Genomic DNA, 71,377 nt, shown 5'->3' on the forward strand with positions numbered 1-71,377 from the left:
TTTAACTGTGGAAAGTGCTGAAGAGTATTATGAGGTTGAAAGAAAATGGTAGCAAATAGAAATTCAAGTAATCAAGCAAGGAGTGGAGAGTACCAGAAATGATATGTGTGGATGTGAATTAAAAAATGTGTGTATGTGATACATGTGTATGTGGATATCAAACACTAGTTTTCATTTAATGTTCTTTAAAATGCATGGGATTCTTTAAAGAAAAAAACAAGCCAAGGAGTGGGATCCCTGTCCAGAACCCACGAGCCCCATGCAACCCTGCACATCCCTTCCCTTCTCTGGATCTGTCTCCTCCTTTGTAATGCAGGAAGGCTTTAAGATCCCGCATCCTTTCAGGAAGGAGAGGCCCTGTAAAGCCAGGAGCTTTGACTTGTAGATATCACTCAAGTTCAACGCTAGTGCTGCTTCTCATTGGCTGTGCGGACTTAAATAATGTGTTCTCTGAACTTCAGTTTCCTTAACTGTAAAGTGGGAGTAGAACTTGGATGGAGCGTTCCCTAGAACTACAAGCTGCCTTCCTTAGGGGCCCTGTGAGCATTGTTCCCACCCCGCTCCCCCACTGCACAGGGACTTCTGCCTCCACCACTCCGTGACCCTGTATCACTCTGACCTCCTCATTCTCCAGGCCCATCCTTTCTCTTCCACAGAATCAACCCTCAAAGCACTCCCAGTAGACCACCCCCCCAATGTCTCCCAAGCCCATGCCTGCTGAGGCTCCCTGAGCTGTGTGTGATCTGTGCTCAGTGTCTGGCAGGCCTGCATCCACCAAGTAGGAGCTCAGTAGGTCACAAGGGCCTGCGCAAAGGGACAGAAGCTGGATTTTGCTAGCAGAAGGGCAGGAACACAGTTCAGAGGGTGCGAGTCTCAATGTCCGAATGAATCCTCCAAGTCTGAGTCCACTTGATGGTGAAGTGTGCAAGGCCATGACCATGGGGCCTTCTCGCTTCATGGGCCCGTTTCACTGAGGGATGCCTCTTGCTCTGTCCCCCCAAGAGGCACTATGCTCCCACTTCCAGCTACTTCTCATGCCTCTCCTCCACTTGGGATGTCTTTCTGTCCCTTACCTCGCCACCTCGTCAAAAATCAAGTTTAGTGCAACCTTTTTCATGGCCCCTACAAAACTCCCCCTAAGTTGCATGCTACGTCTCTCTTGCTCAGTGGCTGAGCAGAAAGACCACGGGGGTAAAACCAGCAGATGGAGTAGTTTGCACCCAGCTCCCCACTGCCTGGCTGTGTGACCTTACGTCAGTGCCTTTCCTTCTCTGAGTCAGTATCCACGCCTCCCTACATGGCAGGCACTCAAAATATGTCACTATTATTTTTCTTATGATTATTTTATTCAAAAATTTTCTGCCCACACCCTTTATGCAAAATGAGCTCCTAAAACATACCATTATTTGCATAGGACACATTTCTACTGCTGGCACAAAATACCTGACAAACATACCTCAGAGGAAGAAGCTGTATTTTGGCTCAAGGTTTTGAGGTTTTGGTACATAGAAAGAAGGTTTTGGGGACAGAAATATCCTAGCAGAAGAGTAAGTGAAGGAAAAACTGCTCACTTCATGGCAACCAGGAAGCAAAGTATGTTGGGAAGGACCAGAGAGAGAGAATGAGCCAGAGGCAAGAATATGCCAATCAGAGTTACACCGCCAGCCAGGCACATACTCAGCTATGGGTTAAACCACGGATGAGGTTAATGCCCCATAATTTAATTGCTCTCTCAGTCCCCTACCTCTAAATGAGCCTTTTTGGAACATTTTGATTCTGGCAATAACGGTATTTTTTCAACTTTTCCACTAACTGACACTTACTGAATCCATTTTCCCTTTGTGCTGGGTACAGAGATGAACACGACCAAGCCAGCCTTGAGACAGTGTTTGTGTTTCTATTTTGAGCCGTGCAGAGCAGAGTAGCCCACAGAGTCTTAGGCCCCAGGGTTGAACTCCAGGCTCTGTCTGAACTTGAAAATACAGTCCAATGCCAGAAAATTTTTGAAAGAAATGCCAATTTTTATTTCAATCTCAAAGATAATGAAAAAAGGGACCCCACTTACAACGCTCTAACACTCTAGTCTAAAGGCCCATTCCCTCCGTTAGAGCCACCGCAGAGCTTCCAGGAAGCTCGCCTTCAAACGTGCCCTGTGACAACACTGGCAGAGCTTTATTTCTTGCTTTCTTCATGGTAGAGATTAATGCAGTCTGCTGGATTCCCTGGTGTTCGGGCTTCACTATCAACTGCCTTTGGTTCTGCATGCCCACAGTTTTAGAATCATCTCACAAAGCCAGTATTGTCTTTAGAGGGCAGGAGAAGGGGAAGCTGGGTGAGCAAAGCCCACCGTTTTCTTGAGGGCAGAGAGGAGGAGAGAGCTGTAACAATATGCATGGTAATAAGCTTCATCCTTATCACAGCAGGGTCTCGGGCAATGTCTACATAAATGTCTCTCTAGCCCTGAGACAGTGATTCTATGAATTTTAAAATTTAGGACTTGTTACTGCTCCTACCCTAAAGGGTTAGGGACAGTCTCCTACCAGTGATTCTCAATCTCCTAACAGCTCTCCGCAAACACACCTCCACCTGCCATGGCAAAAGCCCACCTCTGAGGAGAACGCCTGCCGTGCTGAGGATGCTCCAGCCCAGGAGCTATGGGGACTGTGCTTTCTTATGGCTCTTAACCTCAGGCAGCCGAGCCCCTGTCTCTGTAGCTGTCTGGAGTTCACTGTTTCTCAAGGTCTCTGGAGGTGGGAATGTCATCTGTGTCACAGTTTGGGCAGGGTGGGAGGGAATGAGGAAAAAAACAGGCCACCACCCCTAAGCAGGCTTCTCTTTTCCTGGACACATTCATTCATTCAACATACACTGCATGCCCCATGCCTGTTCCGCACTAGCTTTGGGTACATGAGACTCTGCCCTTTCTTCCTAACCAACCTTCTTTCCTTCCTTCCTTCCTTCCTTCCTTCCTTCCTTCCTTCCTTCCTTCCATCCATTTATCAGTCTACTCCATAGTTCTTGTGCACTGGCTCAGATGCCGAAGACATGGGTGAACAGGAGTTGGTGGCTGATTTCATGGGACTTGCAGCCAGTGGAGAAGAGAAGCATAGAGACGAGGTCACTACCCGCTTCATGGATCTGTCACACCAAGTGCAGATGCCATACAGCAGGGCGCTGGTGTTAAGGAGACACAATATTCAGGGATTGAACTTTCTGAGGAGGTAAGGAAAAGCCATGTGGCTGGGGACAAAAGTCAGAACTAGGATCAGAGTCAGGGTGAGGAGGCCAAATGGAGTTGACCTGAAAAGGGGTCTAGGCTCCAGGTGGGAGGGTGCAGGGCCCAGCTGGCTGCCTCATGGGACCGAGGCAGGGCTGGCAGACCCACACATGTTTTGTCACTTTCCCAGGTGTCACAGTTTGGAACTGAAGCCACAGAGCCAGTGAGGAGCAGATACTTGCAGACAGCTCCACAGCCAGCAGCTCCAGCCGCGTTGCTGTGGCCATGTGCGGCTCCTGTATGCATGCGCAGAGCCTCATTCCATGACTTGAATGAGCACGCTTTTAGAAGGCTCAGCTTCCCAGGAGCTCATGAATTTTCCAGAATCATCACACTTTTGAAATCCTCCGTGCAACCGAGGGAATGAGCAAGAGATGCATCATTTAAAAGAAAATAAAGAGAAGGGGAAAAAGGAACGGCTCATACTCTGATCATTCTGCTTCTTATCTAAAGGATCTAAGAGTACTGTATTAGTCAAATTGTCCCAAATTGTTGATGCTGAGCACCACATGGGTGACAGCCAAGAAGGGTGGGAGGGGAGCAGCCTGGATCATTCGCAGAGGTCTGAGCAGGCCCCTGACCCACCACATCCCTTCCTTACTCAGTGGGGAAAGGGACTGAGCTCTGACCATACACACACCATCAAAGCAGATGGGGAGACACCAGACAGCAGAGGGCAGTGGTGGGGAGCGCCAGGGGCTCTTGTTGGGGGTTCCAGAATGGACACCTAGAGAGAATGATAGCTGTGGGGATGATGATGCCCCAACCTGTGGGACTGCTTCCATCTGAAAAGCCCTTGCAAGCCCCAAGACTGGGCAATGTTCCCAGTTGGGACAGAAGATGCCTTTTGTGCTGGACCTGTGTGCAGAGTCCTTACTTACCTCAGAGGAGGAGCTGTTATTATCATGGTTTTGCAGAGCTGGGAGAAAGAGGCTGTGGGAAGAGCAGCTGAGTTACACAAGCCAAGCACAAAGGCAGGTGGGCTCCGCTGGGGTTAACAGCCCCTGATCCAATGCCCTGGAGGAGGGGAAAGTTCATCTGAGAGCCCCTCAAGACTGGCCCTTCCAGGACAGCACTACTTTAAATTCCCTTTCTTCTGGAGCCTCAAAGAAGAACTGCTGTGTGTTTCTGGTGTGCTAGTGTTTGGGGGCTGGAATGTGGGTGGGGCATAATTAAGGCTGTCTTGGTGTTCAGGAGAGGATCTGGGGCTCAGAGACTAATGGAATGAATGCACTAAGCATATGGGATGGATATGAATCTGGGAGCTAGAGGGAAGACTGTGTTAGGAAGAGTAGTGGCCCTCCAAAGACACTGGGTTCTAATTCCAGGAGCTTCTCTATGTGTTAGTTCGCATGCCCTGCAGATGAAATCACACTAAGGATCTGGAGATGGGAAGTTGTCCTGGATTTTGCACAAAGCCCAGAGTAATCACAAGACACTTTGTGAGAGAAAGGAGGTGGAAGGAGTCAGAGAACAGAAGTGAGGACAGAATCAGTGATGGAGTAACGCGAGGCCACAAGCCAAGGAGTGCAGGCACCCTTGAGTATACAGAGAAATAACAAAGGAGAAGCAAAGGAAGGCAAACTCTTCAGAATTTTCAGGAAGGACGGGTCCTACTGACTCCTTCAAATCTCCAGAACTTTAAGAGAATACATTTGTGTTGTTTCAACCACTGAATTTGTGGGGCTGATTTATTAAAGCAGTATATATAACTAAGAAAAGGTTTTATACTTTTCAGTGCTCCAAATCATGGATGTTGATAAATCAGCGAGAATTGGTGCATAACCAGATGCTCGCTGCTGAATCTTCCCTCGGAGACAACTGGCGTGCTCCTTGTAGCTCCGGTAACCACCCATCCTGTGTATGCTGAGGGATGGGCACACCCTGTGGGCGCAGAGATGGATGGGCCTTGCATACACCAGGGACACCTGTCTGTGCACAGGCAGCCCTGGGACCCAGGTCTTCCGGCTCCAGGTCTTCTGGCTCCAGCCTGGCCCTGGGCTCCCTGCCAAACTCATGTTTTGTAAACTTCCACTTAGCAGAACCATTCCTAGTTCAGGAAGCTGTTGTAAGAATGCTCTCTGTGTTAGTCAGGTTTCAGTTGCTATGACAAGTACCTGAGATAATTAGATTATAAAGAGAAAAGGTTTATTTTGGCTCACAGATTAGCTTGTGACTGGACGGCCTGCTGAGGTTTTGGGGTATGTGGCAAGAGCATGTGGAGGAGCAAAACCGCTCACCTCACGGTCAGGAAGCAGAATACAAGGAAGAGGAAGGGACCTACTGACCACCTGCTAGACCTCAGCTCCAGTACCTCCCAATGGCCTGCTCTACATGGGCCTTAGGGGACACTTAGGATGCAACCACAGTGTCCACTCGTGAGTCATCCTGTAGGTCTGCTTCCCCAGCAGTGGAGGCACAGGAACTCAAGACAGTCACATGCTTTGCTTCCCATCCCCCTTCTCTTCTTTTCCCTTTTGCAGGGACCCTAATACAGCACCCTAATTTGTCAGTGTCAGTGGTGTAAATGTCCTCAATGTGGCCGGGTCAAGCTGCCAGTGGTGGAACAACTGCTCACAAAATGCCTAAGTGTTTACCACTTGGCCTTAGGCGGCTCTCAGAAGCAGAACGGCAGCCTGCTGCCCAGTTCAGGGAGATGGCCTCATCCCAGCAACACAACAAGGACGATGAATTGCAATTGTTTGGCAGAGTGGGCTCCACCTGCAGGAAGGTAGTCCGGATGAAGGCGGCTGGGGTTTCAGACAATGTGAGTTACATGCTCCTGAAGCTTTGTGACTTCCCACGAGTACCTTGTTTGCCTTATTTTTATCTATCCTGGCAAATCAGATCAGGGCCATCTTTGTAATATTGCTCTCCCAGGGGAATTACACCACCGCATTAGAGTGAAGAGGTCGTCATGCGAGTGTTTAGTACACTTTGATCTCTGTCTCTTGGATCTGAAAGTTTCATTACCTTGAAAGATGCCACGTGAGCTCTGAGAGTGGATCTGGAGCACCAGGGTGGGGCATTTAGTTTTGCTTATCCAGAAGGGAGGGCTCTGCAATGCATGCTCCTAGAGGTACTTCTTCAGCTGCAAGAGCACTGTGAGCATCAGTAGTATCACCAGTGAAATGGGCCCAAACCTGATATAAGTGTGAAAAGCACGGCATGTAGGCGTAAGAATTTCAACACAGGCTAGCATCAGATTCTGAGCTCACTCTAGCTAGACCTTGGCAGGTGGGAAACACAAAGCCCCGGAGTCCCAGGACACCTCTGCTCAAGCCTCTGTACCTCCTCTGCCACTCAGCAAGAAGACATTTGACTGTCACCCAGACCTACATTCAAAGCTGGGTCTGCATGTGCCAGCTGTGAGTGTGCTGGCCTCTCTGTGAGTGTGAGTGTGTGTGTGTGTGTGTGTGTGTGTGTGTGTGTGTGTGTGCAAGCTAGGTGCAAACTAACCTCAGTGTCTCCATTTCTCAGTGAATAAATCCCTTTCTGGCTTGCTCACTCCTCCCACCCCATATTTATTGCTGGCACCAGCATGGAAATCTGGGAGTCTCAGTCCAGAGGACCTTGAGTCCCAAGGAAGGACACATCTGTTTGGGGGCTGGAAGGCAGCTCTCTGCTGGTCCTCAGGAAGGAACAGGCTGCAGATCCAATGGCAGGTGAATCACCTGGTCCCGATGGAGGGGAAAACTCTGGACCGGTCCGGGGTATGGGAGCACCAGCCCTGCCTCTTCTGCTACCTTGGACAAATCACTTAGCTTCTCTGAATCTCAGCTCCCTCACTAGTGAAATGGACCATGAGAAGGCGAAACAAGCTAATTTCTGTAGAGCTGCAGCCCGTGCACACACAGAGATTGAAGGCAGGAGGAAGACCTCAGGTGTCCCTGCAGAGCCTCAGTCTGACGGGCAGAGGCTGGGTGGAGGGGCAGAGGCAGAGTTCAGGCTTGAAGATGTCACATAGCAGGTGGTGATAGCCAGCGTCTCCCTCCCACTGCCCCAGGTGCTCACAGCCCTCTTCCACATGAAGGGGCCGCTAGGGCAGAGAGCTCGGAGCCATTGACCCTCCCTGTGAGCACATTAGGAAGGCACTGCCATTCCCCCTTCACGCTGAGGCCCAGGAGGCTTTGCGGCTGTGTCCTCTCCACCCCACCCGGGCTTCTCTCCACAGCCAGCCTCTTCTTTCTCTTCTCTGGTTTCTGCTGTCTCCCTCTGTCCTCCTCTCTCTCGCTCCACTTTGACACCCCGAGTTCTGACTCAGTGTGGCTGATGACCTGTCCACCACTCAGATCTCTCTGTCCTGTCTGTCACAGGCTGCCTCTGTCACCTACTCCATATCTCTCTCTGACTCTATGGGTCTCTTTGTCTTTCTACCTCTGTCTCTGCCTGGCTTTCTCGCTATCTCTCTGCCTCTGTAATCTCTCTGTCTCTGTCTCTGTCTCTGTCTCTGTCTCTCTCTCTCTCTCACACACACACACACACACACACACACACACACACACACACACCACCTCCAAAGTTAGGTGGCATCTGCCCAGTTACTTCTTGTCCCCTGGGTGCCTGGCCCTTCTCGGGGCAGCAGCACTTATTGGTGGCCAGGTCTGGTGTCTACCTCACTGTGGCCCAGGAACCGGAGCCCTTGCATGTGGGGATGACAGTGGAGAGCCAAGCTCTGCAGGAGCAGCTCAGACCCACCCTGACAACGGGAGGGAGACTACAATCTGCCTCGTCATCTTCCTAGGTTCTCCCACTGGCTGGCACAGCCTTCTCCTCCCCTGTCCTCACCAAACAGTTGCTTGGTCTCACCTTTGGGAAGTCTGTGGGGCAGGGCCGATTGCTGCAGACCTGCCTCCTTCTCCATGGTGACCCGAAGAGAGGAGCCCAGATCACAGGCCTCTACACCCAGGGTTCTCTGACAGTGGACGTGTTCCTTCACTGTGACCTTCAGGTGAAACAAACATGTGTATCACATCTCATTCTTCAGACAGAAGAAATTAAATGAAGGAAAAGTTGGCTCAAAGTCACTGGAGTTGCCTCATCTGTTACTTGGGTCACAGAAGTGCCCATCCAAGGGGCTGTCAGGATGCAAGAAGACAATGACAGAAAAGTGCTGAGCTTGGTACTTAATAAATGCTCACTGTTGCTGTAAAGGAGCCCATAGCTGTAGCCTTGCCTGGCACTTCTCTTCTGCAAAGTTCTTAACGACACTCGGAACAGATGGTCTTGCCCCAGTTGGCAGATAGAATCCACAGCTAGGGTAGAGCAGACACCTGCCCAAGGCCAGTACAAGTTCATGGCAGGAGACGGAGTCCAGCCCCAGGCTGACTCAGCCCCTCTCCTGCTGTCCCTGATCATGCTGAGAAATGCTAGCATATTCTTCTCAAGTAGCATCTGATGTAGGTCCCCCAAAGTTGCACAGAGCAGGGCAACACGGAGCAGGGGGGAGCCTGGGCCCCACCTCAGGAGACCAGGAGCTAGGCTCAGATGGACTGAAGCTCTCAGGTCTCGTAGTTGAGATCCCTGTCTGCACAATCCCAGAGGAGGGACTTCCAGGGCAGGTTGGGTCAGGGTCACCTTGAGCTCTAGCGAGGCTCTCAACGTGTGGTGAACCCAGGCCAGGGAGACACTCATGGGATTGCCTGGGCGTAGGTAACAGTGATAGCACAGGCCGCAGCTCTGGTGGAGCCTCATCCCATGCTGCAGGGCACACACTCAGTGCTTCCTATGACACACCATTGAGATTGATCCTGCCTTTTCATTCATATACCAGCTAAGGAAGCTGAGTCCTGCCCATGGTCTTAGACACAGGGCAGGGAAGCCGTGCAGCTGACACTGGAACAGGGGGTTCATTGCCTTGGAGGGGGGCACTCCAAGACTAACCTTTGAGGGGAGTGCTGCTTATATAGTAGCTGCTGGCCTGTGACTATTCCAAGCATAGGCCTGTGATTGGTTCAAATTCAGGCCTGTGATTGGTCCAGGGCTCCACGACAGCCACAGCTATCATGGCTACAATTCATTGAGGTGGCAGGAAGATGGAGCTGCTTGACAGCTGTCACGTCTCTGAGAAACACAAGTGAGCTGACACCAGGGGATCTTCCGGAGGGCTAGCCGTGTGCATTAGAGCTTGCCCAGGATTGGAGAGGTGGAGGAGGTTAACAGTCCTCGGTCCCTACTCTCTTGAGCTTAGCCATGTTAAGGTCCTCTCCTTCTTCAAAGAGGTGGCAGCAGTGGCTGAAGTGGCAGCAGCAGGGAAGGGACACTGAGGCTGACAGTCGAGCCACACTCCTGTCTGAGCACCCTGGAGAGAGGCTTCTAAACAACCAGGGGGGAAACTGAGGCAAGTGAGTTGTTCCAGTTCATTGAGGGCAGGAGTAAGAGGGGCTTGGAAGAGAGGGAAGAGGAAGGGTGTGACAGCCATTGGCCAAAACACTCGCCCTTCCGGTCCTCAGGGGAAAAGGAGTCCAGTCAGGTACTTCTCAGTCTCCTCAGTACCACGGGCACCGGGATCTCATGGAACAGAGCTTGCGCACCACTTCTGTGATTCACAAGCTGCGGATCCTTAAACAAGTTATTTGCCCCCGAGTGCCCATATTTCCTCACCTGAGAGGTAGAATGGCGGACACCTATTTTAGAATTGCCTTAATCATTAAATGAAATAAAAGCAAAGGTATTATAAAATGTACACTTTATGACAGGCACTACCAGAACACTTTAAACTGAATTAAGGAGTTCTGACACTTAGATCTCAGGTTGACGCTGGCCAGCCCTGTGCTCTGAAAAACCACCCAAGTCAGTGTGGAGCGTAGTCAGCCCAGGACTCCACAGCCACGGATTCAAACAATTGTGGATTGAAAAGATTTGAAAGGAGGAAGAAAAGTGGTTATCTGCACTGAACATGTACAGTTTTCCCCTAAAGAATGCAGTATAAGAACTGTTTACGTAGATTCACACTGAACTAGGTATAGTAAAAGAAAGGTGAGTTAAAGGTCATGGGAAGATGTGCGTAGGTTATATTTAAATTGTGCCATTTTAAACAAGGCACTTGGGAATCTGTGGATTTTGTGTTGCAGTGCATTCTGGAACCAATGCCCACAGATCCTGAGGGACGACCATATTTAGAGCAAAGTCTGAACTATCCTAACACTAGCTTTTCTGCAGTGGTGTCTGCATTCTGGCTTTTGTCAGAATCCCCAGGAGGGGAGTGTGTGTTTGACTTACAGATTTCCCAGCATTATCCAGTGCCCACTGGATGAAAATCACTGAGCTTGGGGACAAACATTTTGTATACATACAGTCACACTCAACTAGATACTTCTTAAGCAGAGGCTAAGTGTATAATAAAATGTCACAAATTTCAAGGTGAAGTGGATAGAGTCTGGAATCCTAGAACAGGTTCTGCCATGAACAAGCCACAGCACCATGAACAAATCACCAAATTGGCTCGCTCAATTCTCCTGGATCCTGCTGCTGGCCCCAGAGGACACACAAGAGCATGAAGCAGATGCAAGTCAGGGGTACTGCCTGGTGACAGTGCAGGCATCCTGACCCACACTGACCCAAGATTAGATTCTGACTCTGCTGTTGATTCATATTAATTTTCTTACTGTTTTTTGCACTGTATTTTAGAGTTATATTTCATGGCTGCCTTGGTGATTGCAAAGAATACATTTGCAAAAACAATCTAGTTTATATTAATACTAATTTAGTTTCAGTAACATAAAAAACTTTGCTCCAGTAAAGTTCTGTTACACCCCCATTCGTTTGTGTTATTATTGCCACACAAATTACCTTCACACAATAAAAGTCTGTCAATGCATATCTATAATTACTGCTTTGAACAGTGATCTTTCAAATCAGAAGTAAAAGAAAGGAATTACAAAACATGCATTTAAACTGTCTTTCTGTTTACCTGTGTAGATAACTTGCCCAGTGCTAAGCAGCTGTGGATTTCTTCATGTAGATGCAAATTACTAACCACAGTCTGTTGGTGTCAGTCTGAAGCACTGTCTGGTATTTCTTGTGGGTTGTGGAGTAGCTCTGATAGCTGCCAATCACCCGAGGGTTCCTTTTTCTTTTATTAAGATAGAAATCATGACTTGACAAGTGCAGCACTACTAATGGCTGAGGGTTTGCATGCCAATGATCCTTGGCTCTCAGTGTTATTGTTCTGGGCCCTAACATCACCAACGGGCACCAAGTTAATGCTAAGAGCTGTCAGTCAGTATTTCTGATTGCTTGTCGTTGCTTGCTGCTGATGACTGCCACCAGTTGGCGCCAGTGAGTGCTGGATACAATCAGTCTGCACTGCTCTGTTATTGATCTTTTTTGGCAGCTGGTCTCTCAAGCTCCTCAAGGATGACAGACAGCCCCTTGCTCTTATAGCTGTTTTTAAAGTAACAGCTGTATCCATACTACTTGGGAGAAGAGTCACAAATAGATTTATAGTACCTCTCAAGCTCATATTACCTAAGAAATAAACTGTGAGTAGATTCATAGAAATACTATAGCAAGGCCTTCTATAAACAAGACCTGTGCAGCAGAAGTAGAACAGAGGGGTCAGCGCACTACAGAGAGCCAAAGAGCAAGCCAAAGAGTGTAAGAAGAGTGTAATCACAGCAGGCCTGTGATTCATCCAGATTCCTCCTAACTGGTCCTAAGTGGGATGAACTGAAGCCTTCAGAGCTTAACATACTGATTGGTCCAAATTCAATTCTACTCCTTGGTTCAAATTCAAGTCTGCTGTGGTCAGGATAGGCACCTCCGGAAGTGAGTGCTGTGTGTCTAGGAAAGCGCCTGATGTCCTGGGGCCGGTTCAGAGAAGCATGAGATGTTGCTATTGGATTGTCAGCTTTCAAGTCGCTGTGAAGATGATGATGCCAAAGTTGTTAATATCTGGGAGGGTTGGCTGTATCAATCACAGCTTACTGGAATTTGGGGATGATGAGCCTAGGTCCCTTCTTGAGCTTTGCCACTGTAGGGGCAGTTTACAGAGAAGTGGAAGCATCCATAGAGCCAGGAATCAGGGAGGGAGCAGCACAGCTGACAGCTGAGCCGCCCTAACCTTAGGATATCTGGCATTAACTGGCAGGAAGATGCTGAGGCCCGTTGTCCAGTCCATTCTCAGGGGACTTAGGAGGAGTGAAAGGCAGTGGGAAAGGACATGACAGTGTCAGCCAAGCCACCCTCTGAAGCCACCACAGAAGACAAACAGGGAGAGTCAGGTACTTCCAGTCCATCTCACTCTTAGTTTCTTCCTATGTGTGGATATAGTCATTTCTCCTTCAGGTCTGGAGGATGATTTTCCTGGATGTAACATTCTTCACTGATTTGGTTTTCAATGGCCACGAAACGTCATCCCACTGTTTTTTGGTCTCCATCGTTTCTGGTGAGAAGTTAGCTGTTAATCAGAGCAAGCATTCCTTATATGTCCACAGTCCCTGGTGCTTTTGACACAAGTTTTGTGGAAGACACAGACCAGAGGAGGGAGATGGCTTCAGGGTTAGATGCTCATAAGAAGCACGTAATCTAGACCCCTCACATGCACAGTTCGCAGTAGGATTCACACTTGTATAAGAATCAAATGCTGCCACTGACCTGACAGGAGGCGGAGCTCGATCAGCAATACTGGTGATGAGGAGTGGCTGTAAATACACTTGGGACTGCCGCTCACCTTTTGCTGTGTGACCCCCATCATATGTGATTGGCCATTTTTTTTATTGCTGCTTTCAAAGTATCCTGTCTGGGCTGGGGATTTAGCTCAGTGGTACAGCACCTGCCTGGCAAGCATACGGTCCTGAGTTTGATTCCTGGTATAAAAAAGTACTCTGTCAGTCATGGAATTTTCACAGTGTAACTATTATGTGTCTAGTGTGCATCTCTTTGAGTTTATCCTACTTTTAAGTTTATGGTGCAATTTGGATATATATATATATATATATATATATATATATATATTATTTTTCTTTAAGTTTGGGGATATTTTTCAAAGCATATTTCTTCACATATTCTTTCTGCTCTAGTCACTGCTTTCAGATCTTTGAGTACATATCTAGAAGTGGAAATGCTAGATTATATTCAATGTTTAATTTCTTAAGGAATCACAGTACTGCTTTTTACAACACCTTCATAATTTTTTGTTCTACCTGCAGCGCTCAAGATTTCCTACTTTTCCAGTTCCTCATCAATGCTTGTTTTCTCTCTCTGTGTGTGTGTGTGTGTGTGTGTGTGTGTATGTGTGTGTGTGTGTTTATGACCGCTTCCTAATAGGTATAAAGTGATTTTGACTTGCATTCTCCTGGTTGTGATATTAATATCTTATGCTTATGCTTATTAGCTATATTTATATATCTCCTTGAGAGAGATACCTATTGAAACCTCTTTGTTTTTATTTTGTTATAATTGTGGAGCCTAAGAGTTCTTTATATAATTTGGATATTAACTCCTCATCAGATATTGATTTGAAAATATTTTCTTTCAATTTTGGGTGCCTCTTAACTCTATTGATGGTGCTTTTGATACGCATGGTTTTTTTTTTAAATGAAAGAGTGAGGCTCAATTTATTGTTTTCATGTACTTTTACTATCTTCTTCTAAGAAATCATGAAAAATACAGTGTTATGAAACTTTTCCCCTATTTTTTTCAAGAGATTTTTGGCTTTAGCCTTTGCATTCAGATCTTTGACTCATTTTTGTATTAATTTTGTATATGGTAGGAGTTCAGCTTCATGGTTTTGCATGTGCTACCTAGCTTTACCAGAAGCAGTTGTTGAAAACGTTGTTCTCTTGTTGAATGATCTTCACACTACTGTTCAAGTCATGTAAGGAATATTTGAAGTTGACTTCTGAGCTCTCCAGGCTGTTTCATTGGTGGATACGTCTGTCTTTTGACAGCACCACATTGCCTTTATTACTAGAGCTATGTAATACATTTTGAAATCAGGGAGTTTAAGATCTACAAATTTGTTCTTTGTTTTCAAAATTGTTTTGACTATTTGGAGACCTCTGAGATTTCATCTAAAGTTTAGGATGGGTTTTTCCATTTTTGCAAAAATATCAAGTTGAATAGCACTGACTTCTTAACAATGTTAGTTTTTCAATCTGTAAACATGAAGCATCTTTCTCATAATTTGAATCATCTTTAATTTCTTTCAGCAACGTTTTAAAGTTTCCACTGTATGTGTCTTTGGCATTCTTAGTTATGTTAGTTCCTGAGTATTTTATTCTTTTTGGTACTATTGTAAATGAATTGTTTTCTTAATTTCCTTCTTAGGTTGTTCATTGCTAGTGTGTAGAAATGCAAGTGATTTTGTGCTTCGATGAGTTTTTAAATTAGTTCTACCAGATGTCTGTGTGTATTTGCACATGTGTGCATGCATTTGCACATGCATGTGATTGTTAAGGATTTTCAACACATAATATTATGTGCTTTCTGAACAGTGAAACTTTTAAAAACTGATTTGGATACTTTGCATTTTTTTCCCTTGGTTACTTGATCCAACTAGGGCTTTCAGTACTGTATTGAACAGGAAAAGCAGATATCTTTTCCTTTTTCCTGAGCTTAGAGGAAAAAATTTTAAAATTTTACCACTGAGCATGATGCTAGTCATGAATTTGATATTTTTTAAAAGAAATACCTCAAGTCTCTCTACTTTTGAGTTTCCTAGGAAACCCTATGGTTAGTCTTTCTAGAGTTAAATGTCTTTACTGGTGTCCCAGCCTTTCGTAGTGAGCCAGTTCATTTGATCTCTCCTGGTGATGTAATCTATTCTAATCCTTGCAATTTCCATGGTGCTAACAATTATGGAATAAGGTCTGAAGCACAGAAATTTTACAACCTGTGTGTGAGATTACACACCATAACAGAGTTTATTATTTAGATCTTTGATCCAATTTGACTTTAGTTTAGTGCATGGTGATAGACATGGATCTAGCTTCAGTCTTTGGCGTGTGGAAAGCCAATTTTTCCAGCACCATTTATTAAAGAGGCTATCTCTCTTCCAGTAAACATGTTTAGCTCCTTTGTCAAATATAAAGTAACTGAGTATTTTTGTAGTTGTGTTTGTATCTCCTAATCTGTTCCATTTATCCTCAGGTTTATTTCTTTGCCAGTACCATGTTGATTTTATTACTGTAGCTTTGCAGTATAATTTCAAGTCAGGGACTGAGATGCCACTTGCCTTGCGTTTGCTGCCCAGAATGTCCTTTGATATTCTAGGTTTCTTCTGTTTCCAAATGAATTTTTAAGTGTGTTTTCCCTAGATCTGTGAGGTATGTTAATGGTATTTTGACTGGGATTGCAATAAATCTGTATAATAGTTTTGAGAGTATGACCATTGTCATAATGTTGGTTCTTGCTAACCAAGAGCAAGGGATATTTTTCCATTTTCTAATATCCTCTTCAATCTCCTTTTCTAGAGTAGTATAACATTCAGCATATAGGTCTTTTATATTCTTTGTTAATATCAATAATACTAATAATAAACTGGAAGAGTAATAAGATCCAGAATGTACAATAGATATTGTAATAATGAAAGGGAAAGAAAGTGCTCAAAAGGACAGAACTTGTAGGTGCACACATATAACTGTATATAGGTTTAAGTGTGCAAGGTAGATAACCATACCACTAATGTTAGTTCATCAAAAAGAATAGTTTGTGCTGTTATTGTTTGTCTGTTCATTTCTTATGCTTTGATTTTATAACTTGAGCAACGACTTCTGAGATAACAACGTGTAATATATTAACTAGTGTTGATTTCTCACTGTTATTTTTTGAAATTCTGTATTATTTTCACCCTTTTTTTCTGTTTTGCTTTTTTAAAAATGTGAAACCCCCCCAGAGTTCATTAAATTTATTTTGCAGTCACTAAAGTTTCTTTGTTCTTCCACCCTGCAGCTCCAGAGGGCAAAACAAAGGCCAGCTAGTAGAATCCAGCAGGAGGCAACTAAAGAGTCAGAGGGACGCTGCATGTCTGAGTGTCGAGCCAGCTGGTACCAAGTGAACCATCCCAGGAGGCCAGGTGAGGTCCCTGCCGGGAGTGTTAAGGGCAAGGATTTGGGGTCAGCCCCGGGTTACTTTCATTTCCTGACTCCCCAGGGACTCTAGCTAATAAGTTAACTTTTGGAGACCTCAATTTCTTCCTCACTGAGCACAGGATGATGCATGGTACATGGACACATTATCATTTCATTATTTAGGGTTGGGTGAGGTTCCCTTGCTTCTTGTTTCCACAGAGGGATTGCCCAGGTACCTGCCCTTCACCCCTCTTCCCCCCCACAGAGGTGCAGTGTGCTCCTGCCCCTTCCCCTGGCCTCAGACCCTCCCACCGGGGACTCTGGAAATGAGATGACTCAGTATTCCTTCAAGAGTGAGCATCCCCTGTCTAATCTTAGGGTTTGCAGGGGTCCATGGCTGCAAGGATGAGCCCATCTTCCAGAAACAGCCTCACCAGCGATGAAGGGAGGTACACTTCCTGCTTTGGTTCGCACCCAACCACGCCTCCATCTGATCTGCATCTTAATTCTGTGAGAGGGGCCACGCAGGATGAGGATGCCCTGTTGCCAGAGGAGGAAACAGAGGCTTGAGGAGGGGAAACGACTTGCCTGGCAGCACCAGGAGTTGGGGGTTGCTGGAGGGGGCAGGACAAGAGGCCTGACCGTTGGAAAGAAGCAGGTGTACAGGCTCAGGAGTGAGTCAGCCAGGGCTTCCTGAAAGAGCCAGGCAAGAGGCTGGGAAAGTGAGCTGCCCTGATGAAGGCTGTTTAGAAAAGAGCTCAGACTCGAGACACACATGAGCTCCCCAGAGGGACTGAGAACATGTTCAAGTTGCTTTCTGTTCGGGAAATGCAGAAGGCCCAAGACCAGGGTGGGGCCTCAGGGTTAAGACCAGGGCTTGAGCTAGGACCCTTGAGACCCCTGAGGGGCTCAACCAGCTTGCATCATTTTCTCTCAACAAAGGAAGTCAGGATGACACCCACATGGGCCCTCCTGTGCGAGGCGCCTTTGGAGCAGCTCTGCCTATGTTAACTACCTTAGTACTCAGCAGCTCTGGGAAGGGGCTCTTACACCCCATCTTATAGGTGACACTGACTGGCAGAGGGGTTGAGTCTTATACCCCTGAATGGTGAAGCCAGGATGGGTGTGGCCCCAGTATCACAGTGCATATAGTGACCACTCTCCTTGCTAGCCTTGTGTCCCAGGGCCCTGGAAAACTCATGCAGTGACAGCAAGAAATGGTCCCCTATAGTCAGACAGGGTCTCCAAGACTGGACTGCAGGCTGGGCTACACCTCACCTCACAAGTCAGGGCAGCACAGCTGTTTGGGGATTGAGAATATAGAGATAGGCTCAAGCCCTGGTTTAACCCTACATGGCTGTGTGACCTTGGGTGAGTCACTGAACCTCTCTAGGTAGGCATCCTTACCTCTTGGCACCTGCTTTCTGCCCAGAGCCATGGGCCATGGACACGTTCACACAGGGAATATATTTTACAAAACTTAGCTCAGTGATTGTTGTGAACCTAGGAGTGTCATTGTCACTGTGTGAGCCTATTCCTTCTCTCCATGGGCTCAGCAAGGAGCTCCTTTTCTCTCCCCTGCAACCATTTTCCAGGAATCAAATTCCCCAACAGGTGAATAAGCAAAAGCTGAGAGTGACTTGTCTTTATCAATATCCCACCCACTGTTTGCAGCTCTATCTCCACAGCCCTGGGGAATCAGAGAGGAACTCCCTGCCTGTCTCCAAAGCTCCACGGCTCATTAGGCTCCAGGATTACCAGGAATCTGGAATACCTGACCAGGGTCTACTGTAAGGCTTCATGCAGCCCAGTTTTACTGGGCAGGTGGGGAAACTGAGTCCCGAGGAAGGGAGCAGCAGAGTGGGCATATCAATAATTGTGCCAGAATTTGCATGTACAGGTGGTGATGAGAAGGGAAACAGCACGACTGATTGCAGCATGAAGGGAGGCAGACTCCAGGAGCAGCTCTGGCTTCAGGAATGGCTGCAGCCGCACCAGCCTTCACATCCTCCCCACATCCTCCCCACAGTTCTAGGGGAAAGATCAAGTCAGTTTCTTTGTTCTTCCATTTCCAGCAAGTTTTAGTGTAAATCATTGACTCTTACAGGTCACAGGGCCTCCCCTGAACCAAGAGAAGGTAGGGGAGCCACCCCTGAGTCTACACATCTACCACTTGCCAGAGGCACTGGGGGACACTGTCTAACCCAGGCTTCTTGGCTCTATCTCTGAGATTCTAATTAGATCTTTGCTGGAGATTGGGAACCCCAGGGATTCTGCTGGCTTCCTGTCCTTGCTGACTGTCGGATGGGCTCTACACCACAATGGTGTGTGAGGACAGGTAGGTGTCATTTCAGTGTCTTGCTCTATGACCTGAACCAATGCCTGTCCCTCTCTGGGCTCCAGGCCCCTCCCACGTATAATCATCATGGTTGGAAACTCTTTCCAGTGCTGCCATTTTGGTTCCCGAATCTGCATTTATGAAGTATTTGGTGGATGGAGAAATGAGGCTCAAAGCAAGCAGCAGAGGTGGGACTCCAGCCAGGCACACACAAGAATGTTGGAGCCAAGCCTGGACCAATGGTCACACGAGCTTCCTGGAGGCTAGGTGACCAAAAACCTTGAGAAGAGGGAAGGAGCTGGAACCTGGAAAGAGATGTGGGGTGTGGTAATGAGCTCATAGCAGCAGGTGGGACAGGTTCCTCAGTCCTTGGGGCTGAGAGGTAGGGATGCAATCTGAGTGCAGAAGGGGCCCTGAAGGGTCTACTCATGATTAGATATCTCAGTAGCCATCACTCTGTCAGTGGACTGAGAATGAATGGAGTTGGGAGACCAGCTAGGAGTTTCCCAGGTAAGGGGTTTGGGGCTCTAGTTAGTGAAGGGATGGAGAGAGTGGGGAGACTCAGGTTAAATTCTGAGGTTGGTTAAAACCAATGAATGAATGGCCCCCTAGGTGAGGGGCTGGTGGGGATACTGTGGAGACAGAGCAGAGATCTGCTTCTCAGACCCTTTCACACCCCTGACTTGGCAGCTGGGCTCTGGGATGAGCAGCTGTTCCAGCATCATGGCTGAGGAACTCTGGTCCCAAACTGGGTAATCCTCACATTGTTTCTCCTCTTGTCCTGGTAGGGCCAAGAGCAGAGGGTCACAGGAAAATTCAGACTGGAGAAACAAGGGGTCTTCTTTTGCATCATTCTGGGTAGGATCAGTGATCTTGAGCAAGATGCTGCCTACCCTGAGCCTCAATTTCCAACATGCAGAATGGGGAGGCCCTCTCCATTTACTGTTACCCATAAAACAAGTTTTCTCACCAAGAATCCACCACAAGAGCAAGGCTAGGGGAGGGCAAAGGGGTTTGGGGAAGGGGTTACCACTCAAGAAGTATCAAATGGGGTCTTCCAAGAGGGCCCTCAAGATCAAATGTTCCCTCCCGCATGGCAGCCTCTGTGAAGACTGGAGGGGTAACTGCTCAGAAAAATCTCCTGAGAACTCTCCCCTCTTACCCTCCTTGGAATGAATCCAATTTGATAAAGGGACATTTAAATTAGAAATATAACCATCATTTCTGATGATAAAGGGGTCGAATACTAACATGAAAGTGTTAAACACTGCATTAGGGAGGCTGATAGGATGAGATGGGCACCATAGCCTGGCCTCTGAACTGAGCTGTTTCATAGGCTCAAGAAATTAAGCAAATTTTTGTTTCCGTAATTTCAGGAGCACAAACCAGAGTGACAAGCATAACTCGAGGGGACAGCAGTGCACTGAAGCCTGCTTATTCCAGCATGCACTGAAGCTAAAGGTTCAGAAATTTTGTTAACCAGTTGTTTATGGCAGATGTTATTAAATATTATCATGTTAACTTGTGACGAAATGAACCACATTAAAAACAAAGGGAATAAATACTCAGAACTCAATCAGCTCCTAATTACCTCCTCGAATCATGCTGCTGTGCTTTCTTTTGAGGCTGTTTGCATCGTTAGCACCTGCATGATGGGAGTACTCTACAGTGGCATGTGACTCAGGTCTCTTCCGAACATTCTGTCCAGTGATATCTCATGGGTAGCTTGAAACTGACCACAGCAAAAGTGTTTGCACCATGGACATTGGCAAGCACCACTAATTAGGGCTTTTCCTTCTGGAGAGCCAGTTGTTGGATGTTTGTCAGGAGAAGCACAAAGGCAAGAAAAGAGGAAAAGGGATTGATTCCAGCGAGGAGGCAGAGGCTGCAGTAGGAGTTACCCAGACCAGCCCCGAGCCACACAGTGCAACAGGCTTTGTGGGCAGAGTGGCCCACGATGATGCTCCCAGGGCCCTGGCCAGCAAGCCTCCTGAGAAGACCCCAGGCAAGCCGAGCCTGCTTCCTGTTCCCCATGACCTGTCCTCTCACCACCCATGGGTCATGCCATGCCCTGTTACCTGAGAGGTCACTACACTGTCCTCATGAGCTGTCTGAGTTTTAGGATAGCCAGGATGACTGCTCACTTGCCCCCTTACCTGAGGTGGAAAATACTAGTAACTAGTCCTCTCTGGGCACTCACCTGGGGATCTGCCTGCTGCACCCAACCTTCACTAGTCAAGGTCAAAAGCAGGAAGTGCAGTCACTGCACTCAGTCTGCAGATGAGACAAAAGGAGCTCAGAGAGAGGAATGAACAGCTAGGAAGAGGGGACCGCAGCTGCAAGCCCCAGCTGCCACCTCAGGTACAACCCTGCTCCTCTTGGGGCATGGATCTGCCATCCATGCTCCTGTCCTTACACAGAAGCACACACTTGAATGTCACTCGCCCCCATGCACACACTCAGCCCACCTCAGGACCCCTCCCAACAGATATCCATCTCCCCTCACCCCGTCCTTCCTGCACAGCCTCCTCAGAACTCTCATCTCCAGGTGCCAGGACACCCACTGTCACACTTAAAGGTGAGGGAAGAAATGGGGAGACTAGAGCGGAATCTTATTTAATTATCTGTGGCAGGAACCAATTTTTCAGTGATAATTATAATAATTAAAAATCCTCTTATCAGTGGTGGGGAGGTTGGCGCTGAAAGGAGAGGGGAAGAGGGGGCGCAATGAATGGTGGGAGAACAAGACGTGCTGCAGTGGGGGGGAGACCCCACAGGAAGTCCTGCAGCTGGAAGTGGTGGGATGAAGAGGAAGCTTGGAGGAGGAGAGCTGAAGGGTTCCCTTTGGGGTAGCTGCACAAACAGGCCATCTTCATCTCCCCAGCCCTTGGGCCTTTGACTGGCCTGAGGGAAAGGAGCCAGCCAGTTTCCACCTGTGAATGGGGCATCTTACAGGCACAGTCTTCTTAGGGAAGAAAGAGACTTCAGGAGAACAACAAAACTGAAAATCAGTAGGGTCCTGTAGTGATGGTCCTCACTCTGGACTATCATATGCACCTTGGCAGGGCTCTGCCAATGGCCTGCAGTGTGGTCTTGGATGGGTTACCCACCCACTCTGCAAGGGTCACTCACCCAGTCCGTACTGTCTCCATTCTTGACAACCACAGCGTCCCCAAAAGCTCTTGAATTGAAAGTTTGGTCCCCCAGACAATGATGCTTTGGGAGCTGGTGGAACCTTTGGGAGGCAGAGCCTGGTGAAAGGAAGCAAAGTCATTAGGGGCATGATCTTGAAGAAATGCTGGGATCCTGGCCCTCCTGCTTCCATGCCTCCAAGCTATGAGCTGCTTCTTTCCCAACCACCCTCATGATTATTCTCTGACTCTGGACAGGTTCAAAGTCATTATGAGCAACATCTGGAACTGTGAGCCCAAACAAACCTTCCTCTTCTGGCGTGATCTGAGCTACGTGTTACAGTGGTGGAAGATGACTAACACAGATGCCTGCACACCAACTCCTTTCTGCAGGACCTGCAAACCCTCTCCCAAAGTGCCACAAGACAGCAGGGCCTCTTTTCTCCTGTGGACCTCTGTATCCTCTGTCCAGACCCAGGAGGCTTCCCAGTAATGCTGACGGCCTCAAAAATCCTATTCATGAACAGAATCTGAGGTAGATTTTCTTATCCCCACTTAACAAAGGTGTAGAGAGGTGCAGTCACTCACCCAGTGGCACACAGCAGAGGGGGAGGCAGGGACAAGGAAGGGACAGCCGGTGCTAGAGCTGGGGAGCAGCATAGATCTTGGGGCATAGCTAGAGCTGTTTGCACTTAGATGATAAGTTAGTGCTTCACAAGGCTCCAGCCACCTCCCAGGAGGCTCCAGACTGCATGTGTGAGGCCCCCATGATGGTGACCTTGGGGAGGAAGAGAGGGAGAAGCCTCATTTACATAAAAACTTGGTCTTCTCCAATCAGCTGGGCTCTTTGGGATGAGAAAACTAGGGGCTGATCAATCACTATGAGGCTGGAGCAGAGCTGGGCAGAGCACCAGCCCACACTTCTCTCTCCAGGCTACTTTTTCCCCCACCTTGAGCTCTGTCACCTCTCCCAACAGCCCTACACCCAGTAGGATCATCCAGTGGACATGATCATGCCCTTCTGGCAGATGGATTAGTTGAATAAGTGAGACCATAGGACCTGCCCAAGGACCTGCTAACAAGTCTGTAGCAGACCAGGCTGACTCAGGCTCTAACTCCTGTGCTTACTCCTATCCTTGCCTGCCCCTGGCTGTCCTGGCCTGGGGTCCTCACTGAGTGCCCCCACTCTGTGCCTCTTACCACCAATCCCTATATCCCCCAAATGTTTCCACCCAGGGTCTGGCTTAGAGCTGCTGCTGCCCCTCTGCCCTCTCCCCAGACTCCATTGCTAACCTAGAGTTCCGTGGTTTCTAGATAAGGATACACAGGATATCAAGACTAGCAAGGACCCCAAAATACGTTCAGTCTAATACTCTGAAGAGGAGAGGTGAGAACAGCGGTCACTCAGTAGCCACACTGTGCCCCCTACCTCCATCAGAGATACCCCAATGCCCCCACAGTGCTGATTTTCCTCCACCCAAGTCTGTAAATTGAAATTTAGACCTGAATTCACAGAATCCTTTGGAGAATAGTAAATATAGGAAGGAGAGAGCACCCCAAGCTGTCCATCAGCAGATGAATGGATGTATAAACGGAACGGTGGTATATCCACACAGTGGAACGTTGCCCAGTTGTCCCGAGGAACATGGTACATACACAAACATGTATGCACATTATAGTAGGCAATAATGTAATGCAGCATGATGTCCAAGCATGTGTGGAAGTCAAACACCTGACAACATCAACACCAAAGTGGGAGAGGAGAGGTGGACAGGCCCGCCTGAGGTTTCCCAGAGCTATGGGAAATGGAGTAGACTCCGTTAATTATGTGTTCCATAAAGCCCAAGGCTACACAAAATACAAAGAATATCAGCTAACAAGCCAACACAGAAGACAAAGTGGAATCATAAATAATACCCAGTTCTACAGAAGGCAGAGAAAGGGGGAAGGGACAAAGGAACAGATGAGACGGTAGAGAAATAGCACAGGGCAGAATTAAAGCTCGCAAGTTGGCTCCTCTTTTTCCTCTTTCCACAGAGGTGAACCAAGGCATAGAGACAGAAGGAGAGAGTCCAGAGTCACAGAGCAGGTAAGATATGGGGCCAGGCTCCATCCATGGCGCTTGGACTCCTAACCTCACAGGAAGTCTGGCCCTGGTTCGAGGGCCTGGAAATTGTGTTTCCCATTCCGTGTGGTTCAGGGCTAGTCAGGACTGCAGGTGTGACCTGTTCAACATCTTCATCGTACATCTGAGGAAACTGTGGCCCTGAGACACAGGGTGCTGTCCCCTGGCACCCCCTGAAGCAGAAACACCCCTGGGCTCCTCTTGTCTCTGCTCCAGCTGCCCCAGGTTGGCTCCTGCCTCCCAGGCTGCCACGGCAGCACCTGGCCTGGGTTTCCCTCATGTCCTGGCAGCTGTGGATCACATGTGCTCATCATTGCATTTTAATCATCCTGTAACTGCTCCCAGGTGTCTTCCCAGAGACATTTGTTTGGATTTTTTCCCTCTCTATAATTAAACTTAGTCATCCATCTCTCATAATCAGAACCCACCAGCCTCAAATTCCTGGTGCCTTTAGGCTTCTCAAGAGGCTCCTGGCCCATTGCTGGGAGATGGAAAGTCCATGAGGAGCGGCTAGTGCAGCTTGGGGAAACTGAGGCTCAAGGGCAGGGGACTTTCTCAAGGCCACACCACAGGCAAGGAGCTCTGGCAGAACCTGCCCTGGTCTCTGGGCTCCCTGCCTTTCCACACAGCCTGTCTGTACCCACAGAATTCTAAATATGACTTGTGGACCCACTTTTTAGGTGTGGTTGTGATGTGAAGGTCATTTTGTTTCTACCTGAGCATGAAACCATCTGATTTCCTTGTGAAATAGCTTCACAAAATAAATTAATCACCTTTTGTGAAGCATTCGATTAATACCAAAATGTAAAGAAGCAAAAATATCCTTAAAAGCCTTTTGAAGCAAACGATAGATTTTTGGGGAATATTCTCCTAACCATCTGTGTTAGTCAGCTCTCCATAGCTGTGACAAAATACCTGAGATAAACAACTTATGAACAGGAAAGGCTTAACTTGAATTTGTTTCAGAGGTTTCAGTGCCTAGTCAATTTGGGCCTTGTGCCTTTGAGTGCATGGTGGTGCATTACCGCATGGTGGGAGTGTTCACCTCATGACAGCCAGAAAGCAAAGAGAGAGGCAGGAAGTGCACTCCCAGGCCATGCTCCCAGTTACCTCATATTCTTCTACCAGGCCCCACCACCTAATGGTTCCACTAAGTCAGTGTCACAGGACGCGAACTCAGCCTTTAACACGTGCGCCCTTGGACACCATCCAGGATCCCAGTGTAGCACTGTCTTGAGCAGGCTCTTTTCACTCCCCAGCCCCGCCTGTCAGCTCTCCCTGTAGACTGGCCTGCAGGGGCAGCATCTGGGCTTCTTCTCTTGGCAGCTGGCTTCAACTAGGTTCCTCCAGTGGGAGGTGCTGACTTGGGACTGGGGGACTTCTTCCTGCTCCCTCCTAGATTCAAATGTGGATTTTGCAGCTCTTACGCCCACAGATCCAAAGATAGAAATCAGTCTACTCGGGCTGGGGATTTAGCTCAGCGGCATAAGCACCTGCCTTGCAAGCTTGTGGTTGTGAGTTCGATCCCCGGTACCGATTAAAAAAAAAAAAAAGAAAGAAAGAAATCAGTTCACTCCTGAGAAAGGCACCCACAAGAAGCCTGGCAAACCTGCCTTCCTGATAGTCCCCCTTCCAGCCTGCAGCCCTGCTGGCCTGCCGCTTTCTCTCTCGTGCCCCACTCCCTAGACCTCGTAGCCAGCTCTAGGAGGAGATGCTGCTGTCATCTCCCTGATTCCCTGTCATCCTCACCTACACCCCCCTTGGGGTTTGATACCTGTGCTAGATCTCCCAGAACATCTCATGCAAAGGGCAGGGGTTCATGGTCTCTTTCATCCTAGCCCCTTCTCCTCCTGCCGATACCCCCTTCCCTTATGTGATGTTTGCAGAGCACGCTCCACAGCACCCTTAATGTAAATACATATGAGTAGGGATCCTGTCTCTCCTGGTCATATTTGTCCCCCTGGTTCCTAGAACTGTGTCTCTAGATGTTTTACAGGAGGAGCTTCATAAATAACTGCGCTACAAATGACGCAATATTAAAGAGTCCCCAGTCTGGAGCAGGAAGTTAAAGGAGGATGACATCGGCTGGAGCAAGGTTGGTTACAGGGGTGATCTGAGGATACAGGGATCCTAGGCAGGACAAGGGTGGGGAGGAGGAGGAGGAGAACCTGGTCACTCACCCACCTGTCCTCTCATCACATGTCTCCTGAGCACCTCTGGGCCCCAGGATCTGACATGGGAACAAATGCTGAGTGCACCACATCCTGTACCTGCCTTGGACATCTCTTGGCTGGATGACAGACACCCCCAGGCACCTGCAATCAGAGTGACAAACCCCAGGGGGCCAGTGCTGCTGGGGAAAATGCCAGCATTTATGGAACTACTAGCCTCCCTCTTTGGATACAGTAACTTGAGTTGGATCTTCCACACTTTGAACCTAAATAGTCATGCTGTTAACCAGCAAGGGAGTTTAGTAGCTTCTAGGACTGTAAATGATTCTAGAGACCTGCTTCAGGCCCAGCAGGATTCAGGGCCTCCAATTATATCACTGGGTATCTCATTCTCTTTATCTCAGCAACTCTTTACTTTTGTTTCTGGCAGTGTAGGAGTATCTTTCTTCTGGCACTGGATTTATTCAGAAGGCAGGAAAGGGAAAGGTCAAGGGGAAACATAACAATCAGCAGGTCCAAGCTCACATCATCCCTTCTAGTGACTGCAGAGGGAAATGAGAACTGTTCTCTATAATAGCTATATATAAAGTCCCAAGCAAGGATTCTGATAGGTCTAATTTTAATCATGTGCTTCACTTGGGCCAATCACATTTCCTGGGGAAATGCAGTGCTGTGATTGGTTCAGTCTAAGCAGGCACCTGTCTCCAAAGAGAGGAGAGGACAGAATCACTAATAAGCTGCGTGGAATGTCAGGGCTCATTCAGTAGTGCAAGGAGGGTGATGGGAGTGCCAGGTACTGAGAACAGGGCAGGGTTGCTGGATGATCCAAAATCGCACAAGTGCCCATGCTCTAGATCATTGGTGGTGAACCTATGGCATGCAGTAGGAAGTTTGTATCATTGAAAGCTCTAAAATATTCACTGTCACTGCTCTAGATATTATTGGTCTTTATTATAAACAAAGTAACAGAGTCTCAGGAAAATTAGGTGAACGATATTAATTAGCAGGTGGCCTGGGAATCCTCTGCTGGACATGCTCTCAGCCACTAACTGAACCCAAGGGCTTCTTCAGGATTTTCAATCCCTATCAGACCTAAATTGCAACAGGTCTAAGTTCATAATTCCAGTACAAATAAGAAGAGTCTGCAAGCTCAGGCCCTCAGGCCCTCGCAGAGCCTGAGCTTACAAACCTAATCTTCATGATGGATTGCATTTAAGGCTCCCTTTCTTTGTAGACTGCAATGTGCAGGAAATGCTGCTCTTGGCAATTTCTTGTCCATTATGCAGTGCTGAGAGTGAACGCTTCAAAGGGAATAGAGGCCAAGATGCTACTGCTGATGGCGCCATCAGCCTGGAGACACAGAGAACATTAAGGGGGCCAAGGTGTACACTATTTGACATGTGAGCGTGTCCTCTAGTTAAGTGTGCAGTCCTGAACTCTGAGAGGTGGCCGGAGTCTCCTACAAGCCTTCGCTCCTGCTGGCTCTTTTTTCAGCAATCTGAGAGCCTCCCTCCATCCCTCCTGTCAGTCCCAGCCTGTCTGTTTCATTTAAGGATGGCTCAACCACACTGTTCATCAGGGCTAGTGGGACTCTGGCAGCCTCTAGTCCACCTCCATTCATTTTGCAGATAAGAAAGCACAGTCCATAGAGGCCTAAACACTTGTTCAAGGTCAGAAGTGGAATGGAGTGAGGCAGAAACTGACTACACCAGCTACTAAAGGGTGAGTGCACCTTGATGCCAGGCTCTTGCATGTGTCCTTTCCCACACTACTGAACCTTTACCGTAGTCCTGTGGGTGATGCAATGATTGCCACATTGTCCTTGTGTAAAACAAGGCTCTGAGAGAGTAGAAGACATGCTCAAGGGCACAGAGCAGTCTCAGGCTGTTCTGCTTTAGCTCCAAGGTCCACGCGCCTGTGCAGGTCACTTGCCCACCACTGTCTGCCCTCTGCTCAGCATCTGTGCTGTGCACTGCTGAGTCCTGGCCAGCTGGATTTCCTACCCTCCCTCACCTGCAGCTTCTACTCCACAAGGGGACATGACGGGTCCCGGTGGGAAACAGCAGAGCAGGCCTGGGGAGAACCGAGTTGATTCCCAGCTCTGCTTATGGAGATTCAGGCTGCACCGCATAGCCACCTGCTCCATAGCCCTTGGGTGGCTTTGGCAGGGCAGTAGTGCACTTGATGACTGTACCTGCAGCAGAGGCAGCAGTTTGGCTTGGAGGCAGCAAGAAGGCAGTGCTGACCTGTCACAGAGAGCAAGTCCTCCAGCCTCAGGGCCTTTTCTCTTTCCTTTTCTGCTCTTCCAACCCTATCAAGAATTGCTTTCTGGACTTGCCTGCTCTGTTTGCAATTCTCAGCGCAGTTATAGCTGCTTCTCACTGAGGGATGAGTAACATAGCTCTTAGAGCCAACACTTGGTGATGCAACTTGGAGGTGGACCACCTGACATGATTAGGCTGGAACCTGGCAAGGACTTGGCTTGTGTGGCCAGGGAGAATGGCATTGGGATACTCTGCGTCAGGCAGGAGCATTAAATCACGGGAGTCATCACTTGTGCTCACCTGGAACAAAGAGCCTGTTGAGCAGGGGCTTTGCTGGCCAAGTGGCTGCTGTACTTGGCATCTGTGCCAGTAATGAGGGCCATTATAAGGGACAAGGAGTGCAACAGTGACTTAGAACAGCTTAGGAGGGTTTGTAGAAAGACAACAAGGAGTGCATTTAAATGTTGTGCTCCAAACCCAGACACATCACCAGAGATCTGATTGCCCTGCAGGAAGCATTAGTGTTCTGTAGCCATAGGCAGCCACAAGTGAATACCAGAGCTAAATTGTCTTCCTGGGAGTTGCGGGATTGTAATGTAAATCGTACCTTCCTGCTTTTCCTTGAACGTGAAGGCCTTGATTGGAAGCAAGGAGCACAGAATGTGGTGTATTCCCATGAGTGCATTCCAGTCCTCCTTCCAAAGAAACTGAGAGCTCAGTGGATCCTGAGCCAGTAAAGTCCTGGCAGCAGTTGCAATCTTGTGGTCAGGCTGAACACTGGGCCTGTGACCAGTCTGTCCAGTTAAACCTGACTCTTTGTGCAGGAACAGAAACCTGGGTGCTGGTGGCAGCCGCAGCAGGAGATGCATGGGCCAAGTGCAGAGCCATATCTTCTTCCCTAGATAACTAGTCTCCATTTTATAACTAGCTCTGGGCTCTGTCTGGGCCCTGGTGCAGATGGCATGCGTGATGTTGTACACCAAGTGACCATGTAGCTCAGATGGCCCATCCTGGCCTGGGAGTGAGCCAATCTGGGCCAATAAGTTATTGAGTCATTAGGAGCCAGTGTTACGGCTTGAGTGAAGGTCAGTACATTGCATGATCTGGTGACAAGAATTTTACAGCATCATCTAGCTGCTCTACGTTTTCTCTCAGCCCACACCACTGGTCTTGTACGGCATTGTCTGTCGCCAGCTATGTTAATTTCCTGTGGCTGCTGGACCAAATGATTGTGAACTTGGCTTAAAACCAGAGAAGTCTGTTCTCCCATAGTTTAGAAAGCCAGAAGTCTGGAATCAAGGTGTCAAACATAGCCAGGCTCTCATGGAAGACTCTAGGAAACAGACTTCCTTTCCCTTCCAGCTGCTGGTGGTGCCTATCATTTCTTGGCTTATGGCTACATCACTGCAGTCTCTGCTACTGTCTTTGTATGACCTCCTCTGCCCTGTCTCCTTGTGTCTTCTCCCTTTTTGGCACTTATGAAGACAATAGATTGGATTTAAGGCCCACTTTGACTCCAGATGATCTCATCTTGAGATCTTTACCTTAATCACATCTTATTCCAAATAAGCGCGTGCTCTAGTGTCTGGGTAGACACATCTTTGGAAGGAAGGAGAGGAACACTTAGCTCCTGAACCAGATGACCTGCTAGTCCAGCCACCAAGAACTCCTGCAAGTAGAGAGGCTGGCCCTGAAGATTGGAAGTGGGCAGCCTTCAAGCAGCACATCTCAGTCCCCTGGGCTGGGATGGGAAATAGCCAGAGGCAGAGATTCATGGGCAGTGGTGAAACGATCAGAGACTTGGAAGGAAACAGATAGGAATTCTGATAAGAATGCTTGGAGAAGACTGTGGATCTCTGAAAAAGCAGATAGTGAGGAGCTGTGAGGGACCCATATAGATGCCACCAGAGGACACTCAGTGAAAAGCAGGGGTCCCTTTGGGTCCCTGCTATAGGCAGAGCCTGTTGCTGTGACTTGCTGGGTCTGCCAGGAGAGGCAGGGTTGATCCCAGCAGCAGAGTCTCGGTCATTATCAGCAGTGAGTATTCCTGGGACCTGTTCATACCCTTCCAGGCCTCCAGCCCAGGTAACCTTCTGCAGTCACTAACCTCTGGGTCTTCTCTACTTCCTTTGCAACTTGTAGCCTCCCCAAACACTTTTGTGATGGTTTCATTGAACTAGATCCCTTGTGTTGAAAGGATCCAGTGTGATTTCTGCAGGACTGATCTTGGCCACACCTTCAGGGGCAGAAGCCACTATTTTGCCATGGACAGCTGTCCTTGTCTTTGTCCTTGTCCTCAGCTCTCCTATAGGTACTGTGGCTCGGCCAACCCCACCTGAGGGAAGACTAGGCACCCCAGAGCTTGGCAGACACGGCATACTCAGAGTTAAAATGTTGGTGTCCTGGGATAGGATGGGAGGACCAACGGGGTCACCACACACCATCCAATGCCCGTCCAGACGTGGGACCAAATCCCCAGGTTCATCTCACCTCAGTACTGTTTGACAGGTGCCTCCAGACTCTCCCGATTCTCAGCCTAAAGGAGAAAGAGCAGCACAGAGAGATGAGGAAACGAGCGAGCCTTTCAAGGTCATGGCCAGGCCGCGCCAGGGCTCAGAGAACCCCTGTACACTCTGCCTCCCCGCCCCTGCCAGCCCTCACACTGGCACAGAAGTGGCTCGGCAGCATCTCGCACTGTGATTGCGTGTGGATCTCATTCATGGTATGATGTCTGGCTTTTATTTAGATGACTAATGAGGGGAAGTGAAACTGCCGTCCACACAGGAAGCCAGCAGCTCCTGGGTGAGGGCCCCTCCCCCTCCAGTGCCTGCCCAAGTCCCTGGCAGCTCTCAGCTCAATGCAGGGCAATTACATTTTATGCAGCTTTCTTTCTTCATCCTTCAATAAATATTGCCTATGAAAATCAATTGACATTTTCTGTACTCAGTGCATAATAACCGATCTTATAAATTTAAATTATCCCTATAAATCTAAATTAAATGCCCAGGTTTCGGTATATTTAGGACACTTAATTAATAAAATGCTAGTACATAAACACTATACTAATCTGCTTACTTCTCACCAACTTTCACTTTGAAAGGATGTGTTTTCCTTCAGTGTCTGGAGGAGGGAAGAGGGAATGAAGGATCCTGTGCAGTTTTCTGGCTTCCACGGGCACTGCCTGCCTCCACAGCATCCTCCAGGACTACCTGTGTCTCCATGTCTAGCTCCTGTGTTCTGCTCCCTGCTGGACCTGGCTGTGGGTGCTTAAGAAGAAAGTGGCCAGAACGGCCAGGTTGGTGGGAATCAAAAAGTCTGGCTCCTCTATGTGACTTTGCACAAGTTGCTCGTGCTCTCTGGGCCTCTCCTTTCCCTTCTGTTTAGTGAGGTAGAGACAAGGTCATCACAGAGTGTCATTGTATCCACTGTGGGGAAGAGGTGGCAGAGAGCAGGGAGAATAGCCCACAACTTATCTGCAGTGCAACCTTGGAGAAGTGACTTAGATTCTTCTGCCTCAGTTTCCTCCCCTATAGGACAGAACCTGCTCACAAGGATGTGATGAGCCTGAGAGGAAGTCATGCATGTAACATGGTCCAGGCATGATGGGGTAAGTGCCCTGAAAATGTCAGCATAGTCACTCTCCCCAGCTTGTAACTTTCAGACAGTTTTACAAATAGCCATCAAAACCATGCTAGACAGATTTGGAGAAAATAATGTGGTCACTGCAGTGCATAAGACTGAATGTGTGGCTCTCACCCCTCCCTTTAAGTTCAGGAACATTTGCCCAGATTGTACTGCTCAACGTCCAGAGCGCTGGCTTCCAATTCCTCTGAGCATCTTGGAGGAGGAGAAGCATGGTTTGGAGTTAACTGTGCACAGAAAGTTGGGAGGTCACACCTTGAGCCTGACCCCACAGTTCACTGAAGAATCAGGAGACTCAGAGTGCCAAGGGGACACAGGGCTGGGCATTAGCACTTACCACGTCAGGGAGGTGACCAGGCTTGGACCCTCTTCCCAAGTGGTCTGTGTCCAGGAGACCTGCGCAGGATCTTCTCCACCAGAGCAGGGTAGGAGCTGAGGGTGTGACCCTCTTGCAGACACTGTCAGTCATGGATCCACAGGTGGATCCTGTATCAGGAGCGCCCTGAGCAGCCCCACCTCCAGGGTGTCATGTAGGCGTCCTGTACCCTCATTCACATGATATACTGGACAACCCACCAGATACAAGCGAGACACTCTAAGCTCTTTCGAGCAGCCAACTAGGTGTCTCAGCAATTTTTCTGTTTCTTCTTCAGGGCCCAGGCCACCTGGGGTGCTCATTAATCTTGGTTGTCAATTTGACTAGAGAGGTGACCAGATGGTGGGAGTACTGCCATCATCAACGGGTTAACTCACTCTGTACCAATGGTTTCAGCCATTGGCTGTGGCTTCCGATGATTTTTCACTTCTTTTATATTTGTTACTTTTTTTTAATGAGCCAAGACAAAGGTTGCTTTGGTGGATGCAACTTGTGCACATAAAAATAATGCATTTTCTGCTGTCATCAGGTAAAGCGTTTTTCTAATGACAATTAGGTCAAGAGAGTTGTATTGTTGAAGTCTGTCTTCACTGATTGTGCTCACTTATTTTATCAGTTACAGAAGAAGGAGGTTTATCCCTTGATGAGCTCATAGCTGATTGGGCTGTTAGAGGAGGTGGGATGTAGTTGGAGGAGGTAGTCATGGGGTCACGACCTAGGGACTGTATCTGGTCCCTACCCCCTTTTTCTTGGGATTTTCTCCTGCTGTCTGCTTCCTGGATACCCTGAGGTGGGCCTCCTACCTGAGGTCATGCCTTTCCCCCATGATGCTCCTGCCTCGGAGACAGTTGACCATGGGCCAAATCCCTGGAAGCCACAAGCCAAACTAAACATCTTCTCTTTTAAATTGCAAGTGTCAGATATTTTTTCCCAGAAACAGGAACCTGACCAATACACCTAGGGATGGACTACACTGATCATCAGTCTCCAGCTCCCTCCTGCCCCTCCTCACTCCAGATTGCCAGTCACCTGTCATCTCTCTCTGGTGCCCTCCCAATGAGGGCACCTTCCCCCTTAATCCAGGGAACCACGGTGCCAGCTCAGATGGACACAGATGCCCCCCCCCACCTCGCTGTCCCTTCCCAGCCACCATATCCACCCTCACCTCTGTGATCTTTGTAAGTGCACCTCCTACGGAGACTTCCAAGGCCTGCTGCCCTCGGGGGTTTCCCACTGTGCTCATGGTCAAGGTCACCTCTAGGTGGTTCCTGAACTCCCTTAGGGTCACCTCTACGTGGCTCGTGTGGTCCCCTAGGAGCCAACCCCCACTGTCTCCTCCATCATCTCTATCCTTGACCATCCTGTCCTCCAGAACCTGCTGGGCCATGGGAATCCCCCTGCTGACATGTCTCCCTGGCTCACTCACTGGCTCCTGGGCCTTTGCCGAAGCTCCTCCCTGAGCCCTGAGCGTCTTTCCTCTCTCTGCTCCTACAGCTCTCTCCACCTCATCCTAGATCTGACTGCCCCAAATGCCCAGTGCATCTCTCCATTGTGTCCTCCATCTGACTGGGGCAGAGGAGCCGCACTTCTTCAGTGGCCCCATGGCCTGTTTCAGGACCTATCAGGGTCTTCAGGGTACACTGATGGAAGGAGAAGAGCATCAGGGCATAGAGCATGAATGGAAGCCTACACCGTTTGTCCCTCCTCACCCACCATCCATGTGCTCTCTTCCCCGCTCCCTCGCTCTTCAGGAGAACAGGCACATATTACCTGGAGCAGTTCCCACGGTCTGAATGATCTCATCTCTCTTGGCCACTGATTGGTCCAGAACCAGGAACGGCTGTGGCTGAAATAATACCCTGCTTCTTTGCCTTCCGAAATACCCAGATGAAATACCAAGAGCTATGGCAGCCTTCTCATCACCATGAAGTAATAAGCACAAAAGCAGAGCCGTCTCTACCACCAGTGCAAAAGCAGAAAGGAAACGCCTGTACCTGATGGCATCATGGGCATCCATCGCAGCAGCTGAGCTTTGGTCTTCGATGGAGAAAAAATAAACTGATGTTTGTTGAATCTGCGTTTAGCCATTCTCTGTCACTTGTAGTCAGATGCAGTTTAATACATTCAAACAGGTTCCTGTTTTGTCACTGGCAAGCTAGGTGACCTTGGGCAAATCACATAACTTATGAACCACAGTTTCTTTTTCTATTAAGTGGAGTTGATGGATCCAGTCTCACGGGGATATCCGGGATGATGTTTGTCTCGTTTGGTGCAGAACCAATGCAACCCTGACAATTCCTAACATTTACCAAGAGCTTACCATGTGTCAGGAATTGATTAGAGTACTCGCCATGCAGCGTCTACCTTAATTCCCACCACAACACTGTGAGATAAATGTTGGTTTCCAGTTCAGCAGATGAGATAGCTGAGCATAGAGAGAGAGGTTAAGTCACTCGCCCTAGGACACACAGCCAGCAGGTGGAAGGCATGTTAGAGAGCCAGGCAGTCAGATTCTAGCAGGCACCTGCCTCACCCTGTGCTATGGGCACAGCACTACCCTGGTGCATAGTAGGTGCTCGGTGAGCAGAGCCAAGTGATAAATGGGGAGGCTATAGGTCCATATCTCTGCACATCTCCAGGTTTCTAGAAAAGACTGAATCAGGGTTCCATGCTTGGCTCCAGCCCATCAAGGTCACGCTTCTGTCAGGGCTCCTGTCTCCTTGGTACAAGATTGGACTCCATTCACTGCCCCCCTAATTGAAATACTATATTTTCTCTTGTGTTAGCCATTATTACTTATTGATCTTTGAAGACTTGCTTACATTATGGCTGTTTTTATTTGTCTTAAGTAATAGATACTATTGGTGGGAGAATCAGGGTGTAAAATCCCATGACTGCAGCCAGAGAATCTCATCCATATTGTGGATCATTACCTTGCTAGGAGTGCAGAAGACTAGACTTGTCTATCCCTCTGGCCATAATTAGTGGGCATGGTAGGGAGGACCACAGGGTGGCCACAGGGATTTCTCCCCTTTCTGGGGCTGGCAGGGCACCTTGGCTTGGGAGCAGGCACCATGTGAAGGTCCTGAATCTGTGCCTGGAGAGCAGAGGCAGCAGCTCCGGTATGAATGCAGGGCCGTGTGTGCGTACAGGTGGAGGGAAGGGCTGGCTGGCTTGTCTCAGGAAGGACAAGGCACAGGGACAGCAGGAGGTGTCCCAGGCACGCAGACAGAAGGTCCTGGCGTGCTGCCTATTCCTGTGACTATCTTCTCTGTCTCTCAGCAGGACACTGCCCCTGCGTTCCAGTGTGTGCTCCTAAGCACTGTGCTATACTACCCTGGTGCGCGGCAGCTGTTATGTAAATAGTATTAGAGTTGATGAAGGAACTTCTGGCCTGTGCTTCTCGGGACATGTGTGCCAAAGTGCTGCGGGACAACTCTGGGCCAATCATTTAGTTGGTGTATTAAACCTTCTGCAGACTGATTTTACGAGAACCAGTCACCCAAGAGCTGGACCTCTAACAGTGGTGTTCACTGGATCGTCTTGACTCTAGAGAAGAATTCTTAAATCCCAAGGGTGTGGATCTGGCAGAGTGGGAGTGGCAGGAGAGGCCAGTGGACAGGAGGTGGTGCAGGCTGAGACCAGCTGAGGAGTATGGGGTGCAAGAGTTCCTGCAGGTCCCCAGCTCCAGGGCTGGGTTGTGTGTGGGCTACAGTGAGACCCTGGCGCATGCCCAGCCTCAACCCTTGGTGAGGAGTGCAGGGAGCACCAGCTCAAGTCCCTGCAAGTCAGCTGGGCTCCTCATTCCTTTCCCTCCCTTTTTTCTCTGATAGCAACCACAATCACCACAGTTGTGGGTGAGGGAGAAGCTTGGGCCAGGGATGAGAAGACGTGAGCCATGACCTGACCCCAGCAGCCCGGGACAGTGACCTCTGCTGGGGCCTCGGTGTCCTTGTCTCTGGGATGGGACTTTGGGGCCCACGGGCTGAGGGTCCTTCCAGTGCTAGCAGCAGGGCCAAGGCTGGCCTGGTTATCTCTGAGGGCTCCTTTTATGGACACCTGCTGGGTTCTCTTTTCATGTCCTGCCTTCCTCCCAGAACCCCCTCTGGAGCATTTCCATGACTCTGTTTTCCAAAAAGAATGACCCAAGACTTGGAGTGTCACTAGGTGGCAAGGTGTTTAAACCGACCGTGTCGTTCTGGAGCTCCAGCTTCAGCCACCCCTCCACTCACCACCGGTGAAGCTCTGGGCAAATGGTTTCACCTCTCTTTGCCTCAGTCTCCCCATTTGTCAAGCAGGGGTAGCCTTTTCCTTGAATGGGTGACATGCAGGTGAGACGGGTTAGCCAGGTGAGGAACTGGACTATGCACTGGGCAACAAGAACTCTCAATAAATGCTCGCTGTGCCCAGGTTCCCTGGAAGCCCTGCTGAGCGCGGAATCTCCTTTATTAAACTTCTGCAACCAGAGTCCAGCCCTGGCTCCATCTCTCAATCCTGCATGGATTTGTGCTTACAAAGCAAAACAAACCTCAGGCACCTGTGTCTATTAAAGTCTCTGATCTCAATGAGTGTGGGGAGGGGACCACAGTGGACCCGCAGAGTCCCGTTTAATGCACTGTCAGTGCTGGCACCGACTCCCAATCGCCTGCCTCTGGCGCAGTGTGAGACCCGTTCACTCTCCTCCTTTTTACACTTGTTCATTCCACAAATGCCTGTTTACTGAGCACCTGCTGCATGCTGCACATGCAGTGGTGAGCAAGCTTCCACCCCAGCTTGTCCTTGCTTTCCCAGAGCAGGTGACAGTCTGGGGGAGGCAGAGCCACCAACACCTAGTTGTCACCAAATGCTGTGAGATTGGACTGGGACACATTCTGTGACAGACATGGGATCTGTGTGTGTGTGTGTGTGTGTGTGCGGCATGTGAATGTGCATGTGAGGTGTGTCTCCATCCAGATGCCTCTGTGTTCATGTGTGTGTGTTCACGTGTGTGTCTGTATGTCTGTGTGTCCTATACCTGTGTGCACACGTCTATGTGTGCTAATTATGCAAGTGTGTATGTGGGTATTTTTATGTCACAACTTTGCTGGGTTAAGGGATTCCCAGATGGCCAGTGGAGAAGGATTTCTGGGTATCTGACAGGTGCCTTGGAGGACAGAAGCACTGGAGTCAGTGGGTTGAGCATAAGAATCCACCCTTACCAAAGTGGTGACCTCATCCAATTCAAAGAGCCAAAAAGAGCCAAAAGATGGGGAAGGTGAGCTGTCTCTTTTTTTCTCTCTCTCTTGCTGGGACATCTGTCTCCTGCCCTCAGGTGTCTGTGATCTTGGTTTCAGGGCTTTGCACTCTGAGACTTACACTTTTGGGCCTGATCTTCTCTGTGTGTCCTGTTGGCTCTGTTGCTGTGCAGGGAAATGTGTGTATGCATGCAAGTGGTGAGTGTGCATGCATGTGCTTGTGTGTGCATGCACGAGGGTGTGTGTGGTTTGATAAGAAAAGCATTCTCTCCACAAGTCCCCTCCTGTAACACACAGCCTTGGCTGACTGACTGGAACACGGAGGCTCCTTGCTGACTGACTGGAACACGCAGGCTCCTTGCTGACTGACTCTGGAACACGGAGGCTCCTTGCTGACTCACCCTCCTTTGCCCCTCCCCTTGCCCTCCCTCTCTGCCCTGCAAGGGAATCTGGCCAGGCCCTGAGGGTCACCTGTGCTCTGGATATTGTGAAACCTGGACATCCCTGCTGCTACCCAGTAAGAGGGTGGCTTTCAGGAAGCACTTGCCTAAGCACAAAGATCCTGGAAGACACAAGTGAGCTCATGGCCCCTTTCTTTATTTCTTCATTGTATGCATTTGCTTCAGAGGCCTAGTAACCCCAGGACATCTTCTTGCCAGTGTCAGTGTGACAGCCTGTCTGTGAGCTGATTCTCACTCACGCTTCCGAATTGCTCATATCATCCTCTCCTTGTCCCACCCAAGTGCTCCACTAGGATGTGGCATGGCCTTCCTGGTTTGCTGTATTTCATGGGACCTGAAATACAGCAGATGCCTCATAAATGTCTCAGACCCTCTGAGGTCAAGTCTGTATACATCTAAAAACACTCCACTTTCCTCCATTTCTGCTCCCAGCCCAGGCACAGTTCCCCACTCTTTGTCCCCTTCAATCTCAGCCATTTTTTCCAACACACGTAGAGGCAGACACTGGCCACTGAGTCACAGGCTGAGGGCTGAGTGGAGCAGACAGGACATGAACATCACTGAGGGTCACCATGCACCCATTGCATGCTGGACTCATCGCCCACTCACTGGTGGCCTAGGGTCACTCATTTCCATGCTGCATGTCTCAGTCTACTCAAGTGGAAAGTGGAGATGACAATAGCTCCTACCCTGTAGGGTTGTCATAAAGATGAAGAATGTGAATTTACTTAAAACCAGGGCAGCATGCAGCTTAGCGGACATCCCCATCATCTTCCTGAGTGCGCAGAGCCACCTCCCAGGATGGGTGTTATCTGTATTTTCTGGAGAAGGTTTCTAGGAGCAAATAGGTCACCATCTTCCCAAAGGCCACCGCTAGAACCTTTATTCACCAGTTCACTCGTTCCACAAGCACTGTGTGAGCATCGCTATCTGCAGGTCCCCTCTAGCATCCATGGTGGACAAGACGGATTCATTTCAAGTCCCAGGAAAAGAAAAGAAACCCAAACTCTCAGCATGTGCTGTATCAGGTGGGGCTGCAGGCTGTGAAGGGAGGGGCAGGGCACTGAAGCATCCTTGCAGGATAAATAGCATGAAGTTTCCATGTGGTGGGATCTTAGGAGCCCAGCTGTCCCTGTCCTACCCAGCCTTGACACAGCTCGGGGGTTCATATGCTCCCTTGGACCAAGGTAATCCAGAGGATACTGGAGCACAGAGATGCTCCAGGATAGGGCAGTTCTTATTAAATAACCAGATGCTTTGTTGGGGTTTATTAAGGCCACTGATGTGCCGAGCTTTGGACACTCATTGTCTAAAGGGACAAAGGGCACGTGGATATGGGAGTCTGGTGCTCAAGGAGGGGTCTGCTTAGAGATGAGGGTCTTCTCAGAGGAGAAATCAGGGAAGGCTTTCCAGAAGAGGTGATGATTTGCTCTTAAATCCAAACTCTACAGGGAGCTATTAGTAGAGGAGGATGTGTGGGTGCCATGTTGGCTAGACTTCTTATCATTGCAACAATCCTCTGATAATTCCCCAAAGCACTGGTGGGTCCTTGGTGCAGAAGCATCTAGAATCACAATCTCTGAGAAGAACACTGCACGGCCCAGCATGAGGTCAACCTTGTCAGTCTGTGATCCCCATTCCCTCCACAAATGAGGAATCTGACACTCAGGGAGGCTGCAAAACCCCTCTAAGGCTGTACAGCAACTTAGGAGCACAGTCAGGCCCACACAATGCCCACCTAATTTGGGGGGCACTGACCTACCTGCTAGCTTCCAGACAGTGGGAGCTAGAGCCTTATCCATGGTCATGTGTGAGCCTCGGGTGGGGGGGACGACTGTTGAGTGGCCGGGACCCCATACCACTCCTGCTACAGACCCATTTCAGGGGAGCTACTGTATTCAAGGTGATAGCAAATCCGAACTTTCCCTCCCTGGGCATCCTTCCAGAGCCAGAGAGACAGGCCTGTGTTTACCTCCAGGCTGTGACATTAGGCAGGTCACTTTTGCTCTGCATGCCTGCCTGACATCTCCCAGGCCCTGGTCCACAGAGGGTCCAGAAGCCTGATTTTTCCTATATAGTATCTCATTTAATCCTCAAGGAAAGAGAGGCAAGCCCATTACAGAGGTATGGAAACTGAGGCTCTGATAAAAGACACATGTTGGCCAAAGCTGAGGGGATTTAAACAAGTTGTACAATTGAGATGAAGGCCCCTCTCCTTCTCCCTTCTCCTGTCCTTTTGGGCCCAGGTGACCCCCACCCACATATTAAATCCCTGAATTCAGGTCCTCTGAGTCTCAGAGTGACCCAGAGGACAGCCCAGAAGCATCCCCTGAAAACCTAAGCATGGCTGAAAATCTTAAGATAGTGAACAGTTTGGCTTTAAGACAGGGAAAGGAGGGCACAAAGACTCCTGTCCCAAGAGCTAGCCCCCTACCCCTAGGGTTCATTTTCCTGAGGTGAGGCCCCTGCATCTTGAAGGACCTGAGAACGTGGCCGTGTGCACAGGCTCTGGTCCCAGCCTAGGTCCTGCGCCTTGGCCTTATCAGACTAACACCATGTTCAATTTAATCTCTGTGTTTTCCAAGCTTAGCAAAGCAGATTTTTCCTCGTTAATCTGCATTTATACTTAAAGATGGTGAACCAAAGTCCAGCCCCCTTTGACTTAGCTGAACAAACACGAAAAGGTCAAAAGACTACTGCATAATTGGCAAGAGTCTCTCTTCCCTCCCTCCCAAGACGCCTCCAATTCTTCTGCATCTTTCCCTTCTGCCTCTCTGCTCCCAGGTCCGCAGGCTGCATCCACAGATCACAGCCAGGAAGGGAACAGCGCTGGTGTTGGGGTGCCAGGAGAGACCAGTGGCTGAAGGGATCAGGGTCCAGGCTTGGGTTAGACAGCCCAATCTGAGCCCAGACTCATCTGCCGCCTGCGGGTGAGTCCTGGAACAGAGGAGACCTGTCTCTGGGTCTTGACTTGAATGTCTATAAAATGGCCACAAGAGCTGCATCTACTGCACAGGGCCCCTGTGGAGATTAAACGAGTTGATACAGATGGTGATCAAAACACCCCAGGTACCTTAGTTACTATTTACTCGTCACTGAGACAAAATACCTGATGCTCAAAGTTGGAGAAGGAAAGGTTTATTTCTTACAGTTTTTGGAGATTTCAGTCCACACTCAGTTGGCTCCAAGGCAGGGTGGCATGGCAGGGCCGCAGTTCATGGTGGCTGCAAACAGCAAGGCAGAAACCAGCAAGAGAGAAAGACACGCCTTCTTCCTGCCATTATATTGTATGCTGGCTCCACCCCTTGGCAGGTATCGCACAGACACCATCAATCCAAGCGCTAGACAATGAACCAGTCACAAATGCACAATGCAAACTCATGAGGCCTGGGGGCCACAAACATAAACCATAACATCAGGGAATATGTTTTAAAAATTGGGTACATTAATGACCTTTGAAATATTCTCCTTTGTTTTGATCTCACCCCATTGTTCTGTATCCCAATGTACTGTACTGTAATAATTTTTCAAAAAAATGTAGCCAAACACTGTATTGCTCAGTTAGCCTGCAGATCTGATATTCTCAGCCTGCAGCTGTCATGAGAGAGCTGGTCAACTGTGCTGTGCAGCTGCACTCTGGAGTTGGGAAACGACTCTCCAGTTAGTCTAGGGCAGGGATCCTGGGCCACCTTGACCGTGATCATGAGTGAAGTACTTAACTCTTAGGAGGAGGTCTGCTTTTTTACTCAAGAAACAAAGAGATGAAATAAACATAATCAGTAGGCAGTGAAGCTGAAGGCACTGGGGTCAGCATATCCACTGCCTAGAGAGTGAGCGATGAGACTCCAGCTCCGGGCCAGTCCCTCTCCTCGGCACCCAGAAAACACGGTGACCTGCGGACTGGAGGGCCCAGAAGGCACTCGAGAATATATTTGGTCTAAATGAAAATGAAACGGAAACATAGGTGTGTCAAAATGCACAGACTGCAGTAAGAGGGTTGGGGAGAACATGGGGAGCACTAAGAGCCTGGAGTAGAAAAGAACAGTAACTTCAAATGAATGACTGCAGGTTCAGCCACGAGAAACTGACAAAGCAAATGAAACCCAGAGTAGTCAGAAGAGAAGCAGTAACACAGACAGTAGAGGCTAGTGAAATTGTAAACAGAAAAATAGAGACTATCATGCACCAAAAGCTGGCGCTTTCCAAAGATCAATGAAATGATAAATATATAGCTAGAGAGATTGTGAGAAAAACAGAAAAAGCAGAGTTGATTAATATCAGCAATGAGAGATTAAAAACCTCCCTGAAAAACAGTTACCCAGGCTCGCTCCAAAAGAAATAGACCACCTGACCAGCCCTCTGTCTCTCCAACAACTGGAACTACAGCTACAAAACATATCATAAAGAGGACCCTCGGATGAGGGAGTTTGCCTGGTACATTCCAGAACAAATTTAAGGAAGAAATAGTGCTCATCTTACAAACCGAGAAATGACGCCTCCCAACTTTTTTTATGAGGCTGGTGCTACCTCATGAGGAAATTTGTCAAAGAACATACAGAAAAGGCCCAGCACAGATCTTAGATCACAGATAAAACTGCTGGATACTGTACTAGGAAATGTAATTAAATGCTATATCTAAGAAGACTACCTTATGACTTATATATTTTCGCACAAATGTAAGATGGGCTCAATATTGAAAAATCCATCAAAGACATTCATAGCAAATTAAAGCAAATGCACAAATGCATTTGACAAAGTGTGACATCAATTCTTGGGAAGAAACCACAGAAAACCAGGAGCAGAAGGGCATTTCTTCAGTCTGCTGACATGCATCAATGACGTCCTAGCTTGCTAGCACAGTTACAGGAAAAGACTAAGTGGAAGCCTAACCACAGGACAAGGGTGTGCATTTATGTCACTTCCTTTCAATGTCGTACTGAAAGTTCCAGCCAGTGCAATAAAATAAGAAAAAGAAATTAAAAGCATCCAGACTGTCATTGCCTGAGTTTTGTCCTTCAGAAGCACTGTGGTATTTTGCATAAGAAAAATTCTGATAGGCACAGACATTTCATCATGCATTATAGGTATTCCCATCCCTGTTCACAAACGAAGAAATAGGCAACCTTGCTGCAGGTCACACAGCCAGGGAGGGACATGGGCAGCAGAAGTGTCATCTGAGTGTGGCAGTTGAGCCCTTTGGTTCTGCGCACAGACCTGGGTCTGCCCCTGGCTCTACCACTGACCAGCTGTGACAGTGCCACCACGCAGGCCATCTGGGGAGTAAACAAGAAGACACACTCAGGCACTAGCAAAATGCGACATCACGCATCACTTTTGCCCCACCTCCAGCTTCTACCCTGTCGTGGCTTCCCCGCCTTAGCACAGACCCAGAGCCTCGGAACAAGGGCTCACAGGCTGGAAGCTCAAAAGTGTAAGGCCAAATCAACCTTTTCTCTTTAGAACTGATTTTCTCGAGCAGTTTGTTACAGTGGTGGAAAGTTGACTGACACAGGTAACTCTCTGATTCACCCTTTTAAAGCTCTGCCTGGCAGTTCAGTGAATAGACGGCTGGCAGGTGATGTGAGCTTTGTCACAAGTGATGTGGAAAGTGATTAACACCCACCGTGTAGACCCACAGAGGGGTCAAAGTGAACATGGAGTAAAGCGGCAGGGACAGGCTTTGCACATGGGCCTCCTCCAGAGACTATAAACAGACCAATCAGAGAAGCAACTGAAACTGGCCCAAGCAAAGCCATTGCAGTGACACTGGGATATTCCTGGAGCCCAAGAGCACTATCGGGTGGTCTCTGGAGGACAAGGCTGGGAAAACGCAGGCCCTTCTTTTCCCTACTCTCTATGCAGTTGGAGATGACAGGCCCGCAAACATCTCCATTTGAGGAGGATCCAGACAGAGCCAGATTCTCTGCCCTAGATTCTTGGCAGGGCCCGACCTGGACAGCTTGTCTGGTTCTATCCTGTGGTCTTCCCCACAGTAGTTGGCAGGCAGATCAAGCAGCGTAAGTGAGGCCTCCGGGAGCCACCCCAGTAGGTGGAGCCCTGCGAAGGAGCTGTTATTAGTTGGACAGATGTGCTTACTTTTCAGGCTCTGTGCCAGCTTGAGGGACACCAAAGGACACCTGGCCCAGGATCTGGCCTCGCAGATTTTGCCTGGGAGTGAGAGGCAGATGAGCGTGCTCAGCTTGGGCTGGGGAGGAGGTCACATGAGACTCCAGGGCCAGATCTATACATGGTCTCCTTCACCCCAGCTGGGTCAACTCAATGACCCTCCCCTAAGCACTCAGTACAGAGGTGACAGGGCCCAGCTATGGCTTTGTGATGGTGTCTCAAGGACATAAAGTTATTTTGGGGCTCTGCTGTAGCAATGAGATCCCATCAACCAGGTCCCTTATCATGGCAGCTCCCAAGATCCTGCCTATTCTTAGCTACGATCCTGAGAGCAGGCGGGAAACAGGAAATGATTCATCCTCTATCTCAGATGTAATCACAAACCTGAATTATTAATATTTACCCAGAGGCTACTCCAAAGGCCCTGAACAGCAAGTGGATCATGGAGAGGGGAGGCAAGGATGACGAGCTTCACAGAGGCTGCTGGCTGCCACCAAATGGAGCAGACGCCCTCAGTGTCAGAGCTAAGGGGGAGCCCCCTCTGCCTTCCCACTTTACAGGAAGTTGGACATAGAGGTCCAGAGATGACAGAGAACTAGACAAAATGGGATGGTGACAGAGAAGGGAATGGCATCCGAGAGCAAGGGGGAAAGGAAGAGCTCAGGCCAGTGAGTCAGGGTCCTTCATCTACAAATGTGGGGTGGTCACTGTGATGGGGAGGTGCTGCATATGCTGGTCACAGTGAGGGCCCGTGGAGTGTGGCTATGGCTACCCTGCCCCACTCCCAGCATGCTCTGTGCTCCTGGAAGCCCAGCTTCTGCTCCTGCCCCATCAGCTGCCTGGAGCTGACATCTGTGTAGCTGGGCCAATCAGAGCAGTACCTGTCCCATCAGCCTGACCCTGAGAGGCTCCTGGAGGCTTCTACAGAATGTTTCTGGCTAGTGAGACAATAGAGATGAAAGTCTTAGAGGTGAGGGGAGGTTCAGGCTGCATTCTGGTCCCATTCCATCCAGGGTGCTGGTTCTTTTCTTTTTTGGGGCTCTAGAGACCAGAATTCTAACACTAACCCTGCCCCGCTGCAGCCCAGCAGAGCCTGTCCCTTGCAACTCAAAGAGCCCAATTTTGAGTAGACAGGGGCGTCGTGGTAGTCAGAGGGGTAGGGGCAGGTGGACAACTGGCCTCAAGAACATGTCTGTCTTCTGTACCCTCCCTGAACAGGGGTCGGACGTGCCTGGCAGCGCTGAGGCCAGGGCTTCTGCGCCTGGGCTTTGGTCTTGTCTCCACCTGTGAACTCATCTATCCCTGTGCTTCACCTCCCTCTGCCCAGGGCTGCCCTTTATTCTCTCCTCCTCTGCCCCTCAGGGTGTCATGTCATGTAATCCCTGAGTTTCTCTGGTGTCTGTGGATTCTGGGCTGGTCACACTGGCAACAGGATCATGAGGCTGAAGTCTGTGTCCTTAGGGAGCCCCAAGTGTGGCCTGGGAAGCAGGACTCACTCAGCCCCACATGGACAGCAGGAGAGAACCTTGTCACTGGCAACAGGGACCTGCCACAGGTCAGGCTCTGGCAGAGCAGGCTAGCAGGCAGCTCCCTTGGATGAGAAAGGGTGGATAGATAGGAACGGAGGAGGAGGTGCAGAAAGACCAGCATTCAAGGCCAGCTCACAGCAGGAGGGGGAGCTGGGGTGCCATTGGGTTTCACCTTGGGCCCTGGGAGCCCTGGACGGCAGGAGGGATCTTGACTCTTGGCAAGGGGGACGCTCCAACCCGCTGAATGGGGGTCTTCCGCTGTTTCACACTGCTCTGCTCTCCCTGCTGCCCTCTCTCCTCTTTCCGTACCCCCTGCCCCCTCTCCCTAAGCCTCATCCCTCCCTCCTTATCCCTCTCCTCCCCACTTCACCTCCAGGAACCCTCATTGGTCCCGCCCTGCTGCACTTGCGGTAGCCCACAGCGCCACCTGGAGGCCGGATTCGGGACCGCGCGCGGTGCTGCTCCCTGGAGGAGGAGGCTGGTCCCTGGCCTCTGCGAACTGCAGACAGGGGCTGTCGCCCCTTGCCAGAATCTCAAACCCCTGTCCCACCCTCGCCCCTGCAGCCTTGGGCTGGCTCTACAGATCCCAGCCTGTCCGGTCCCTGAAAACCTCTTTGCCTGCCATGTCCGCTCATGAGGGACCAGAGTGCTGGGTTTAAATGAGTCCCCTGTCTTCCTAGCTCTGCCGTTGGGGCTGTGGTCAGGTGTGCCCCCAGTGTGTCTCCTGTCTGGGAGGGTGACCCACAACCCCCTTACAGAGGGGGGAAGGGCGGCCAGCCCAGGATCCAGGAGCACCCAGGACATACTTCCACGCCCCTCACCCCCAGGGACACCTGCTCTGCTGGGAGGCTCTGGGACCAGGGATGAGACCAGAAAGACCATGAGGCGACAGTTGTAGTGCTGGGTGATAGAGACAGGACAGTGAACTGGCCAGGGTACTGGGAGCCCAGAGCAGGTGCTGGAGGTCTGGGAGCTCTGGAAGGGGAGGGAAAATCTGCAGGAGAGGTGACGAGAAGGGCCTTCCAGGCAGGGGACAGCATGACAAAAAGAGCATACATAGGCCTTCAGACAAGGAAGCTGTGCTGCAGGAGGGGAGAGGGTTTAGCTTTGAGGGATTAGGCTGGGAAGGACTTGGGGGCTTCCTGGTAGACTTATATCTATAGGCGGTATTGACAGGATTGAGCCAATAACAATAATACAAATTATTATGGTCATTATTACCATCACTAATGTTTATAGGGTCCTCTGTCTGCCAGGTCTTGTCTTAAGCACTTTCATCTGTTTACACTGATCTTGCGATGCCCTGTGAGGTGGGTTCAGTTGGAGAAATAGCCACGGAGACACTAAGCAACCTGTCCCCCTGTCACTCAGTCAATAAATGACAGAGCATCCTATCTCTCTCGCCCGCTTTCTGTATTTTCACTGCTGGCCTCTGGCCAGTCCACCCCTAATCTCCGGAGCCAATTGCTTTTATGTTCTGCCTCTCACAGAAAAGACCACCCAGCCATGTCCCCAGAGCCAGGGACAAGTGCATTTTGGAAGAACATTCCCAGTTGGGGGGAGAAGGTGAGAAGTCATCTAAGGCTGGGATTGGATGGTGGGCACAGTGGGAATCAGCCATCTGGCGCTACCTCACCTAGTGCTGAGCCCTTGTGCTTGGCCATGGTGGCCTCTCTCCCACCCTACCCTGCTCCAAACTGACAGTTCTGAAGCGGAGGAATCAGAGCCCTGCACTGCTCCTGATGGAGGCACTGAAGGAGATCGTGTCATCCTGAGTGTCCAGCCCCAGAAAGCCCAAGGTTTCCCTCTGAGCATCCTGGGAGGTGGGGCTTCAAGCCCCATCACCAGCTGGAGGGGTCTCTGGCTGGCAGGGATGGGCGCTGGCCTTGGGGTAGGTTTTCAGCTCCCAGCCCCTCCAGACAGACACTAGAGTGGTTTCAGCCAAAACACTGGGCTGGGGAGAAAGACGTAAGAGAAAATGAGCTTGTTCTAAAAATGATCCCAAGAAGGGAGTTTGGAGGCTGCTTTGTGATTTTGGATTATTTTTTTCCTCTCCCTTCCTCTCTACATCTGTGCTTTATCCTGACTAAAACAGGGATGGGCCTTGTGAGCAGAAGCACCACTTGCAGGGGTGAGAGCTCAGGAAGACCCCGAGGGGGGCGACTGTAATGAGTGACCCAGGAGGGTGCAGGCTGCAGAAGGGCTCAGGGGGAACTCCAGCCCGCGGCACCGCGCATCTCCCGCCCAGCGCCTCTCACGGCAGGTGCACTGGAGGCCCCTGCGCCCCAGACCGTGCATGCCCCGCTCTTCTTTGGCCCTTGATGTCCCCTCCCCATTTTGGTAGGAGCCCCTTCCTCCTGTTCCTCCAGCCCTGTATCCTCCCCTGCATCATCATCTTGGCCGCCGTGCCAGCCCCCACTTAGCACAGACTCTCATTCCCACCACCTCCCTCCTATCAGATCAGATGTAATAAAAAGCCCCAGCGGCCCACATTACATTCAAATTATACCTAAGTATGAGAAAGCTGACTCAGGCTGGAAGGTGAACATGTGATAATGCTATACTTTGTAGACACTGGATTAAACATTTATCAATTTCAACTCCACAGTTCCCCTTTTTTTTTATTCTGAAGCCAAATAAATTGTTTTCCCAGCCTGAAGCATTTTCCGAGGTCCTTAGGAACCCCGAGGTCCTGGCACTGTGCCCAGAACACAGCCTCTGTGGGAGGAAAGCTTATCTCCTGCTCTCTCTCCCCATCGGGCAGAAGTGGGGGCACCTGGGCCCAGACAGCACCAACCCCTCTGGCCCAATAATCCCCTCATCTGTACGACCCAGAGCAGGACACCCCGAGGCTGATGCCACCCCTCAGTATTCCTCTGCGTGGCACTGCCAAGCTCAGGCTTGAACACAGCGAGATCAGCTCCTGGTCTCCTCTGTGTGCAGAAGGGCGGACGTGAGTCGTCTTTAGGAAAACGGATGCTTGCCGAGACCGTAGTGTTCAGGGAAATAAATCAGGCCCGCAGAGTTAATTAGAGGAGCAACCCAAGATACAAAGAAAGAACAGGGTCTAAGGTAGATGATAGGAGGTGAGGGGTCTTTCCCAATGGAAAGGGGGTCCAGAGAGGGAAGCAGGGGATCGAGGGAGGGCGGAAGGGTGAAGAATTGCGGAGTGTTATGTGGCTGTACCAGCCCCGCTCAAGGAGAGTAGTCATGAACGGATGGAAAAGATTAACTACTGCTTTTTGAAAGCAAAAAGCAAGGGAGATTAGAAGAGAGAGAGAGACAGAGAGAGAAGAGGAGGAGGAGGAGGAAGAGGAAGAGGAAAGGGAGGAAGAGGCAGCAGGAAAGGGGACGAAGCTGGTTTGCAGAGTGGACTGCGCTGCCGAGTTGGTGTGGGGGTCTCAGGGACCCCTTATCTAGGGGACGAACTTTGCCTTTGTGGGAGCTGCTGGTTAGTGGAATCCTCTGAGGCACAATTTTATGGGAATAAAGAGAGGAGGAGGATCTCCCACTGAGCCTGGCCACACGTGTGGCCTTAGTGACCATCACAGCGGTCACTGCAGGCAGGAAGTCACCGCCACAGCTTACCTTTCATGGTGAGGAAGTGGGGGACATCCAGTGAGCCCCTAAGCGACTTGAGGCCGTCTCCTGCGCTGCCTTGGGCAGGGTAGACGGGGTCGAGGAGGGCTGGGCACCGGCCTCCCTGGAAGGGCTCCTCTCTGCCTGTTGGAGGGACTTGGGCCCCTGCCACCGCCCTGAGCCTGGCTGCTTTCCTGATCTAATTAGCTTCGCGGAGATTTCACATGCAGCCTGCTCCTGCTCCCCCGGGAGCAGCCCAGAACTAATGCACTCAGATGTGAAATGGCTCTCGCCCTTGGGGCCCAGTCAGGGAGCACAAGCCAGAAACACGAGTTGTAATTACCAACTCTGATTAAGCAGCGTGCAGTATTAAAAAAAAAGTAAAATAAAAAATAAAAACAAGCCCACCCCCCCGCAATAAAGCAGTTGGCAACCCTCCGGGGTATTTTAATCTGTCTGCAGGCCACGCAGGCTGTTGGTGACTTACTCCTCTTCCATTCCTGTGGCTCCACCTCTTCACTAGGTCCTGTGCAGAGCGCCCACCATGACACAGGTGTGCAGCAGGGCAGGGATGCGATGTATCATGTTGGACAAAGTATCTACTCTGCAGCGGCTCAGAGCTGAGAGTGGAACGTGGCTCTTCAAAAAAAAATCACATAGAGAATTAAGCCTCAGGATGGGGCTTGGAGGGAGGATAATGAGGGGACTGACTCAGAAAGAGCGGTGGGACCTGCCACTGAGTTGAGACCCAAAGAAATCAGTTCCCTGGAGAGTGGAGGAGGGGAACAGAGTGATCTAGGGTACTGCTGCAGCAGGTGCAAAGGCCCTGAGGTGAGAAGGAGTGATTGGAGGATCTAAGAAGGGCCCTAGGGCAGGGTAAGGAGGGACCCTGGGGAGGTGGAGGAGGCAGCAACATCTTTGCTGGGTCTCCCTGCCTCAGTCAGTGGGTGGGTGTCTCGAGCAGCCCTGAAGGTTTTCAGTGAGTTGTCCATACCACTCCCAGGGCCTGGCTGAGGCGCTGTGGGTAGAGCTACTGTTCCCATGCAGTGAAGTGGAGGAGGCCAGCGAGTAAGGTGGGCAGATGGTGTACGGTGCACAGAGGGAGAGAGGCAGACAGCAGAGGTCCCAGGACAGTGTAGAGGAACACCACGTGGGACAGCAGTGGGCAGTGGACAGCAGTGTGCGTGTATGGAGGACAGAGGGCAGAGAAGGGGTCAGGGGAAGAGGACTCCCAGCTCCTCAGGGGTAGGCAGAAGCCAGGAGCGGGAGGTGCCCATCCGCCGGGGCAGTGGCTGGAGAAGGTGCTGGGGACAGGTAGGAGAGGGCTGCGGCAGCTTCCCGGCTCGGCTCATTGTCCCTCCTTGACCACTGTCAGCTCTTCCACGACGACTGCGGCCTGGGCCGTGGCCCTTGCTACTGTGCTGACCCCCGAGGTGGCCTGGGCAGGTAGAGGGAGCCCCAGAGCCGTGCTGAAGGGGCCACCTGCAGCCATAACCCCAGGCCCTGTCCCTTGTCCTTGCCAAGGCTGTCCGCTCCTTTCCCAGGAGGAATTCCTGAGAGCTGGCCCTGTCCCCTGGTGCTGTCCTCCAGCTGGAGTGATGCCGTCCATGGGTTGGTTCTGTGTGATTTTCTGTATTTATTTCTCAGCTTCCTGTTTCCTGGGCCTGCGTGTCCCCTCCAGTGATGGAGCCCTTCTCCGCCAGGGGCTTGCACGAGAAATTACAAATGACACCAGGAAAGGGAGGAGCGGATTTATTTTTAAACCCCAGGCTCTCTCAGAGACAGTCCTTCCATCCATCATCCCCTCGCTGGGCAGGAGCTTCTGCTGTGCATCACATGCCGGACCCTTGCTGGGTGTCAGATGGCCCTAGTCAGATGCTGTCCCAGTTCAGTCCTGGTGTGGTTGGTGGCAGGAATTCCACACAGTGAGATCACCCAGTCATTTAGTTCTCATTGTCATGTGTGCCTTGCCATGTGCCAGACCTTGTCCTAGGACTGCAGGACCATAGCTGCACACAAAAATCGCTGCTCCTTGGAGCCCCTGGTGTGGTAGGAGATGGATAATCCACAGAAGGCACCAGTACAACTTTCTGTAAAACTGTGGTATTCTCCCGGAAAGAAAGAAAATGGGGAGGTGATAGAGAGGGATGAGAGACTGGGAACCTCAATGAGGCAGCAAGTGAGGAAGTCTGCTTCCAGGAGTGGATACCGCATGTACAAAGGCCCTGAGGCAGATTGTGCCCAACGTGCTTGACCAACAGTAGTGACTGGGAAATTCATGGTCTTCCTGATAGTGGTGATGCAGGAAGTTATGCACAGGTGTAGAGATGCTCCAGCCCTATGTGGGTGCAGAGGACTCAGATAGGACTTAGAGAGTAGGTGCTGAATGTGCTGAATGCATAAGTAAAGAATCAGAGGAGGAACAGCACAGGTCACAGAGGTGTAGGAGGGAGCTATCAGGGTGTTTTGGGGTAGGAAGTGGGAGGAGAATTGAGGCTGACCCTGCAGGGTAAGGAAGGCAGGAATGGCCCAGAACCTGGGGCTGGTCCAGCTGAGTGGAAGCAGTGACTAGACCACATAGAGCAGGTCTGTTGTTGCCTCAGGACCTTTGCACTCACTGTTCCCTCTGCTGGGACTGTTGTTACCCTGATGCAGTATATGTCTGCTGGATGACTGAAGGATGGGCCTTAGCGTCATACCAAGCAGTCGGGCACTGACCCTCAGAGCCAAGGGAGTCAGCCACAATTTTGGAGGAGGGCAGGGGCAGGGTATGGCTAGGGAGATCTGCCCAACCTGAGGGAGGCTTGAGGCTGGAGGCTGGTGAGGCAACCATGCTTCCCTTCGGTGAGTGCCAAGGACCCTGTGCAGGGCGGGGGTGACTGTGGGACTGTGGACAGTGGAGATGCCAGTGTGGCTGGACTGTAGGGAACGCGGTGTGGGAACAGCTCCGTGTGGCTGAATGGGGGCTGGGAGGGTGCAGCGCCAGCTGGAGGGGGCAGAGGAGTTTAGCTTTGAACGGGCTGTGCTGGAGGACCTGGACTCAAGCTCCCAGAGCAGGCCCTGTGCCATGGAACAGGATGTGCACTGACCCAGGCGGAGCGGTGCCGCCCTGGAGGAAGGCGTCAGGAGCGGCGGATGTGGGCGTGGGCGTCCCTGCAGGGGCTGCGAAAGCAGAGCTGTGGCCTGCTGGGCCTGTTAGGTCTGGTTCGAGCCTGCAGGGTGGCCTTCCAGACCATCCAAAAGCAGAAACTCCCACAGCCTACACTCTGGATGGGCCACATGCAAACCAAGGAGACCAGGCCCTTGGGGCGTTGTTCTAGGGGCCGAGCATGCTGCCAGGAGGGCAGCCCTGGTCTGTTGCTGGATTGTGGCCATGCTCCCTGCTGCCACTGAGGAATCTCTGGGACTCGGTCCTCCCAGGTGGGTCTTCAACCCCAACTAGCAGAGACCACCCTCCTAGGCTGTGGCAAGGCTGACAAGGCCACTCCTCCCCAGCCCACAGCCCTGCCAAGCCCAGCCTCGCCCTTTGTGATTCTGCAGGCCCGTTTTATCCGTGATCTCGGGCTTCCTCAGCTCTGCTCTGACAAAGGTGTCCCTGTCAGCGGCCTTTATTTGTGTCCTCTGCCACAGCTCATTGGTGCACTGCCCAGGCACAGGGCCCTGCCATGTGGGGAGGCAGGTGGGTGTTACTCAGGATGCAGAGTCAGGTGGGGGTCCTGGCCAGGCCAACCTGGTAGTAGTCTTGTGTTCCCAAAAGTTGTGTTCTTACCTCTGTCTTTCCTGTGGTTGGGAGAATGTTGAGTCCTTTCTGAGCTGGGCTCCTCTTCTATGGGTGCTGCCCAGCACAGGCCTGGGGCATTGTGGGAGCTACAGCCAGGGCAGCCACCCCAGGACAGTGTAAATCATTGACCTGCAGGACCAAGCTATAGCCATAGTGGATTTTCTTCTGCAAATAACCAAGGGCAGAGAGTGGCCAGGCCTCTGTGACAGGCCTGAGGACAGGCACCTCCAGCTTGTGCATTTACCTCATCCCTCTCTAAGCCAGCCTCCTGGCCAGTCCAGAGGTTTAGGCATGTTTGTCAGGGAGGTAGCACTTAGACACACCCTAACATCCCAATCAGCATTGAACACTGCTCTGGTCTGTCTTCCTTGTCATTCCCAGGATGACAGTGATGTTGTCCTTTGTCCCATTAATATATAGAAAGGGCTCTACTCTAGGTCACGCAGGAGGAACACAGTTCGAGGGGTACCTGGCCACTGAGTGGGGTGCCTGGACCCAATCATGCCTTCTTACCCCTCCAACACTGTGCCAGGGCCACCAACCGCCCACCAAGGCCTCACTGCTACCCTGGGAGGTCGACTCCCTCTGCCCCACTTTATAGATGAAGAAACTGAGGCTGCAGGTAGGAAGAGGCTTGTGTAAAGCTTGAGCCTTGGACCAGGATTCCATCCCAGGCCACTACCTCCAAAGCCTGATCCCATGAGACCTTCTCAGGGACCACTTCCCCTTTGGAGGGGTCAAGAGGACAAACTAGGGGGCTACTTGGCATGGTCAGCCTCTGAAATAAAAGTGGGTGGGCAAGGAGGAGCCAGGCCTCTGTCAGCCGCCACATCCAGTGCAAGATCGCCCCCAGACGGGCTCTCCTCTCAGGAGGGGAACAAGGGTGATCACAGTACCCCCAGCCGTGGAGTGCAGATCTATTGCCAGGGTCACCTGAGACCTGTGAGCTGGCTCCACTTTGGGGTCCCCCCAGCCCTGGCTCCAGGGCTCACTATGGGTTGAGGCACAGGGACAGCAAGGTGTGGAACCAGGCTGTCCTGCTCTGCCACCTGGACTCCCAGATAGGACAGGCTGGGTGGCCACCTGGAGCAGGCAGTGTGGGTGATGCACATTTGCCTGACTCTGGCCTTAGTCCGAAGCTATCCGCAGGCCGGGGAGTCACCGGGGCAGTGAGCACTGTGACATCCTGTGTTGGGGACAATCCCTCCACTCAGGCCTGGGGTGGTTGTCCAGCTGTGCTCAGTATTTGTATAGCACAGGCATGAGAATCAGAGGAGGCCACAGGCCAGCCATGAAATATTAAAACTCACCATTCGAGCCTACCAGATGCCACATGCTGTTTTTCCTCTCTGGGTGGATGCACTTTCTAAGGACCTGGAAAGCATCTGTGACTCTGAAATTCCCAGACTGTTCAGCCTTCTGCTTTATACTGTTCATGTTGAGTGAGCTGGCTCTAGCCCTGACCCCTGACCCCTGACCCCTGACCCCCGGCCCCTGTACCCAGTCCAGCCTGAGGCAGCCCTCCATGCTCTCCTTCTTTAGTTTAACCCAGTCCACAGCTGCGCCTGGTGGATGGAGGTCGCCACAGCCTGCAGGTCTGAGCTCGCCTATACCTCCCTGCACATAGCAAGTGCCTGGAACCAAGAACAGCTCAGAAAGAGACCCATGTGGGCCCCAGAAGCACCGTCAGGGTAGTCAGGCATGGGATTCTGGTGGGTGCCTGGAGTTGGACCAGAGGACCCCTAAACTGGGGCCCAGTCAGTTCCAGGGCTCAGGACAGGTGCAAACAGATTGGGTGGGTAACAGGGGCTGGAGGAGGCCGTGAAACTTCTGCACCAGGGTGACTAGGATGAGACAGGCAGGGCAGTGAGTGGGGAAAGGGACCCAGGGGGTTTAAGGAGTTAGGATTGCCAGGTGTGATCACCCCTGAGGTATCGAAGTGGAAAGTCAGGGATGCCCTTGTTTCTGATTCAGGTGGGCAGGTGCCAGGAAACGCTAAAGAGATGAGTGGACTGATAGAGCCATGAAGGTGGCACTGAGAAATTGCTAGGGGGACAAGTCCGTGGCCACCCAAAGGACCCAGTGGCTGCAGTAGCCCCACATGGAAAGGTCCAGAAGGCAGCCACAGCTCGCCCCACTCAGCATGTGTGTCCTGCACTTCTAAGTCCCTTGGTGTGGGTCCTCACTCAGGAAGAGGGCTGCCCGGTGATGGGGTGCTGGGCCAGCAGCATGCAGACACTGGACAGGTCAGAGGGTGTGGACAAGCTCTGCTGGGGCAGGAGAGCATGGCGCTGACCAGACCCGGCTGGACGCCTTGGGCTGCCATAGCAAACTGCAGGCCAGAGAGATGGAGCAAAGCTGACTGCTCAGAATCCTGGAGGCCGGAAGTCTGGGGGTAGGGGCGCTGCCCGGTGGCCCAGGGTCGGGCAAGTACTGTTCATTAATGGCAGTGTCTTCAGCAGGGGCTCCTGTGGGAGACAGACCTCCCTGGCTTCTTTACAAGGCACTAATCCTGTCACAAGGGTGGAGGCCTTTTGACTTACAGGTGTCCTGCCTCTTAATAACGCCACTATGAGGACTGAGGTTCAGAGGGGACACACACATGCAAGCCACAGCAGTCTCCATTGCAAGCACCATCGCAGCGGGAGCAGGGGTTCATCAAATGGATTGTGGGGCACAACTCAGGCCACAGCAAGCCCCAGTGTGTAAGGAAGAAGGAAGGAAAGCAGAGGGGAGGAGGTGGGTCCAAAGAGGTGGGAAGAACCTTGGGAGCAGGTGGCGGCATCCTAGAAAGGCACCCCAACTGGGACGGGCAGGGAGCTTCCCTCTCTGCCAATCAGATGGTGTGCACTACCCTCCTGGCGCCCTAAGCGGTGTGCCCGAAGCCTCGAGCAGCAAAGCATAGATTCCCACAGGGAGCTAGGAGGAGCCTCATGCAATGGTGCTTCTGCCCGTGGTCTCCAAGGCAGGATAAGATTCCAATGCATGGGCATTGAGGATGGGGGTGGGGGTGGAAATGCAGGGTCTGCGACTGGAACCCTGAGGAGTCTGGTGCATTTGGGGGAAGCGTGAAGTAGGCGAGGCTGCATTTGGGCAGAAGACACAGAGAAGCCATCAGACTAGTGGGAATAAAGAGAGGAGAGGAAGGTAATTTCTCAGGATGCTCCAGTCCCCTAGGCTGGGACAAGTGCTGCTGGGGAGGAAATGGAGTCTCCTCAGAATCACACAGTCTTTGATTCCTAAGGAGCCTCAGATCAGAAGAACAAAATCAAACCATTGGAAAGCCTCAGAATTGTATGAAGTCTTACAATCTTGGGGTAATTGAATCACCGCATCTGAGATCTGAATTTCTAAAATCACAGAAATTTTGAATCTCAAATTGGTTGAACATCAAAATCTTAGCCCCCCACCCCCTGGATAATATGCACTCTGTGCTCAGCTCTTTGCACACATTATGTCTTTTTGTCTCCATGACAACCTTGGGACGTAGGAACTAGCATTTCACCTGATTTTCCAGATGAAGAAACCGAGGCTCAAGTGGCTGCTGACTGCCAGGCCCCTGGCAGGCATTGCGGCCAGGACCCCACCGGGGCCTCACGGCCTCCAAAGCCCACGGCCTAAGCCTCACTGATACGCTGCCTCCTGCAAGGACTCCATGCTGAGAGCTCAGTCACTGTCTAAGTCACTTTCTCATTGCTGGAACAAAAAAACAAAACAAAACAAAACAAAAAAACCCCCCAAAAACGATGTCCACATCTTAAAAGGAGGAGAGCTTTATCAGTTTTAGATGATTCAGTCCACAGTTGGGCAGGAGAGATGTGGTGGAAGGGCCTGACAGAGGAATGTGGCTCATGTCACAGTGGTCAGAGAGGGGGGAGAATCGGGGGAAGAGGCTGTGACCCGCATCCTAATAGTCAGCTAGTGAACTCATCAGTGGAAGAGTCCATGGGTAAGTATAGTGCCCTATGATCCAATCACCTTGAGGATTTTGGAGGACATTTTAGATCAAAACTGTAGCATCCATGCTCTGTGCACTCTTCTGGTGACAGGGAGCTCATTACCTAACCTAGGTGATGGATATCCCAACTTTGAATACATCTGCTTTTCTCAGGGGAGCCACCTTTTGGTCCAAATCTGCCTTGGGAAACCCCACAGAAGCCAAGCCTTCAACCAAGACAGCTGTAGGGCGAGGGAACGGCTGTCAAGGTGGGACAGCGACTGCTCTGGAGGGGAGATTGAGGTCAGGACTCCCCAGCTGCAGCCTGTCCTAGTGAGGGGTGGGGGAATCCACTGGAGACACTGTGACAGATAGCAGATCTAGGATGTTGGGAAGATAGCGAGGCGGGGGCCTGTGGGGGAGACAGGGAACATGCAACACAGAAACACAGCTGTCCACAGGTCAGAGTTATGGGACCTAATAAGATTGGAATTGTAAGTGCTGGGCCTTTATTTTCTGCTATTTTCTCTGAAAACTTACTCTGCAAAATATGCCCGGTGCCATTCATCCTCCCAGATGGCTTTTTAAGTGAAGCTGTTTGTTAAGTGGGAGAAGAAAACGGAGATTGATCAGGAGAGACGACCAGGCAGAGCTGCCACACACCCTGGGGGAGGAGACGCAGCGGGAACAGCGAGGGGTGGGGGTGCACAGGGAGCCCACGTGCACCCAGAGAGGAACAGAACATGGCCTCCCTAGACTGGACACTCAGGTGCAGCAGAGTCCAGCTGACCAGGGCCCCAGGAATGTTGCAGAGGGTCACTGGAGCCCTTGTATGCCCAGCACTGGGTGAGCACTTTAAAGTCATTGTCCCAAAACATCCCCCCACATCTCTCTGCAGCTGATGCTATAGCCACCCTCAGTGCCTGTGGAGAAGTCGAGAGCTGCAGACATTTGTCCAAAGTTGCACAGCAGATTGTCTAGCTCCAGAGCCCCAGCTCTTCTTTAGGATGTAAGTTAGTCTCAGGCTAAATCAGCACCTCTGGGCATGGGGCACAGATGTGTTTGTGAAAGTCTCACCCCATTTTAGGGCGTCTTAATGCACAGCTGAAGTTACAAACTCTGAGCTTTCCAACCACTACCTAGTCCAGATGGAGACATGGCGACCCCAGGCAGGGTGGGGCAACCTCACCAGGTCACCCTGCAGGAAGATGATCTAGGAGTTCCCCACTCTCTGGTGATGTCCTAATCCTAGTATTTTGGATGCCGATGGCTTCAGAGGGCTGAGGACAAGATTGACCTAGCCACTCATTTGCAACCATTTAGGGACAACCTGTGAGGGTTTTCATTTCTTCCTCCACCTCCACCTCTTTGGACTCCTCCTTCCCCGTGCAGACCACTCCTCCCCCAGCTGGGCTCTGAGGGGCCATTGTGATGAATCATCAAGGTCCAGGGCTGCAGATGGTGTGGCCACTTCCTGTGCCATCTGTCCCAGCCCCATGTCTACAGCTAATATTCAGAGAAGGAACCTAAGTGAAGAGGAAGGCTCTTGGGATGTTCCAGCAGAGATGGTAGAGCTCCTTCTCCCGGGCCTTGTGCTCCGCCAAGCTTCAAATCAAATATCACACTGAATGGAGGATGTACAATGTTCCAAGCAATGAGTAATTTTGGAAAACAACAGGTGTGCTTACCTTCTCAAGGGGACCCTGCTGCTCCAGTGGAAGGGATGCTTGCCCCATTGTTCAGCTAGGCAGAGTGAGGTCATGCCAGAGTCTCTCAAGGCCAAAGAGAAGGGCAGGCAGGGCAGGAACGTTGGGGCTCACTGAGCTCATTGTTATCTCCAAGCTCATTCTTCCCTGGAGTCTCCTGTCCCAGAAAAGTCCTGTCACCCATATCAGAGTCTCAGGCTGAGAAGTCCTCCTCCTTAAACACCCACCCAAAGCTGAATTAAGTCATTCCTACCCTCATTGCTTCACCAACAGCTCCAAGTGTCCCCAGTACATCTGCCCTGCATCAGGGGATACAGCTGTGATGGGGTGGATATATCCTGTCCCTGTGCCATGGAGCTAAGTAGTGGGGACACAGGAGGAGGTGGCCACTGGGTGATGGAGGCCTGCAGGGCTGAGGGCTGTGCTGGATGTAGGGAACTACTAGGCAGGGAGAGGAAAGGGATGTTATGGTTTGGGTCTAGATGTCCCCCTAAAGCCTCATGTGGTCATAGGTGGGTTTTTTTCAGAGGTGACTGGATCTAAAGTGCGTGACACTGGAATTGATTCATGGTGCAGTGGCAGGCTCAAGGGCACTAGGATTAAGGACATGAGTGCTACCTACCCTGAGTAATCTGGATAAGATAAAAGGGACCAAGAGATGCCATCATGGCCCCTTGTTGCTTTTGCTGTCTTGTGGATGCCATGAACTGTTCTCTGTAACATTCCTCTGCCATGCCACCCTGCCTTGGAGCCAGCCAATTATGGACTGAAACCTCTACACACTGTGAGCTGAATAAACATTTCACCCTCAGCTTTTGGTGTTGGGTATTTTGTCTTAGCAACAAGAAAAGTAAGTAAAACAGAGAGGGAAGGGAAGAGTCCAGCTGAGGGGGGAATTGTAACCTTACCAAGGTGGGAACACTTGGGGTGGGGCTGATCTATGCATAGGAGATACAGGCTTCCCACCTCTGAGGCACAGGATCTCTAAGGACAGAGTTGCCCAACAGCTTCCCAGAAGAATGGGTTCCCCTGGGTGGACTCACCTGCCTGATTGCTGTGACTCCTTTCTATCACTGAGACCTTGCTATGTTGGGACTGTTCTGGCCACGTATTGATGTGGTCCAGCCCATGCACTGAGATGCCCCGCCCACACAGAGCTGGCCCTACTGATCTGTGTGCTTTTTCCCCCTGGCTTGGGGCCCCCTGCAACATCCCTTCCTTTGATCATCTGATGTTTTCCCAAGAGGCCCTCAGAACCAGCTTGTATGTGACTTTGTGTCTGAGAGCCGAACTGTGGCCCCACCCCAGTAACAGGACCCAGTATCCTCTGTAATGGGACATCCTCGCTCAGCCTCCCACAGCCTGAGCACGTGGGATCATGGACAGGGACATTGCACCTGGTCAAGGAGGTGCAGCAAAAGCAAAATTGCCCTGAGTGAGCCCCTAGGACTTAGGCTGGATGCCTGAGAAGCAGATGTCTGGTGCTGTGACCCTACTGGTCCCTTAGAAGGTGGTCCCTGCCAGTCAGTTCCTGTGGTCCATACATAGTGAGGCTCCCTGGACCAGGATGGAAGAACGAGAGGGGAGTCAGAGCAGAGGAGCAGGTGGGTGGGACAGGAAGCTCTGACTCCCTACCCAGGGCTGCCCAGTCCAGGCTGCTCCTTGACCCTCGGAGCTTCCAGGCTCCCAGACATACCGAGGATGTAACTGGGTAGTGGTGTCACTGAGAGCCAATGTCACACTCTGGGGGAGACAGACCCTTCACGGGCTGCTGGTGGGTGGCAAAGCTAATTTCAAGAGAGCAAGTGGATGACAAAAGACCTGAGCCTGAGAAATGTTGCTGTCCATGATGCCCTGGTCACCCCTGTGCAGAGACTTATCTTGAAGAAGTGATCAGAGACTCAAGTACATAATTCCCAAAATGTTCATCACAGCTGATGTGTGAGAAAACCCCCACAATCCTCTGAGAATCTGACGGTTGAGGACAGTGTGGTAAATTATGGTACAGCTAAATGAGGTACAATTATGAAGCTATTAACATCATGCTTTTGAGGAATTTTCAATGATGTGGGAAAATGCAGATGATATAATGGTAAGTAAAGAGAATTGAATATAGATAGGGTCTCAATTACATAACACTTCTGTATGTATGGTATGGCAAGAAAGATCAGGTGATGATGATGATGATGATGATGATGACAATGACAGTAATAACAGTGATGAGAGTGGGGGTGGTACTGATGTTGGAGGTGATGAATCTCCTGTTTCGTTAGCACTGACTGTGAGCACTTACCATTCACTGGTTTGACTTAGTCATGACCCAGCAGTGCCAATCTTCCCTGTCCCCACTTTACACTAACCATTACTCCTGTCTTCTGGTGCTGGTATCCATTCCATCCTATTTCACAGATAATGACTCAGGGACCTGCTCAAGAAGTGACAGGTTGGATTGGGGTTGTGGATCATACTTCCCATGCTCCTCCTGGATTCCGAACAGCTCAATGGGACTAAAAAGGGGCAGGCACATGCTTGAGCCAACACACACAGGAGCCCCTGGACACTGTTCAGTGCTGCTCTAGGCATACATGGGGCATGCACAAAGCTCACCTTGGAGCCCATCTTCCCTCCTGGGACAGCCTCAGAGATACCACCTGGCTGCTCTGTCCCTGAAGAGTCCTTGAGTTTAATCAGGTGTCCTCCTCTGGCAGTTGGATGGGGACAGACAGCTGGTGGCTGCCTCATAACTGACTCTGGGCTCATTAGCACTGCCTGAACATCCATCACTTTCAGAGAAAAGCAAACACAGGGCAGGATCCAGGAACCATCATTCAAGAGCTTCTCCAGCTCGAAGCTACAGTGCCTTTCCTTATTTGCTGATGAATTATTGAGTTATTTTCCGTAAAACTGATTTCTACCAGACAGCCCCACCTGCCCCCATCACCACCATTCTGCCTTACAGGACCTGCATTTCCTCTACCAAACCCGGCCTCCGGGGAACTCAGCAGCGGGCTGTCAGGCAGGCAGGCAGCCAGGCTCTCATCTTAGCCAACACGCTCATTCTCACACCTGAGGGGGAACTGCATGGTACACCTGCATACCATCCTCCTGCCCGGAACGTGAGACTACCTCCCTGGCTGTGGCTGCGTCTGTGCTGGGATCAAGATGTTCTCAGAGGCACGGTGCAGCAGCCGGAGCAGAGGAGTGAGGGTTCTTGGAAGGAGGATGTGTGTATTCCTCACCCTCCCAGCCTCTCTGCCCACGTCTCCCTTCCTAGATGCTTGCATCCAGGCTATGCCGGGGCCAACTGCCTACTAGTTCCCAAAAGAGTCTCTGGTGCACCAGCCCTCTTCCCAGAGCTCCTAGACTGCCCCACCTGTGCTTGGAACCTGGGGCAGGGAAGGTGCCAGTGCCTCTCAGCGCTGTATTGGCCTTGACAAAGCATATGTTTTCCCTGAGCTCCACATCTCTGAGCTCAGAAACAAGACAACTAAGTCATAAAGAAGGAAGATATGAGACATCTAGGTGAGGACCAGGAGTTGAACTTCCATGCAATTGATACTGTCACTGGGGCCCCCTGAGAAACAGAAAGCTCGCATCTCTGGGTAAAGCAGACAGGAAGCATACACAGGTTTGAGGGGGCTGGGCAAATGTTCTTAGAATGAATGCCTCAGCCAGTGCCTGCGCCAAATTCAGGCCGCCCAGAAGACCTAGCAGCAGGCGGGCTGGCTACCGGCTCTGCAATCTCAGTGCTGTGTGACATCAGTCTTGGGAAGAAAGCACTTTCCCTCTGTGGCTGCTCATTCCACCGAGGGACAGCTGTGACTCTGTGAAATCCTCCCTCCCAGGAAGCCAACATCCATTTGTTCTTTCCGACATTTGTTCATTAATATTGAGTTCTTCTAGGCCTTGGACACACAGCAGTAAATGCGCTATGTGCCTTTGTGGAGTCCATGTTCTGCTGAGGAGAAAGACAGGAAGTGAAGTTCTACCGGCCAACCCAGTAGGGTTAGAGGTCATGAGCAAACACAGCAAGACAAAAGGATGTGGGGTGGGGGGCAGAAGGAGTCCATACTGGGTCACTGTGGCCAACCTGGGGAAGGTCCACTCCTTTACCTGAGCCATGGCTCTAGGCAACCCATACCAGGAAATCTTGGTCCCCAGATCTACCCCAGGACCTGCTTCCTGAGAAAGACCCTCTCACCACCCCACAGGGTCTCCCAGTCCAGCACATGGAGGCTGCTGGGACTGCCTTGGGACACTGTGCCTACCTCAAAAGACGGGGGCCTCCCAGCCAGCCTGGGCCCTTTACTTGGCCACAAGCTGAACATTTTAAAGTTAATTGGTTTTGCAATTAACGGATGCAGAGAACAGCTAATGCAATTAATTTTACATAAACATGTTAGGGAATGAGGTGTTCCCATCCCCCCAGCCATCACCCTCAGAGCCTGAGCTCACTTCTAAACAGGTGGCTTCTCTGCTCCAGGATGGGCTGCTCTGCAGCCACGCAGGGAGAATCCCTCATGCTCCTTCCTTTGTTGGGTGTTTTGTGCAGCTCACTGGGCTCCACCAAGGACCCTGATTTAGGAGTAGACAGAATATTTCCTGGGTTACAGACAAGGACACAGAAGGTCAAGACTATGCGGTAGGTTACCCGAGGCACAAAGCCAGCCAGGCAGAAGAGTCCAGGCTCCCACACTTTGTCCTCACTGCCCCTCCTGTCCCACTGCACATTTAGGCCAGAGAAGGTCCTGACCCGAAGACACCTGAGCTCCACCCACTATGTGGAGCAGCGTGGCCCACTGCAGCGCCCACTCTGCGCTGGTGCTGTGCGTGGCCCTCAGACCACATCACCAGCGCCAGCACCCATAACAGCCTCCCTGGGAAGCCATGATCCCTCTTAGAGATGGGCAAACTGAGGTCAGGTGAATGCAGAGGCCTGTGGAGCCACATCGTGGAGTGGTACGCTTGGGGTCCAAAATGTCCCCCAAAGTTGTTACCAGCTGATGAACTTTTGAGGTGGAGATCAGGAAGGAGGTGGCCAGCTCCAGTGCGTGGCTTAACCCATTGATGAGATTGCAGTTTGATGGCTTGATTCAGAGTGCTGGAAACAAGAGGTGGGGCTGGTTGGTGGAGGCAGGTCACCAGGAAGGTGCCTCTGAAGCCCTGCCTTTCCCTGGGCCTGTGCTCTCTGCCTCTCTCTCTTACCCTCTCTGCTTCCCAGCTGCCACGCGCTGAGCAGCCATGATGCTCTGCCTCACCTCAGGCCTCAGCCATGGAGCCAGGTGACAGCAGCTCAGATCTTCTGAGGCACACTAAACCCTTCTTCCTTTAACTTGTTTGCCTCAGGCATTTTGATCCCAATGATAAAAAGCTACCAACCCAGAGGGTCACAGTCTCGTGGCCTGGGTCCCCCAGCAACGTGGCTCTGCCACCTGCCGGTGTGGGTGAGGAGGAAGCTGCTGAACTCAGGAGAGGGGATAGGCCTCTCCTCACCTGGGTGGGGACACACTTTCACAGGCACGTGCCTGCAGTGAGTCACACCAGCGTGGGCTCCTCATGCCCTTCTCATCTCTGATTCCTAGCATCACCCAGGGCAGAGGTCCTCATTCCCTCTCTCGCCATCCTATCTTCTACCACCCACCATCCTTAGTTCTGGCCACATTGAGGAATTGTTCCAGCTTCCTGAACTGAGTACTCCAGGCCACAAGATTATGCACATTTCTGCCTCTGGCAATACCCTTAGTCCTCTGGCTAGTTCACTCTTGCCATGAAAATCCAATGTGCCTTATTTTCTTTAGAAAACCTCAGATAACCCACACTATTCCTCCTTATAAGGCCTAAGTCAATTCTTAGTTGCTACACCATATGCCTAACTCATACCAGAGAGCCTCATTGACTAAAATTAAAACATATCTCTCCCTCACTTCTTTGGGGTCAGTTGCAGGTTGGCCAAGCAGTTCTGCTGATCTTGGCGAGGCCCATTCACCCATCAACCGTGTTCCATGGCTGCTGGCTGACATCGCTGAGCTTGGCTGTTGTAGCTGACCTCAGCTGGGTGTCAGGAGTCACTTGACTCTGCTCCACAAGTCTCTCACCCTCCAGGAAGCAGACAGTGGTAGAGATGCAAGAGTCAGCCTGACTGTGCCACCTTGGGTCACATCTGCAGACGGCCCGCTGCCCCAAGTGACTTAGATAGGAACCCCTGAGATTCTGATCATCAGTGAGACAGTTCGCTACCCACTGTGCTGCAAAGCTCTGGCAAAGGTACTAATACAGAGAGGATGAGGAAGATGCACTTTAGCCCAGAGTGTCATCATCTTCCAAAGCTCTCAAGACATCGAGATTTAGTAACCTTCCAACATTTTGAATAGCATCACTGTCTTATCACTGACATGCAATAAACTGTATATATTTAACATATCCAATTGGTAACTCTGACACGTTGTGTATAGCCATGAAATACCCACTGCAATCTGGAGAATAAACACATCCACGACCCCCAAGGATTCCCCCCTGCCCTTGCAGTGTCCCCATTCACTGCCACCTTCCTCTCCTATGCCGGGCTACAGTCTGCTCTCTGATACTATCGATTACTTTTTGTTTTCTGCAGGCTACCTAATGAACCCGTGCGTTGCGCGCTCTTCGTCTGGCCTCTTTCACTCTGCACCCTTATGACGAGAGCCATCACTGTCGCTGGATCCATGTCTCATCCCTTCTAGTTGCTGCCCAGCATTTCATTACAAGCATCTGTCACATTTAGTTTACTTGCTCACCTGCTCTTGGATTTTCAGATTGTTTCCAGTTTATGGCTTTTATAAATGTGTGAACACTTCGTATGGGCATATGCTGCTTTCTCTGCTGTGTAAATACTTCTAGAATGACCAGATCAAGTGGCCAAACAGCTACACCGGTTCCAAAAGCATTGCTGAGCTTTGTGACCCCAGCTGCAGTGCAGGGGGCTCCCATGACTGCTCCTCCTCACCTCATTGCACTGACCATTGCTTTTCCTGGGACTCTGGGGAGAGAAATGGTATCTCACTTCCTTTTGCTTGTCTCTAATGCCAACAGTGTTGAGCATCCCTTCAAGTTCTTATCTGATATCCCTCTCTCTTCCTTGGTGAAAGGAGATCTTTGACAGTGGAGTTCTGTACTATTATTACAGACTTTGAGAGTTCTTTGTTCAGAATACAAGAGGTTTATCAGATGTGTTTTGCAAATATTCTTTCCTAATTTCATAGCCTTCCTCTGGGGCTTGGCCTGGATGGGACTTTCAAACATATTGATCCCCTTGGCCCAGCAGTCAGTGAGTGGTAGGAACACGCGAGGGTCTGTTCCAACCCCTCTGTAAGAAAACAAAAACAAAACATAACAAGGAAAGTGACTTGCAAAGCCTCATCAAACCTGTCTTCCTTTCTATGATTTTATAGGGATCTTATAATGAGAATCATGGTCCCAGCGGGGGTGGCAGTGGCAACTGAGATGAGGTCTAGAAAAATGTGCACCCATTGCCTACCAGAGGATCACTTTACTGATCCAAGATCGCCCTCTAATGGCCCAGGCTCTTCCAGCTGCTAACTCGGTTCCCTGGGGCTCTGCAAGGCCATAGAAGACAGATAAATGGAAATGTCTACTTCAGCTTCTGAGTTTCAGATGAGCACGTGTTTTCAGTGGGAAGATATCTTGGTGGAGATGAATGGAAATAGTGCTGTGACAGAAAGAGATGATTTCCTCTCCTCTAGACAAGGTTATACACACATCCTCCAGCAGCTCCAGCCTCAGGCTTTTGAGGGGCACAGCTTTTAATGTGCAAACATTTAAAACCATGAGCAGAGGGAAATCCTCTGTCCTGGACGCTAAGGATTTACAGAGAACCAATGTCCTCCAGTCCCTCTTACTCTTAGGTTGAACCTTACCTGTATCCTACAGATCTGGTCCCTGTCTGGCCTGCTGTGCCCTTTGGCCTTTCTCCACCCATGGTGCCCAAGCATGGGAACCTTCCAGCCTCCTCTACTCCCTGTAGGACCACAAGGAGAAGGCTGACGTTTCAGGGGGTTTGGACACATGCAGGATTCTCAGCACTAGACAGGACAGACACTCCTGCCCAGACTTCTAGAGATCACCCTGGCTGGCTGCTGCTTTCTTTGGTCCCTGACCTACGGCTTGGCACTGACCATCCCTCCTGTGATCTCCTCCACAGTCCCCCAAAGGCCAGAATCCCATGCTCCCTTTCTATGCTGCCGGGGTAAACCCCAACTTCCTGTGGCCAACCCCCAATTCTGAACCCTGATATGCACATTTCTTGATGGCCCAGCAACACTTTTCTGCTCCCAAGCAAAGAACCCTCCACCAGTCCTTAATGACACCTCCCTAAAGAAGAGACTCTAAAATGTAGTGGTCCCCAGGTCCCCAAGGCCCCGGTGGGTTGTGGAAAGGTTCCTTAATTGCTCAGGGTATCAGCCTCCTCATTTACAAAAGGGAAAAATAGAAGCACATGCCACACTATTTTGGGGAGGCCGAAATGCTTTAAAACTTTTTTAGTGGTGCTGGAGATCAAACTCAAATCTTTTCACAAGCTAGGCAAATACTACTACCACTGAGCTACTCCCACAGCCCCGTGATTTAAAGCTATTAATGGGTTTACAATGGGGCCTGACACATACCAAATGCTCAGTTAATGTTAATAAACACCCCTCCCACTCACCCCACAGACAGCTTGCTCCGAGCTGAATCCAAGCCCAGCCTCCTTGCTGTGCCAGTGGGCAATGAGCACGGAGGGTACAGAAGACAGACGCCTGCTCTGCCCACCTAGGCAGGTCCAGAGGTCCAGGGAAGATGGACCAAAGTGCCGTCAGGAAGGTGGTAGCGGAGAGGGGCAAACAGAGTCCCACGGCTGGGGACTGTGCTCTTTGGAGGTTTGAATCTATGCAAACTCTTTAGAACTCCAGAAATTGTCAGTGATGGAATGAATAAAGGTACTTGACCCACTCACTTGTTGAGGACAAGAGGAGGAGGCAGTGACTTTTCAGTAGAGATACAAAAGATAAGAGCTCTCCAGGTAAAATGTGCAGGGAGATGGGAGAAGGACCGTCAGACCAAAGGACCAGCAAGGGCTGGAGATGAGAAGTGCGACCCACAGGACTCACAGCTGGACGGAGCCCTGGGGCCTAAATGGTAGTGATCAAGGGATCTGAGGTCTAGGATGAAGCCAGCTAAGTAGCTGTGATCCAATCAAACAAAACCTTGAATTCCTCATCCTGAGACTGGAAAGTCTTCAGTGAGGGCCTGCGACCCCACTCCATAATCTTCTGTCCAAACAGGGATCTTAGACACCCCAGTGGGACTTACAGCTTTCAAAAATTTCAGCTACTAGATCCTGTTCTTATGAGCTGCCATGTAGATGCACAAGAAACTGATCATTCTGAAGAATGAAGGGGAGAAAGCCAAGAAGCCCAGGGAGAGTGTGGACATTGCTTTCCTGCTTGTGGGGCTCTGTCTCAGCGATGTCAGCAAGTGAGGATCTGGAAGACAGGGCTCTGGCCTCACTGGGCCTCAGCAACTTGATTCATCTCCCCAGGGGATGGAGAGCAGAGCAGGCCCGTGGGCGCATGCTCAGGCCTCCTAAAGCTGGGTGCAGACGCTTGGGAGAGGCCAGCAGGTGCTGAAACGATTCATTGACAAATCAGTCTGATTTCTACAAGCCAGTATTTCCCAATTTGGATTCAGAAGAATGCAAGATCTGGGTGGTGACACTGGACGTTTCTAGAACAGAAATTTGTTGTGAAACTGGAGGGACACTGCATGCAACACACGGGATGCTAGACGCCGGGAAAATTTATAAAAATTCCGACACCAGCCAAGAAAGTTTCAAGCCATGAAATGGGCTCTTGCAATTCTTCCCTATAAGAAAGGAAGGATAAACAAAGAGAAAGAAGACATAATTTGATGACAAAAGGCCTTTCCAAGAAAGAACAGTTGGCAATTTTATACTGACATGTTACAGTGACTAGTTCCTTATTTCTATGAGCCTATTGCAATATCAGCCCAGGCTTCCATGGCCATGGCTCCAGTCAGGCCTGGGGACTTGCTTGCCTGTGACTCCTCCAAAGTGTACAGGGACAGCATGAGTCCCTTCCTCATAGGCTACATGTGATTGCCCTCTACCACAGTCTGAATCTCCTGCAATGGGCTGAATGTTGGTGTCCCAGGCTGAACTAATTCCTAAAGTGATGAAATCAGGAGATAGTGCCTCGGGGAGGTGTGTAAGTCAGGAAGAAGGAGCTGCCATGAATGGTACTAGTATTTCTATAAAAGGGACCTCTGAGAGCTTCTTCCCTGCTGTGGCCACATAAGGACACAGCTATGTGAAGACATTCCACTGCCGAGCCAGAAAGCAGGTCCTCACCAGAGACTGGGTCTGCCAGCCGTTGGTCTGAATTTCTCAGCTTCCGGAACTGTAAAGAAGAAGTTTCCATTGTTGAAATGCAACTCAGTTTGGGGGTATTTTGTTATAGAGGCAGAAACTAAAATACCTGCTGCCTAACTTGCCCCTCCTTTGTGTGGTCAAGCCTGGAATGCTGGGCCCAGTTGGCACCAGGCCTGAAGTTTGTATGGGCCATGTAGAGCTGAAAAGTGGCACTGATTGCAACTCAGAAGAATGTGTCCTGACCTCTGTTCTGCCACCAAATACTGCATGACCTTGGACAGATCACAGACTCCCTCTAGATGTGGTTTCCTGATATTTACTGGGCCAAATGCTGATGATCTCCCGGCTTCTCTGTCCTCTGGTAGACAAAAAATCTGAAGAAAAAAAAAAAAACAAAAACAAACAAAAAAGAATCTGCAAGTTCATATAGGGAGGCCTTGTGCAAATAGAAAACTGGTACTAGTTCTACTGTGATGCTCTGATCTTGGGAGACGAGAACAGAAAACAAACATTAGCCATGACTAGAAACCAAAGACAATACCTAGTGTTGGTCGCCATTGCGCCATGCAGGGAGCTTTAGTCCCAGTCTGAGCTGAGCAAGATAAATTCCTTGCTAAAGTAAGCATCTGCTCCTCCTCCTCCTATGTGTGGGTTTTAGGGTTAACTAAGACAGGAAGGAGGGAAAACCCCTTGATGGCAGTGCCTGGGGGAGACAGCCTAGCAAGGAGGGCTGATACTTGTGATGCACTATGGCTGTCCCTAGTTGTCATCATCAGAATGACAGCTACAAATCACCACAAGCCCCCTCCGCTTCAGCCTCTTCCTGGGTTCTTGGTAACATGGATCCTGGGGTCCAGCACACAGTAGGTGACCATGCTTGCTGGGCTGACTGAACTGACCAACCCAGGGGCTGCTGTTAATGTCTATATTTGCTCTTGTTGAAACAGCATCTCCTCACATATCTGCAGTTCACAGCCCAGCTTATAGCGAACTTCTAAGAATGAGATTAAAGGCCAAAGTGGCTAAGACTGCCAGCATCCTGAGGACAGAAGTGTCATTCCTGAAGGCCCACCTACTGCGAGCAGGAGGCTTCCCTCCTGCCGCCAAGGCCACTTGGCTCTTTATGCCCTGAGCCCAGTATAAAGCAGGCATTTCTGAGACGCCTAGAATAAATCCTGCCTGCATGTCCCTGTCCTTTTCAGACACCTCTCAGGTCCCAGCAGTGACAACTACTCTGTATCCATCAAGGTCCAGCTGTTTTAATAGAGACTTTAAATAACTCCCTCGGCTGCTGAGAAATTTATGTCCTTCTGAGACACGTGTACTGTGAATAGATGCCTGAGAGGTTCAAGGCCAGGTGGCTGTGGGACAATAACCAGGAAGAAACATCCCTATCCTATGCTCCCATGTCAGTTTCCAGTGACTGAGCAGATGTCACCATGGAGTGCCAAGCCATGAGCTGGGCCTGGCAGACACAGAAACACCAGACATGTTCCTGTGTCCTAGGAGGTCAAGTGGGTGAGGCAGACCTGCCAGCAACACTAGGTGCTATTGGTCTAGGTGCTATGGCTAGGAAGGAACTGAGTACTGCAAAACTGGCTCCAGGAGTAAACATGTGACTTGAATTGGCCAATTGATGACTTTCATGGATTTAGATTCAGTGATTGGTTCACAGATAACATGTGATCCAGGTTAATCCAATCAGAGCTTGCCCTTGGATTTTTGCTTTCATGGTATAAAAGACATCTTTCCTTTTTTTTCCATGTGTGGTTGCTAAATTGATCAGATGTAAAAGTGGCATCACTGGTGTTCATTGTAGGAGGAGCCTATCTAAAAATGAAGCCAACAGAGATAAACAAATCTCCAAAAGCCAGAGAAAAATAGAGATGTCAGGATAGACCAAGTGGGAGCCAAAATGGACTAGAAACTAGTGGTCAACTTAACGCCAGTGGAATTAAATCAGTATGGTGCTGAGTGTAGATGGATGACCCACCTGAGGAAAGTTGCCAGGATAGATAGAGACATGGAGAAGAAGAGTTAGGCTTTGTAGGTTCTCCTAAATGTTGCTGTTTCGAGCTGTTGGTTCTCCTGGAGGAGCTCATCATGACTAGCTTCCCCAGTATGAGTTCGGCCATTATCATCAGAGGAGCTCGGGATCTTGTTGGTGAGACTGGCTGTGGCTCATTTTGGGGGCGCTCTGGTCTTTACATCGAGCATTGCTTCCTCGCTCCAGAGGGGAAGATGTGTACTGTTTAATCTCTAGG

The 71,377-nt window shown here is 50.4% G+C and overlaps 1 long non-coding RNA gene across 2 annotated transcripts; it reads right to left on the reverse strand.

Moving 5' to 3' along the window:
• Nucleotides 1-8,097: 8,097 nt before the first annotated feature.
• LOC106028007 (uncharacterized) lies at nucleotides 8,098-33,422 on the reverse strand. 2 transcript variants are annotated; one of them, XR_010043046.1, is made up of 3 exons: nucleotides 30,810-33,422; nucleotides 21,761-21,879; nucleotides 8,098-8,222 (listed from the first exon to the last, which is right to left on the reverse strand). It is a non-coding gene; the product is annotated as an uncharacterized LOC106028007 (long non-coding RNA). The 2 variants fall into 2 exon arrangements; XR_001201623.3 differs by lacking the exon at nucleotides 8,098-8,222 and adding an exon at nucleotides 11,087-12,662.
• Between the last annotated feature and the right edge of the window lie 37,955 nt (nucleotides 33,423-71,377).

The sequence above is a fragment of the Cavia porcellus genome, unplaced genomic scaffold, assembly GCF_034190915.1.
Source record: "Cavia porcellus strain 051 isolate PalLab524CR breed Dunkin Hartley unplaced genomic scaffold, mCavPor4.1 scaffold_25, whole genome shotgun sequence".
Classification (NCBI taxonomy): domain Eukaryota; kingdom Metazoa; phylum Chordata; class Mammalia; order Rodentia; family Caviidae; genus Cavia; species Cavia porcellus.